Genomic DNA, 72,089 nt, shown 5'->3' on the forward strand with positions numbered 1-72,089 from the left:
TAAGAGGCGACCTCGCTGAAATCCAGGAGAAAGGATGAAAGATCAGGATCATTGCCTTACGGGGAAAAGGCATGGACCCAGACCATGTCCAGAATGGCTCCAATGAAGGGGCGTATCTGTAAAAGAGTCAGGTGTGGCTTCAGCACATTGATAGCAAACCCCAAAGATAGCAGGAGGTTTGCCATAGTCTGGAGGAAGTTGACAACTGCCTGGAATGAGCCCACGATCAACAGCCAGTCGTCGAGGTAGGGAAAGGCTGGAACCAGTAACCGCCGCAGTTGTGCTGCTACTATCACTTTTGTGAACACCTGAGAGGTGCTGGGGAGACCAAAGGGGAGCAGAGCAAACTGAAAATGCTCCTTTCCCATAACAAACCGCAGGTAGCACCAACTTCTCGCTATAGATATGCTGGGATACCACAGTTATGAGGATTCTATTCGGACAAATTATGATGAAGTGGCACTGACATTGACAGGGTTCTGGCCAAATGCATCTGGCATCTATCACTGTCTGCTCAGTCAGCACCTGTTCAATTCAATTAAAATGTATTGTTTGATTACTAAAAACCATAACAAAATGTGCCCTGCTGACTGGCAGGTTGAAGGCAGTTAAAAAAAATCAGCAGGCCATATTGGCGAAAGAAGTGCAGATATTGCTAACTGCTGTGATGGTAGGGAAGAATGTAAATACCATCCTAAAGGAAAAGGAACATTGCAAGTGAATAACATGACGTCAGACGGGTGAGCCATGCACTCTGTGAAGTGAGCTGCAACATATCTGGCAGCCTCCAACCTCAAAATTACACATCAAGTGTCTAAAAGCAATTCAGGCATCAACAAAACATTCAGCAAAGTAGCCAACTCGATGTATCCATAGGTTTAATGAGCATATTTGCTCAATTTTAAGAACACAATGCATGTCTATTATGTTTTGCCTTGGGTACCCGCTTGTCGAAAGGCTAATGGATGCTCTGGGGAGGCTTGTGTGCTCTTAGCCATTTTGTGAATTGTTTGCTGCTAGGTGCTGTTATTGTTGTTGCTCCTATGTGGGTACACGTTAGCTCAGCAAAGTTCCATCTGCTGGTTCCATTTGCTGGTTCCATCTTGTGTCATAATTGTTATCTACATCCAAGCGTGTGACAGAGTGCATGTGTATAAGACCGGCAAGTGGTTTGTGTTTCATGGTTATAACATCTGTACTCAACAAAGGATTTTTCATGGTGCAGTAACATTCAAGAGTCTGCATGTGGATGATTGCAAACAGGTCAAGGAGTTGTTTCCTCTGCAGATGCCGCCTCCTTACAATATTGTGAATAAAGTGGCTGCAAAGGAACTTGAACCTGCGAGACAATGCAGCAAACAGTGCACTCCTATGAGAGGGATGCTGAGATCATTTGCAAATTTATCAAATATGTCATTTTCCTGCAGCAGAAGATCTTCTTCCTGGACTTTGGTGGCACCAGCTGGGTGTTGGTGAAGTTAACCACAGCAATGACACTCGGAAAGTTTGTTGTGGAATGAAAATAAATTGATTCTGTGGCATTCACAGTCTGCTTTTTAGTGGAGAACTGAGGTCAGCCACTTGCATTCTTTACCTGTCCCAGTGTGAGGCTGAGGGCAGCTTGGGTAATGACACAAGAGAATGCAGTGGTACGATTATAGAACCCATCAGAAAAGTAATGGACAACTGCTAACAGCCTCTTGAGGAATGATCTGACTAGGCTGATCTTGACATTGAACTGTAGGGCTTCCTCAAAGAGGGTAAAGAGGGTAAATATGCTCATATTGAGTATATTCAATAAGGGGCCTACTCTCTTTCAGCCGCCCTGCTCCTGTTTTTCCTCTTGTTACAAAGTTCCTTTTGCTGATCTTCTACCATTTTCTGCTTCATAGAATCTGCAAAGTTCAGGGTATTTCCAGCATGGCAATGTAGCCTACTGCTGTAGTACCCACGCTTGCCTGTGCGTGCAAGGGATGTTCATACTCCTTAATGGTGCAGTCAGTCAAGTACCCCCTGGTCCATGTGAATTAAATACCACCTGCTTTTAGGCTGTTGTAAATTTCAGTGCAAACATCAGTGCTACTTTCCAAGTTAATAAGGTTTAAATACGTAGATGAACACTTGTGACAATTCCATTATTTTTGTACCTGGAATTAGCCCTCACCTTCTTTTCACTGCAATCCTCTGCTTTACACAAGTCAGCAAACCCTTGCAGTAAAACGATTCAGTAATCCAGTAATCTCAGGTTACTGCACCACTATAAATGTGACTACATGTCACATTCAGCCCTCTATATTCTTAGCTTGTTTAATATCATTAACCAGAGGCAATCTGGCTCTTCGGATTTCCAAAATCTAAACTTAGGCCTTTGGCCCTGATTTCGGTTCGGTAGAAGGGCTACTCTGTCACAACCGTGGCGGAGCACCCTGTCTGGCAAACTCTCAGTCCGCCCACTCTACTGTAAGTCAGGCAGACCAGAAGGTTTCTGAACTGTAATTATTTTTATTTCAACTTGTGATTCCTCTGAACCACCTGCTCCAGAAGGATGTTCAATCATTATTATGCTCTGCCTGGTGGCTTCAGTTCCTAATTCCAGCTAGGTGTGGGCCTGTTGCTAAAAAAAAGCCTGTACCAGGTACACCCAATGGATGATGCAATGCTGGCACGTGTCTGGGTCCACAGGCATCTCTGTCCTTTCTTGTTTGAGCTCCAGGGACTCTATGGTTCTGCCTGTCCCAGAATGTACTCATTCTGTGTAATCTGTAAAGAGATGAATGCAGTAAGAGTGTTGGACACTGCCTACAGGTTGGAATCATAGAAATAAACTGCACTGTTTGTCCCTGACGTCTATTTCATATGTCTCACGGTCTGCCTCCTGGCTCTCACTCTCTATTCAGCTAGCATCTGGGCCATTGGTTACTAAAGGTCACATAGGCTAAACATAGTGCAAACATGCACCAAGGGATGCCCATCTGTGCCCAGCCACAGCCCAGTTGAACCAAGGCAAAGAGCCAGCCCATCCATAACTGGCAATAGCCAGCAGTCGATGGGACAAGCCATCATTGTTCCTTCCTGTGTTTGGAGTCCTCCTCACTGGAAAGGCTGGTATAATTATGTAAGCACTGTAGTGAATTCTGCTAAAGACTGTTTTTATGCCAGCCCCATAGAAAGTTACAGCTCATAAATTAGAAAAAGAAAATTCACCATGGCCCTCGTTACAGGTTGACCACTTTCGGTACCAATAATGATCATAACCAATAAAAAACAAGCATTGGCATAGCCAATAGGTCTCGCTTTTGGGACCTTCTAAGTATTTAGTTATGCAGCACAATATCCTTGGTGCAACCACATCAACTGTTGCGTGGCTAAACACTTATAAGGTCCCAAAGGCGAGACCTATTGGCTATGCCAATGCTTGGTGTGGTTCTGTTTGTGGTTGTGTGTGTGGTTGTGTGTGTGTGGTTGTGTATGTGTGTGTGTGGTTGTGTGTGTGTGATTGTGTGTGTGTGTGGTTGTGTGTGTGTTTGTGGTTGTGTGTGTGTGGTTGTGTGTGTGTGTGTGTGGTTGTGTGTGTGTAGTTGTGTGTGTGTGGGGGTTGTGTGTGTGGGGGGTTGTGTGTGTGGGGTTGTGTGTGTAGGGTTGTGTGTGTGTGGTTGTGTGTGTGGGTGTGGGGTGGTTGTGGGTGTGTGTGTGGATGTGTGGTTGGGTGTGGTTGTGTGTGTGTGGTTGTGTGTGTGTGGTTGTGTGTGGGTGTGGTTGTGTGTGTTGTGTGTGTGGTCGTGTGTGTGTGTGAGTGTGTGTGGTGTGTGTGTGGTTATATGTGTGGTTGTGTGTGTGGTTGTGGTTGTGTGTGTGTGGTTGTGTGTGCGTGGGTGTGGTTGTTTGTGTGGTTGTGTGTGGTTGTGTGTGTGTGGTTGTGTGTGTGTGGTTGTGTGTGTGGTTGTGTGGTTGGATGTGGTTGGGTGGTTGTGTGTGGTTATGTGGGTGTGGTTGTGTTGTTGTGCATGTGGTTGTGTGTGGTTGTGTGTGTGGTTGTGTGGGTGTGTGTGGCTATGTGTGGGGTTGTGTGTGGGGTTGTGTAGTTGTGTGTGGTTGTGGGAGTGGTTGTGTGTGGTTGTGTGTATGTATGTGGTTGTGTGTGTATGTGGTTGTGTGTGTGTGTGTGGTTGTGTGTGTGGTTGTGTGTGTGTGTGTGTGTGTTTGTGGTTGTGTGGTTGTGCGTGTGGTTGTGGTTGTGTGTGTGGTTGTGGTTGTGTGTGTGGTTGTGTGTGTGACAGTAATACTAAAAGCATCTCAAAATAAAGGAACACAAACATCGAGTTTGTGGAAAGAGAAAGCACGTTGTAAGTCAAACGGGCGCAGCAAAGCATTAGCACAACAATAAAACAAACAACATCACTTAGCGAAGAGTGAGTGCTGATAATGGATACACACAGCCCATCATCTTAAGAGTTCGATTGCTGCCAATGTGCACTCAAACCTGCAGCCTCCTTGTGAGTTGCACCCCATATTTCATGAGTTGTAACTGCTGCACCCACCATAGCGCTTTGAGATCTAAAGCGTTACATAGGTCTAATCGATTAACAAGTCGCCAACATGCTGTGCTTTTAAAGAGAATGTGCCAAAAGTTTCCAGCTTCCTCATCATGTCCTCATGAAAGCGCCAACAAAAGGACTCCCTGAATGGTGAAACGGACATGAAGCAGCCGCTGCGATCAGAAATAAACACTGTGAACGTTGTCCAGTTTCACAGTAACACTTCCTTAATGTTCTTTAAGTCACAAAACAGTAATACTAAAAGCATCTAAAAATAAAGGAACACAAACATCAAGTTTGTGGAAAGAGAAAGCACATTGTAAGTCAAATGGGCACAGCAAAGCATTAACACAGCAACATGTTCTTTGATGTTTGATGTTCTTTGAATGAGAACATTAAAGGGGCGCCGCAAAAGTGATCGCGGGCGAAAGTGATAGTGATTGCGGGCGCTTAATGAGCATGACGAGGTTTGCTAGCCTCTGCCCGCGCACATGCACTGTAGCTCTAGGTTGGCCATAGTAGCATTTTTTGAGCCCTCACAAAAAGTCTCGCTAAACCAGCGCATGCGCTGGGTCAGGCGAGACCTAAAAAGTGTGCGGACAGGACAAGATTACATTTAAAAGCATGCTGTAAATGCGTGCAGCAAGACATTGAAGCGCGTGCAGCCCGGGAAGATAAATAAAGTTAAGCAGTCCAATGCTGTGCTGCCTTAACATAGTAAAAAGAAGTTCCACCCACCAAAGCGGACGAAAATGAGTACTTGTCCATGGAATACTTATAAGAGAAACACACAAGGGAGAATGCTACAACCAATAGAAATGGAGGAAAAGTAAACTGACAAGCACACGGACAACTCGGAAAAAAGGTGGGATCAAATCCCCATATAAGATATATTCAATATAAGAGATATTTCAAGCGCTTCACAGGTGAAACCTAAAATGTTTGCTTCATGATCATTTGTTTTGAAGAATTTGTTTTGAACTAAGAACGCTCTCGGAGTTTGGGTAAAGATGATAGCTGTTAAGAGTGGAAGCAGGGACCAATGAAATGATTACCGGTTGACCCAAATTGGTTATATTCAGTACAGTCAGTGGGGTAACATTAGCCCGCTTAGCGCCTGCAGTGCAGGGTGCACCCAAGCTCAAGGGGGCCCCCTCCAGCACTGTGGACAGGTAGTTGTCCCCTTGCCTGAGAGCTCCTGTCTTGGTTGGGGGGTGGCCTCGATGTACATTGCAGGGGGCCCTTAGGTTTTGTTACATCACTTGTATCAATGTTAGTGACAGTGGGCACCTACAGCACAGATAAACTTGATGTGGTAGACCTCTCAATTGCTTCTACCTTTGTGTGCCTTTATAGGTCTCGCCTGAGCCAGCGCTGTAGCGTTGCTCTGGCGAGAGCTATAGAAAGCGGGATTTGGAAGTGCAAACTAGTGCTTTCAGGCCTCAAAATACAGTGCATGTGCGCCGGGTGCGCGCACCATTTGGCAGCCTGTGTGATCATTTCGCGGCCGCTTTGATATTCTCAGTGAGCCGCGCGGCCACTGAGAACATCAAAGCGGCTGCAAAAGTGCTCACCATTTGCCAGCCTGCGTGCCTCTCTCCCCTACCCCCTCCCTTATCCCACTTCCTGATTGTTTAAAGCTACATAAACATGCTGCTTGGACTCTGCTGCAGTTTGTGCCCCGTTATGTCATAGAGCAAAACTTTGTCTCACGTAAGTGCCTTTGCAAATGTATAGTAAATCTGAGCACGATTTGTTTATATCGTAAATTGTAGAAGCACTTTCACCCATGTCTTCTTCCATCGATGAACAGACGCCTTGCTTTGAGTAAGTCACATGAAATGCACATTTATTTTCAAAACTCAGGGTTATTAACAAGCCCCTTAAACCGCAAGTTTTACTTTTTATGTGATGAAAAGTGACGGGGCTTGTAAATAAGCTGTCACCTGGTACAGCAGAAACCTCCAAAATGAGCAGCCACACTTTCCTGAAGGGCCCCTCATGTTTGAGAGGCGTGCTGGGATTTAAGTACATGATATACGGTACAGTGCAGGGCCCCTCCGAATCATGGCTTTGGTCTAATTCTGTGCAGGCCTCCCTGGTTCAAGGGCTGCTTTTGAATGTCTTTTCTTTGTGTGCCTAAATACAGCATATCATATCACCTCCCCATTCAGGGCGCTTCTAAGACGGCCGCCACAGAGCCCTACCTGAGCAGCAAATGCAATTAAGGCTGTCCGAAGCAGCCTTTTGGCAGACGAGCTACCGAGATGACAGCTGCAGCACAGAGAGCATATGCGGAGGGCTGGGCGCGCTGCAATGGGAATCGGTCTTTTTACAAAAAGAGGTGGGCGAGGCCTTCCCTGGAACCTCCTTCGAAAAATCCAGGGGCGCCCACCGCGAGCGGCGAACGCGCTACATCAAAACGCGGCTTCTGCAATGGCCGACTCAGAGGCTGAAAGCAGGCCAGCCCCTCGCCCAAACCTGGCATCGATGACACATACACAGTGACATATTGGGCGACCAGACATCTCAGAGCTCGGGAGGCCCGTCTGTCCCAGAGGCAGTAATTGACGCGCTCAGAAAGGCGTACGCAATGAGAATCCGGCCTGGGTAGTAGATGTAAGAGGGTAACTTAAATTATTTTTATTATTGTTATATAGCAGGTTTACCTTGTCGTAGCGCAGTAGACAGCAGGTGTCACTATTCCCATATTATAAGGTGCTCAATATATCAACTTGGGAAGGACGAAAGGCAGAGTGCTGCCAGAAATCAAACCGGTGACCTGCTGGTAGTTGACAGATATCAATTAGTAACAAACTGTGCATGATGGGGTGTAGGTAACAATGACTAAACTATAACTGGCATATTGCAGAAGTTTTTGGCAACGTTAGTTCTTGTCTCATTTTAACACCTATCACTTTCTTTGTTTTTTTCCGATCTATCTATCTATCTATCTCTCTATCCATCTATCTATCTATCTATCTATCTATCTATCTATCTATCTATCTATCTATCTATCTATCTATCTATCTATCTATCTATCTATCTACATACATCTATTGCACAGTGAAAGTCGCTCCTGTGTCGTTACAGTTAGGCCAGAGTTGACATAGGAAGATGGTTTTTTTTTGGTGGTCGACATGCTTTTTGGCTGGTTTGTCTGGGTGGAGAACTTTAGCGTGTGCAAAACAGAAGGTTTTAACTATTTCATTGTTTTATATTGTGCTTGGATTGTTGTGCTTTGATTGCTGAAGGGGACAGTCTCCTGAGCATCAAGTCTGCATATGCAGATTTATTCTCATTCGTAACTCGTAGGGTGAAAGCACAGTGTTTCATGCAAGGTGGAATGGCAGCCAAGAACGTGCAGATGCCGCATTTCTTTCCCTTTTGTAGCAATATCAGCATGCTACGCTTTAGCTTGTCCTCCTTTATGGTTCCCCTATCTTACAGCTCTACTGTCTGTCTGCTCTGTTTCCTCCATTAAAGTGACGTGTCTGGCTGCGTTTTAGGATTATTTTTTCTCCTTTTTAGGTCAACACATAAATAAATGCCTTTGTGATTTACAATGCCAATAGCGCAAACTCTTATAAATGCGAGACCTATTGCATTGCAAATGCTTGTTATTTGTTGCCATAGCATCTGTCATAGCAGCCACTACAGCCATGGTCTTATGTCGAATGGCCGTGGACACACTGCAACCAGGTCCAGTGAAGGGCGAAGACCAGTTGGAAGTTGAGGGGGAGGTGTCAGTAGGTCAGGAGCCATCTCTGACTGTTCATGCACATTACTGATAGGCAATCACAAGCCCTCCCGGAATGCTACAACTATGGCAGCCACAGCTGTAGTTGCTGGTGCACATAAGAAGCAGAGAGCCAGCATGCAGGTGAATGAGACTGAAAGCAGAGCATTCTGCAACAACATAACAGGAAGAGAGGCAATTCCTATGATCCGGCTGGCAGAAGCAGTATAGGCACCTTGCTTGAAGCCACACTTAACATGAAGAAAAAGGAAATTGGCACCATTGTTGCTGACATAGCTGTAAATGACAGCAAAAACAACGGTGAAAGTGAGAGGAAAAGTGAAACTGCACCCCAGGTAATGAAAGTTGTTTTAAATACTGGGGAGTTCGATTTTGAGAATAATCAGGGCACACTGCCATGGTGTGTACAGGACAGCCATGCTGAGATGGCTATTGGGACAGATAAGGCCCTTGCCACGAACATAAATACTACCTTGTTAATATCACCAAAGTATAATGTTCAGCTCCTGGATGCTGTAGATGATGACAAACATACACTGTTGGTGATTCAAGAAGAAAGGGTGGGGACAGAAGACCAGGATTGCAGAGTTATATTTATTTTTGCTTTCCTAACTGCTGGATGCATATTGTTCGCTTTCAATTATTCACATTTTATTGTGAATTGCAAAAATTAACCTCCAACATTGTCACATAATTCACTTTTAAAAAAACCTTCTGACTTTGCAGTTAGAGGAACAAAAGTAAAGATTCACTGGCAAATATGACAAGTTAAACACTGAATTTAAAGGCATCTTTATTTATTGTTCTGACTTTCACGACCCACCAAAAAGCAGCTTGCTTCTTAATAAAGTCCCATTCTAAAGTTATCTTAGGGACATCCTTGAATAATGCAGCCTCATTCTGGAAGGAATCACAAGATTATTCTGAAATAATACAGCCCCATCCTGCCATACTCACAGGCTCAACATAGAGTGTTCCAGCCTAATCCTGAAATCATCATGAGATAATCTTGCAGTAGTACAAGATTGTAGTGTTCTGCAATAAATCCATTCACTGCAGGTGAGTATCCAATGTGAAGTTTTATTTCATACAGAGATGCCCGCGACACCTGACACACCATCACCGCGTCTTCAGCAACTGACATCAGACCCTCAGACATAGAATAGCACACAAAGCTCTACATTCCTACAAACTCTGGTTCTGGCAAATGTGTTTTGCCAGAATCAGAAACAATTGTCGAGGACACTACATTTTACTTTTCTCCTTAAACGTAACAGAAAGCTTTAGAAAGTCCAAAATGTTCCCCAATACATAAAACCATCTAACAAAATTCTACTAAAAACACAAACAAAAGAAGTAATTACAATAATACAAAAAAAAACATCAAAAACGTAAACACCTAAAATAATGCACATTTCTTCTTCCACCTAATTACCAGGAAAAAACACAGGCAGTTACATACTTTCAAAATCATTAAGAAGCACATCATGATCCCAGGTTTCTTTCCTGAACCTCAAAGGAATGAGTATTAAATGGTTCCTTCTACACACACCAGGTTCCACTACTGCCTCCTCCAACTCACATTCCTCAGGTGCCTCGGTAACCTTTTGCTTCTCCTTTAAATTCTCCAATCCCAAACCGTGTGGGAATTTGGCCGCACATGCCACATTCCACCAATCGGTACTAGAAATTCTCACTGCACCCCCACAAACCTTATCATCCACAAAAGTCCCATCAAACTTCATGCCAACCTTCGTTACATAACCTCCTTTTTTAATGGGTATGCTATCACCAATACACACCTTGACCATTTTGACCCAATTGTGACAGTAAAAATTCTCTTTTTGTCTTAACTTAGCTTCTTCCATCTTCGTCCTTGTCCTTGCGTCCCAAACACCAACACCCAGGCCAAACTTTACTCACTTGCTCATCCAACTCAGGCATACCTTGGTAGCTGGCTTCCTGCCGCTCAGCATTTCAAAAGGTGACACTTGGGTAGTAGAATGAGGAGTGGTCTGGTAAAACCATAACTTCGACCTAACTGCATTAACCACTACACACCTGTTGTCAACTGCCCACTGAACACAATGGACTAATACTTGGTTTATGCTGTCTACCTGGCCATTGATTTGAGGATGATATAAAGACATCCTCAAATGATTGACATCACCAGCCTTGAGAATCCTTTCAACCTCCTCATTAACAACTTGAACCCCATTGTCTGAAATCAAGAATCGAGGATAACCTTCCCTGTGAAAACTTTAACTGAGGAAGTCAATGACAGCACTGACATTGGGTTCAGGCACAAACCTAACCTCTGGCCACTTCAAAAATAAATCAACCACAACCAGTGCAAAATGATTCTGCCCTGGTAACTTAATAAACAGACCAACCAAGTCAACAGCAAATTTTTCCCAGGCTCTCGCAGAAAATTAAATTGGCTGCAGGGGATGTTTCCTCATATTCAACCCCTTCTCTAAAGAAAGACATACTGCACGTTCACCGACAAATGACTCAACCTTTCTAGCTATAGAAGTCCATCATAAAGTGGGCCTCACCTTTTTTTTGTGAATGTGGCTCCCAAGTGTCCTTCATGAGCAATCTTAATGAACCTTAACCCCATAGACGGTACCAACTTATCATCTCCTAGAAGGAAGCCATCATCCACAGAAAGTTCATCATTAGCTTTCCATAATGGCTGACACGAATTAGAAAGCAACCTTTTACTAGGCCACCCACTAGCAACACACCCAAACACAACTTCCATCACTTCATCCGAAGCCATCCCTTCTACTATTCATGCTCTTTAACTGCACACATCCCCTCCACATCCAAAAAAGCAATAAAACAACTTTCCTCCATGGCCTCTACATGTTCCACACCATCTTCCTGAATAGCAAACAGAGACAAAAAATCTGTCTGCCCATTCTTGCCCCCCTTGATACGCACAATATCAAAGTGAAATTGTAACAGTTCGGACAACAGACTTGACATTCTGGGTGTTTGTTCTTTAATTTCCTCCCTAGCGAAAATAGCAACCAGGGGTTTATGATCTGTTTTACAGTAAATTTAATAATCTAGACATATGGTTTGAATTGAACAAGCCAGCAAATCCTTTTCAATGGTTGAATAATGAGTTTCTGCCCCCTCAACAACCTGGATGCATAACTAATGGTGTTATTTACTTTACTCTCCTGGATCAAAATGGCACCCAAGCCATAATTAGATGCATCTATAGTAATGCAACATGCTAGGTTGGAATCAAAAAGTTTCAAATATTTATAACTTGGAAATTGTTTCTTTATCCATTCAAACTATTCTTGGCATAACCTATCCCAACTATCTTGGTATCTTTATTCAAAAGTGTAATTAACTGTAAAATGTGAGAAGCATAATCAGGAATAAAATAGGAATAAAATTCACACATCCCCATGACAGATTTAAGAGCTGGTTTATCACTAGGAGCCTGTACTTCAATAATCCCATCAACCAAACCTGGCCTGAGCTCGATGCCATCCCCTGAGACCACATGACCTAAGTATTCGATTCTGTTTTTTGAAAAATTCACACTTGCCAATCTTAAACACCCCCCCATTTTCAGGGAGTATAGATAGAACCCGATTTAGAATGACCTCAAGTTCTTTAGTTTTAGCAAAAATTAATACGTCATCCTGGAAAGCAACTACACCATCTAAGTCCCTCAACAACTGGTACATGCACCATTGAAAAACCAGCACCGCCAAGGCTAACCCGAATGGCATCCTGTGATATTGAAAAGTACCCATGGGAGAGACGAAAGCAGTATGGTGGCTGGACTCGGTTTCCAACACCACCTGGTGATAAGCAGAGGCAAGGTCCAATTTACTGAGCCACTACGTACTTGACACCACAGCTAACAAGTCTGAAATTTTCGGAAGCATGTGCCAATTGACCCAAATGGCCATGTTTAGGTTGTGTAGATTAACACAAATCCTGAGTTCACCATTCCTCTTACAGGCTACCACAAGAGGAGACAACCAAGGTGAAGATTCAATTGGGTCAATGACTCTATTGTCGCACAGCTTGACTAACTTGCTTTCCAAATCCTCCCTGACAGATAACGGTACATTCTGCAGCTTGTGTTTGACATGAATGGACCCCTCCTTAACCTTGATTTTATGTTGAAACCCCTTTATAATTCCTAAACTATCTGAAAACACACTAGGGCAACGTGCACAAAATCTTCTATCTTACAGCCACCCACCGTACTAGCTTCACCTACATCCAAAATGGTGACCTGGTCTATTGTGCCAGGTCTTAAAATCATCTTGAACAAACCTTCGTGAACCCAACCCAGAATACACAACCCTTTAACTGCAACATACACCTTCCTAAAAATCTTCCTCCCTGAAAATCCCAGAAAATTCAATACAATGCCCTTCATAGGACACAGGAGCCCAGTCATGGGGATCCAATACTCTTCCAGGCCAAAGATCATCAAATAATTGTTGGGTTATCATACTTATTCTTGCACCTGAGTCCACTAGAATTTTCACAACTCCATCTCCTATTGAGACATCCACATACAGGTCCACACAGATGGATGGATCACCTGACTCCACCTTGTCATCACTGATCACTAATACCATGTCCTGTAGATCTTCTTGCAGTCTGTCCAAATGTTTTTTAGCAACTTCATCTGCCAAATGAGCAACTAGAGGGTTGTTTCTACTTGCCTGTTTCCCTTGACCATGGCACACTTCAGCAAAGTGCCCTAACTTATTGCAAACTCTGCATGCAACATTCCTTGCTGGGCAGGACCATCTACTCTTAAAATGTGAAGGATTGCCACACCTAAAACATACATTAATTTGTTTAAAAAAATTCCTATCCACTTTTGTTTCCATTGTTTGAGTAAAGTCTTTAACAGAACCTTTGACCTTCTGCTTTACAGTGTTCACAGTTTCAGGCTTTCGTTCTTCCAATTCCCTAACAGACATTTGCGACGTTTCAATGCTCTTGGTTATACATAATGTTTCCTCCACCATACGATTAGTTAAAGACAGCAACGTCTGTTAAATGGCTTTGTTAGAGCAATGACAAATAAACTGATCACATACCAACTGATCTGTAATAGATTCAAAATGACAGTCCGTCACCAGGTTCCTAAGGGCTAAAACATAAATATCAACATTTTCCCCTGTCATTTGCTTCCTTATGAGAAATGTGTGTCTTATGATGGGTTGAACATCAAAAAACGTTCCAATTGTTTTGCGCACTCTGTATAGTCATCTAATCGTTCCACCTCTGCACCTTCTACGTTGGGTAAATGCTTAAAAATAACATGCCCTTCAAACCCCAGGGAATGCAGCAATAAGAATCTCTTTAGAATCTCTTTTGTTCAGGACAGAACCTTGAAGCCCCTATATCTCCTAATTAGGTTTTAAAAGTATCAAACCAGTTTTTCCATCCTTCGGGGGGTTCTCCAGGTGATTCTAAAAATTATGGAGAGAGATTTACAGACTGCACTGTATCCACCTATTATAGATGCAGAAATGTGCAATTCAATAGATAATACACTGTACCATAGACAAAAGCGAAGATAATACACTGTATAAGAAAACAATTCAGAACTGTGTTTCCCCCTACAAAAATTGTTGAGCCAACACAAGAAGTGCCATAAAACTAACAGTGACAGCTATAAATAACCAACAGTCAAACCATGCGTATCGGTGTGAAACAACGATGCACACACGAAACAGAGGAGCCGTGCGTATCGGCATTGAAATGTGTTAACAATGCCTTTTGCTATACACACATGATGATGTAGCTGTGCGTGTCACCAATTAACCTGCAGAAAAACTGCTGCAGCTGAAAGCAGGAGGAAGAACACACACATAAAATGTGAAGCTGTGCACATCGGCAAAGGAAACCAGGAAGACAAAGCCGGCACAGCAACAGTGCGTCAGTAACCAGGGAATGCACATTGCTAAGGAAGAATTCATGCTCAGAGACAGACATAGGCCAAAGGCGGGTGAGTGTCATCACCTCCACGATCTTCTCAAAAGGTCGATATACGTGGAACGCATCTGAAACGCAGATGCCAAATTGCTGAGGTGGACCAGGAAAGCCCAAACAGTAAAGCAGCAGTTAGGAGACTGCGGAGCACACTCACTTGCTGAGTAAAAGGACCGCACAGAACCAAATGTGGAAGTCAAAAAGAAGCCCGGAACCAAAAGAACTTGTGTTTAGTTCTCAGTCTGTTGAGGGCGCGACTGACGCGTGGGTCCTTTGGCAGCTCTGCTGCTCATCACCATCTAAAATGTGGTGTTCTGCAAGAAATTCCTCCACTGCAGATGAGTATCTAATATTAAGTTTTATTTCATACAGATCTGCGCACGACACGTGACAAACAACCATTGCATCATCAGCAAGTGACATCGAACCCCCAGACATAAAATCCCACATAAAGCTCCACATTCCTACGAGTTCTGGCAAATATCTTTTGCCAGAACCACAAACAATTGTCTAGGACACCACAAAGATCATCACACATTTTCCACTGAAGTGATCAGGAATCCATCCAGTGGTAATCCAATCTAATTCTGAAAATATCATGGGATCATCTTGCAGTAGTAGATTATCATCAGATGTTTTCCACTGAAGTAATCAGGAACTAATCCTGGAGTAGTTTCTGTGATTACTCTAGAGCCATCTCATTTAAATATTTCACCCTATACGCATACTTAGGATGGCTTTGGATGACTTCCCCAGATAATTACAAGAATAGATCAGCTGAAGTAATCGGATAGCTTCAGAATGACTCCAAAACGATCTTCCTTTTTGAGTTGGGTACACAGAGTATGTTTTAAAAAAAAAAAAATAACGTACAAGACACCTCAAATCCACCAGAAACTTTTGAATTAGGTAAAACAATATAAGAAAAAAGCCTCAAAGGGTAATGATGCTAGACCAATAAAAAAGAGAATTAGTGGTCTGGAAAAATTATGCGATAAATATTCAGAACATGGTGCAAACAATGGGCGCAATACAACTAGTAGGAATGAGAAAACACGGAAGGCTGGGTCTAATGCCAAACTTAGGGGCAGATTTACAAGAACTGATGCATCTCTGCATATCAGCAAAGATGACTCAGTGAAGTTGCGTCACTCAAAAAAACCTTGCACCACCATGGATACGTCACATTTACAATGCAGCGCACCGTGGTGCAAGGATTGACAGATGCGTGACGCATCTGTAGGTGTAAAGGTAACGCATTGCTGGAGTAATGTCGCAAGCGTGACGCAACTCCACACTGCTCAGGGGCGGCCTATACTTGCTATGATGCGTCACACCTTAAGCCTACTTTAAGCAGGCGTGAGGTTTTGATGCAGCGCCGTCGTAAAAGTGACTCATTAAAATCTTGTAGATTTCACTGCGTCACTTTCATGAGGCTTTCTTGGGTGGGAATGCCCACCCTACATACATTATACCTGGCACAGGTATAATGTGATGTAGGGCTTGACAACGTGAAGCATCTCCCTAGATGAGTCACGTTGTAAATTTGTTGCAATTTGGGGCATTGTTTATGACGCTGCTGTGTCACAGAAGTGACTCAACAGTGGCGTAAAATGTGTCGCAAGAGGCTTGTAAATCTGCCCCTTAGTGTCAATAAGAACAGCTCAAATCCATATAGTGCCCCAGAGAAAACAAACAGCTTCAAACAGAACAGTCATGGTCAGAAAGCAGAATATACACAATCTGATGGGATAGTAATATCAGCGCAGGAGTGGGAGACCATAAATCTGGATATACTGACCTGACACAAGCAGAACGTGTACAACCATTACAAAAGCAAAAAAATGGGTTGATCATCAAATAGTCTATTGGTCAAGGGGCAAAACCAATTATTATTGGGTACTAGCATTAGTAAAGATATATCAACTGTAGAGGGTGGATGCAAGCCATCCCTGATGCAAATGTATCAGTTGATACAGAGACACAGTGAGGAGAGTGTCTCAATACATATGAGTGAAACAGGAACAGCTGGAGGCACAGGCATGTATACAAGGCATATATGAAAAGATTGAGAACATACAAGGCCAAAATTATAGATAAAGAAAAATGAATGGCAGAAACAGAGGAAGTTAATACCAGAATGCAAGAGATCGTGTCTGAGCAGCAGGCAATGCTGGAGGCAATACAAAATAAAACTGAAGAGCTGGAAAATTGACCTACATATTTTTGCAGTTGAAGAGCAAAGAGGCTCGTCCTTTGATACGGATCTTTTCAGAAAAGCCTTTGCAGATCTATCAAACTGGTATTGTGACTCCCAGTTACAGCTGTCACACATATACCATTCACATGATATGCCTCAAATGCAAGGGGGTACACAGCCTAGATTTATATTGGCAATAAATCTTTTTTGAAGCCAAACATGCCTCGCCTACTACAGTGAATGGATAACATTATTTGTGATATCAGATTTCAGAACTAGGGGGCTACTGTTTATATGCAGGAACCTTGTGGGCTTAAGCTCATCAGAAGGGGCAAGACTTTCTAAAAAAAAACAGACAAAAGACCCAGCATTGGTGGAAAAATTGATAGTTACTTCTTAAACTTTCAGTCATTTTAGACAATTGAGTTAGAAAGGCACTCTGTGGATTCGGAATGCATAGCCCTAAAGATACAATAGAACCAATCAGATTTAGTTTTTTTTATTGCGTATTAGAGATAAGATGTTAACAAGAATTGCACTGGTGTGAGTGGGTGGTGGGGTCCTGGTCATAGAGTTGTTGGGAGTGCATAAAGGCAGAGGTGGCATTCATTTCCTCTTGTTGAGTTGTATGATAGTACATCGCATGCCTGAACAACGCATGCCTTAACCACGCGGTCTCAAAGATGACCGCATCTTTACCATGCATGGCTTTACCATGCATGCCTTTACCATGCAATTTTGTGAAAGGGACATGCATGCTAAAGATCATACCCTTGCCCTGTAAACTGCCCCTTTCCCCTGTCCTGAACCCTAGAAATTAACCCCACAGCCTAAAAACAACGCATACACCAGTCCCAGAGCTCTGAGCCCTAACAAAAGTCCCCTACATCCCTAAAGTACCCTGACACAGCCAATTCTGCCTTGAGGCCTAAAACTGCCCCCGCCCTTAAAGGTGTCCCATTCCCCCCACCGAGCCCTTAGAACTGTCCCCACCCCCTAAAACCTATACTGCCCTGACCTCTAAAAACTGTTCCCTACATCCCTAAAGTGCCCCGACTCACCCCCCATCAAGAGGTCCGAAACTTCCCACAGCCCATAAACCTGTCCCTTTCCCCTGTCCTGAGCCCAAATAAACAGTCCACAAGCTCTAAAAACGTAAAAACCTCAGTCCCCCCGTCTGAGCCCTAAAAGCTGTCCCCTACACCTGTAAAGTACTCTTACCCAACCCCCTGCCATGAGCCCTAAAACTGCTACCTTCCCTACAAACAACCCTGACCCCCACCTGAGGCCTAAAAACTACTAACACACCGAAAAACTAACCCCACCCACCCAAGACCCAACCCCAGCCCCTCTTACCTCACCGTGTCCTCTCCTGAACCTTCCTCTTTCGGTCTTCCTGTGCCCACCATCTGCTCTGCATCTAGACCACGCATTACCTTACCACGAATTTGCGTGGTTAAGGCAAGATTAGTTTGGCTTGCGGGGTAACGGCACGTGTGGCTGAGCCTGCTTTGTTACAGCTGTTTCCCCTCTTGTTGATGTTTGACAAAAGAAAGAGGAAATCCGATGGGGGTTGGGCACATTGGGGTAATGAATTTAAAAAGAAAGAACAAGAGTGGTGTACATAACAAGGTGAAGAGAAATACAAAGATGTATGGATATATATCTACTGAGGTGTGTATATGTGTGATTTCGCAGAGAATCACAGGACTCCATAAGCCAAACAAATCAAATATGGCAGGACTGACTGTTATTACATGGAATGTACGTGGGTCCAATAACCCAAAAAAGTGGAGGACAATACAACAACATTTAGAGGAATATAAGACTGATCTCATATGTGTGAGGAGCTGACCTGGCATATGATGTACGCTTATGTAAGTGGACACCTTGCACCAGTCCAGACAACCCTTTTGGTGATTTAAGAGGTCTTGGACAACCTTAAAAAGCTCTCTAAGTGGTAGCTGTGGACAGCAGCCTTCAGGCTTAGTCCAAAAGGAGTGTTAAGCAGCTTGTTGTACCAGAATGCAATCTTATAGTATAAATTAAGTGAAAAAGAACCACACAAAGTATTTATAAACATATGTATTTATTATATAATACTCTCTAACACATAAGAATATCTCCTATTCAGAGATATGAACAATGTACGCATTACTTTAGCAAAGAAACATAGTAAATTGCACAAAATACACAGGGGCCTAAGGGGGGGACCAAACTGTATACAAAGAAAGTGGTATAAGAACCACGACTTGACTCAAGACAAAGTCGAGAGGACGTAGAAGTGCTGGGACCCCAAGTAACCACCCAAGGTGGGTAGATAGGGACCCCACGGAGAGCGTGTGCAGTGTGGGAGCCCGAACTCTAAGTTTAAGTCGTGGTTGGATTTTTAAAGATGAAGGACCCTTTCCAACGGACCCTGAAGAAACCCTGTGGAAGACAGAAGGTTGGAAAGCTACCCCACCCGTGGATACACTAGTACCCACGTTACCTACACCAGGGAAACCGGGTGCATACGTGTGAAGTGGTATTGGAAACCACCATCACACCCAATAGAGGCCTTCAGGAAAGTGCCGCTGCTGAAGGAGAAAGTGTCCGGTGGAATCCGAGGGTGGATTTCTGATGAGAGGTACCTGGCAGCAAAGGGGACAGAGTCTAAGTCACTCAGGGTGACCAGGAGACTTGGAAGACGAATGCCGTCCGATGTCGGGTGTTGCAGGATGGATGACAAGGACATTGACTCTGAAGCTGTGAGGATCAGGAGATGCTGAGGAGGACCAGGAGCCATGCACGAGCTGTCCCATGAAGGTTGTCGAGTGCTGAGGGTTCGGTGTCCGGCAGGAGCACCAACAAACCTTGATGAATGCAACCAATGCAAGAATCAAAGAAGGAGCAAAGTCGGAACTAGCAAGGTCCAGGGGACTCACCAAACGCAAAGGAGTCAGGTGACCCTCAAGTGGACCCACAGGCCAGAGGCATTGGAGTCGTGAGAGGACCTCAAGCAGCTCTCCAATAGATGCAGCAGACTGGAAGGGAGATGAAGTCAGGCCTAAACGAAGTCTAGGGTGCCCAGACGGTAGAAGAGCAGTCGTGTCTGATCTGAATCTTATCCCACGACAAATCTAGGAACCTACACCCAGGTAAGCCCTTAAGTACCCTAGGGAAAGGGTTGGGAACAAACCGTCCCAGGGTAGGGTCTGGACAGGGGAGTGCTTACTCCCATGTCCTCTGTCCAGTTTCACACCAGACCGAGAGCAAACAGCTCCCAGAACTGGTTTGAACTGAACGATGTATAGGGACACCAAATTTGCCCCTCATGCAGACTGAGTGGCGCTGGCAAGTTCACCCACCCCATCCCAATATACTAAATCCTGTCTGGGAGGTTGTCACACCTCCCTGTGACAGGATGCCTATTGTCCTACCTCCTCTGCTCGAGCTTGGCTCAGCAGCAGGAGGGCAGAATTGTGTCTCTGGTTGGCAGCAACCATTTTTTGCTGTCCAGGACAAGAAGGCTGGTACTGGGAACACTGAGAGCCTAAATGAGAGCTCTTCCAGTGCTTGGAATTATACCTCCTACACCGTTTACGATGTGGGGGTATGATTCCAATATATTTGATACCCAACATGATAGGATTGTTTGCAGCCGATTTCGAGATGGTCATCGCGTAATTACTAAGGGTGGGTGAAGCTGGCGTAGTGCCTCTAAGCATAGCTCCACAGAGTTTGAAAAAACCTCCGTGGAGCTACGCATAGCTCTGCTCCACTCCCTCCCCGCTCCCCCCATCTCAAATGCTTTAAAAATAATAAAAAGAAGGCACTTACCTGTCTTTCTGACGCCTCCCCTGCCTGGCCGCTGTCCTTTCTGCTCCTCTCCGCCTCACGTCCTTTTTCATTGAAAAAAAAACTACTTTGTATGTCTTGCACATGCGCACTTGTGAACGCAGAACAGAGAAAAACAATTTTGGTGATTTTACCTCCATAATGGTTTCTAAAATCCTCACAGCAAATAGTAAGGTAAGATTTGGTAACAATTAGAGGAGCCTTTAAAAGAATCAGCTGAGTATTTGGACTTGTGGACGTTAGGAGATATGTCTATCGTAAAGAGCCAAAGTATACATATTACTCAGGTGTCCACTAGCTATACTCTTGGATAGATATGATCTTATACAATCGAATAGTCATACCCAGATGGATCCAAAGACTATTCTGATCACAACTTAGAACTACTTTAGATTCAAATGTCTCTTGAAAGCTCAGCTTACATAGAGTTTGTGAATCAATCTATAATTGAGGTTGTTCACAACAATATTGGAACTGCTAAACAAAATTTAGTCTTGGACACTCTTAGAACATATGTCAGAAAATGTACTACTCTGTATGTCACGTGTGTGTGTGTGTGTTTTTGTTACTATCCTTGTTGGGTCTTGGGTGTGATATCACACTCACGCTGTGGGGACTTGATTGCACTGTGGGGACCTGAACCCAGGTCCCCACAAGGCAATTTCTTCTAAATGATAACAAAATGACTCCAGGAACATCTGTGTCGATTTTTGCAACTTTTTAAATAATTGCCTTGTGGGGACCTGTGTTTCATGAAGTGTGTTTATATTTTTGCTCAGCTCTGCCCCTGTGGATAGGAGGCGGTACTGCAGTCATAAACACACTTTGCATTTAAACACACTTTCCTCACCAGAAACAGAAACTAGCAGCAGAAAGGACAGACATACCAAAGTAAAATCTGCATAACCCTGTGTTTTTCCAAATATTTTCCATTCAAATTACCCTTCTCTCTATTGATTTTAAACTTTTTGGGTCTAAAAATTATTAGTGGCCTTCTATAGATTGCTAAAAGCAATTTGGGTCACTAATGCCATTTGAAACCTATCTGCAAATAAACAATGATGGTGCAATAATATGCAATACAATTTAAAATGAATAGATCGTTTTTGGCAAGTAACCTTAAGGCATCAATGCCTATTGTTGCATTTTAATGCTTGTATCAGAAATTCAGGATCTGTATATTACTTTGCCTTTGTTTAAATATTAATTTGCACCATGAATATGCTCTTTTAGATGATGGCTAGATAAATGAGTTACTAGCATTGTATTGCAATAAGGTTTACATTCTCACAAGCAGTGAACTGAAGAAATGGGGATGTTTATTTTTAACAGAAAAGTTATGTTCTTATAATTACATTGAACTTCTTAATCGTTCCGCGCTCATGACGGAACCACTCCGTTATGAGCCACGGGCGCCGTGTGCTCATGACGGAGTGGTTCCGTCATGCTGCGGCCGTTGGCGGCCGCTCCGCCCACGCGGCGCTAATTCCCCGCCTGTGCGGGCGATTAGCGCAGTGGGCGGAGTCGTGACGGAACCACTCCGTCATGAGCACAGCTCAACCGTGACTCATGACGGAGTGGTTCCGTCATGAGCACGGCGCCACCGCAGTGCCCCCAAACCCCCCCCAGCGCCACGGCGGAATTCCTGCCGCGGCGAAGGGGTTAAAAGATATATGCAAATATTGCCATAATATGTTAGTGCATTTAAAAACATTTGAACTGCTTAATTTAAAATTGGTTCCTAAAGCTTACCAAATTAAAACAATTTGTAGACATTCCCAAGGGTGGATGAAGAACAATCATAACTAAGGGTGGGCGTAGTGGGCGTAGTGGGGCTACGTGAAGTAGCACGTAGTGTGCCCAAATCTACGCACACTACGTGCTTCGCGTAGCCCCACTACGCGCCACCCGCCTCCCGCCCGCCCTCCTTTTAAATCAAACCCCCGCATTTACAATAAATACAAAATTTAGAAACTTACCATGAAGCGCGGTGTCTCCGGGGCTCCCTCTTCCATTCCCAACTTCTTCTGACAAATGCGCATGCGCGGAAGCCCGCGCATGCGCATTTCTTGCGAGAAATGCGCATGCGCGGGCGTCCGCGCATGCGCATTTGTCAGAAGAAGTTGGAAATGGAATAGGGAGCCCCGGAGACGCCGCGTTTCAGGTAAGTTTCTTTAATTTTGTATTTATTGTAAATGCGGGGGTTTGATTTAAAAGGAGGGCGGGCAGGAGGCGGGTGGCAGCGGCAGGCAGCTACGCTTCGCCCTGGGTGTGCGTAGCGCTAGCCTGCTTCGCCTACTTCGAAAACTGCGAAGCAGGCAGCGCTACGTACACTACGTGGGCGAAGCGTAGTGTCTCGCCCAGGGTTAATCATAACAAGCACTGGCAAAGCCAATAGGTCTCGTCTATGCAAGAGCTATTGGGTTTGCCAATGTGTTTTAGACATCTTGTACGCCAGCGTGACTGCTGTTTAGCATGGCTAAACGTTAGTGGCGTGGAGTGTCATAGAGTGGGGTGGAATACAGTGAAGTAAAGTGTGGTGGAGTGGAGTGTTGTAGAGTGGAGTGGAGTGTTGTAGAGTGGAGTGGAGTGTTGTGGAGTGGAGTGTTGTGGAGTGGAGTGTTGTGGAGTGGAATGGAGTGGAGTGCAGTGGAGTGTTGTGGAGTGGAGTGTTGTGGAGTGGAGTGTTGTGGAGTGGATTAGAGCAGAGTGTTGTAGAGTGGATTAGAGCAGAGTGGATTAGAACAGCGTGGAGCAGAGTGGATTTGTCAGGTTCGGGTGCCTGCAATTCCGCTATCTGCACACTGCAACGGCGAGGCCCTGGGTTGAACTACATTACCCATGGCGCCTCGCGGGACGCGCCGTGCTTCCGGCAACGTCAGCGCCAGGAACAAGAACCTTGGACGCCGGCCCTCGCGGCCGATTATTCGTCCAAGATTCCTGAGGCCGAAAGACGCCTCTTGGTGCAGGTCCGGTAGGCGGTAAGCGTGTCTCTGACACAACTGAAGAAACCGCCATTTCCAGGCACTCGGAGATTCCCCTGGTGACATTAGACTCCCCTGTTGGTGGAGACCGGTAGCTATCACGGTCTCGTGCGGGGGAGCGTAGGTGCCCGTAGAGGCGCTTGGGCTGCATAGATTCACCCTGTTGGCAGAAACCATGGTTGGTTTCATGCAGGGTGATCGTAGCGCCTGCGATTTAAGTTCATTTACCGAAGGTAACATGGAGTGTATGTGCAGATAGTGGAACCGTGTGCCAGAGATCCTTATCCCCAATACGACCGTGATTATCCCGGTGTGTGTGTGCGTGTGTACTAAGGGATTTGAACAGAGAGCCAGAGATACATACCATGCATGATACTCAGAGGGGAAAGACCCCTAAGTGACATTGATGAGATATATCCTAGAGTGAGCCGCAGTGGAGACATTCTTGAGCATATTCCACTAGTACTCCCTGGCGACTCAACAGAGTGGAGGTAACCCATTGCGACAGTGACTAAACCAGTTCACAGTGTGTGTGTGTGTGTGTGAAGTGTGTAACACACCTCACCCTGGGTGCAGGAATCATATCCAACAGAGAAGAAACGAATTGACACTTATTATTTCCTCTCTCGCTGATACCGAACAAGACATATATAGTAGACAACCTCCAACCAGATTGTTGGTACCCTGTCTTTTGCCTTGTTGTTTGTGTTTGTCTTTTCCATCTTTTGTTACTGTACACAGGAGGGCGTGGCAAGAACGAAAGGAACAGACATAGACAAGGCTGGACATGAATTGGATCACACAGGACTGTGTGTCAAAGCAGTAGCCTAGCGGCGTCTTATTCGTTCTCTTTCTGTGTGCTGGGTTGCTCTTCTTTTCTTTTGCAGGTAGGAAAGGGGACAAAAGAGGGGGTGCAAGGGGGCTAGATCACAGCACTAGACGAAGGGATGGTATAACCGAATCTGATGGTATCTCATTGTTTCCCTCACAGGTCTCCCTCCCCGCAGTCCCTACCCTTTCCTCCCCCCCGCTCAATTGCCCCAAAAGTCTCTGTGTTTCCAAGTGAGCCAGACTTGGGCCAATTCAGAGGTGGGTCCCAATTGAGCATCACCACAGACCAGAGGATACAGGACTCGACACAGCCCCGAGGATACAGGACTAGAGAGCATGACAGAATAATCGGCCCATGAATCAGTCTCCTCCTGGTTGTGTTGAGCTCCAGTATGGCCACCCTGGAGGACTTTGTCGCGGCCTTAGCACTTGTACAAGCGGAACTGGCCGCCTCACATCAGGAAACAGATGCACTACATTCACGAGTGGATAGACTACAGAGAAACCCTTTTGACATGGGGGGAGCACCACAACCAACGCCAGTAGTTGTAGAAATGCCTGTACAGATCCCGTTAGCCCCCCCTGAGAGGTTCTATGGTGACATCAAGAAAGTGCAGGTGTTCCTTACTCAGGTGCTCTTACATTTCACTTGCAAACCCAAGATGTTCAGCACCAATCAAGCAAGGGTAGCCTTCCTGATTTCCTACCTGGGTGGAGAGGCAGCTAAGTGGGCGGTTCCCATAGTGCGGAAGGACGACCAGAAACGGTACGATTGTGACGAGTTCTGAGAAAGTTACCAGTAAACATTTGATAGACGGGCTGAGACCTTCTCCGCAGATCGAGATCTGTTGGAGCTACGACAAGGGAACTCCCATTTAGTCAGCTATTTGAATAGTTTCAGGAGGTTGGTGGCAGAAACGGATTGGCCTGAAGCGAAGCAATCAGGAATCTTTTATCAGGGACTCTCGGAGGAGCTCAAAGACGTTTTAGCCAAGATAGATCCACAGCCACACACGTGCACCGCCCTTATTGATCTTACGCTTCGGTTGGATCACAGACTTCGAGAACGTCGAGGAGAAAACAAAAAGAGAGATAAACACACCCCGTTTGGGGAACGTACTGCCTTGTCCGACAGACCGACCTCCCAACCCGAGGCGATGGAGATAGGAACAGTACGAGCATCACTCATGTTGAGTGAAAGGGACCACCGCCGCAAACAAGGGTTATGTCTGTATTGCGGAAAGAAAGGACATTTCCTTCGGGAATGTCCGGTTAAACCCCGATTCATCAAGAATAGAACGGGGCAGACGGCAGCCCTTACCTCCAATAAAGAGGAGGGAAATGAGAAAGCTTGAGGAAACAGGAAGCGAAGTCCTCAAGCGGTCGAATCATCCCTTCGGTAGATTCTTATGTGGGTACGAAGGCGGACCATATGTTTGTTCGGTTTTCCATCAATCTCGGTCAAGAAACAAAGAGCATCCAAGCCATGATTGACTCAGGAGCCACGGGGTGCTTCATGGACAGAAGAGAGGCAGAACGCTTGGGTCTGCATTTGGTTACCAGGGCTGTTCCAGAGAAGGTATACGCAGTGGATGGAAAAGAATTAGAATTCGGGCCAATCACACACAACACCCGGGAGTACGAGTTGCTCTATGGAGGCTACCACAGGGAGAAATTAACATTCAGTATAATCCATGCCCCGCAGTACGGGGTTATCCTTGGTCTTCCCTGGCTCCAGAAACATGACCCTAAAATACGGTGGGCGCACAAGATGCTGAGTTTCGAATCAGACTATTGCCAAAACAACTGTACAGCTGAGACGTCCCGGCCGTCAAGTCTCCTCACTGCTATACACCATATCGCAACAGCAGCCGAAAAGGACATAACATTGCCTCCCTATTATGCGTCTTACGCTGACGTATTTTGCGACATCAAGGCAGAGGTGTTGCCACCCCACAGGGAATATGACTGTCGGATAGATCTGAACCCTGGATCGGTGATTCCGTGCGGAAGGATCTACGCTCTTACGGTGCCAGAAACCACCTACCTACGTGAGTACCTGGATAAGCTGCTAGGGCTGGGTTTTATACGTCCGGCCCGCTCACCAGCGGCCTCTCCCCTTTTCTTCATCCATAAAAGCCAATGGAGAGTTGCGCTGTTGCATCGACTACAGAGCTTTGAACGCAATAACTATCAAAAATCGGTATCCACTCCCGCTGATCCCGGTCTTATTGGAACAAGTGCGTGCAGCAGGTGTTTACACCAAATTGGACCTGAGGGATGCATATCACTTGGTCCGGATAAAGGAAGGGGATGAATGGAAGACCGCATTCAAAACGAGATATGGCCTCTATGAATATCTAGTAATGCCCTTCGGGTTGTGCAACGCGCCCGCTGCGTTTCAGTCCTTTCTCAACGAAGTGTTAAGAGCATACTTGGACCTTTTTGTTGTGGTGTATATAGACGACATCCTTATCTACTCCACCACTGAGGAAGAACACATTCATCCCATCTGTCTGGTGTTACAAGCACTTCGAGACCACCACCTGTTATGTAAAATCACGAAGTGTGAGTTCCACGTAACCACCGTGGAATTCTTAGGGGTCATTCTAACCCCCTCAGGTCAAGTCATGGCCGACAGGAAGGTGAAGGCCATCACCGAATGGCCTTGTCCTCATAACGTCAAGGAGGTCCAGAGCCTCCTGGGATTCGCTAATTTTTACCGCAGATTCATCCGGCAGTTTTCAGACATAGTGGTTCCATTGACCAAATTAACTCGGAAAAAGACACCATTCCTATGGACCGATGAAACCCAAAAAGCGTTCAACCAGCTCAAGCAAGCCTTTACATCTGCCCCGGTTCTCACTCATGCTAACCCTGTGCTGCCGTTTGTAGTAGAAGCTGACGCATCCGAAGTTGCAACGGAGCAGTGCTCTCACAACGGCAAGAAACCACGGGCCATTTGCATCCCATCGGGGTGGAGAGTTGATTGATTGAAGTGGAGAGTGGTGGGGTGGAGAGTGGTGGAATGGCATAGAGTAAAATGGTATGAAGTGGCATAGAGGGAGATACATAGAGTGGAGAAGCGTGCCGTACAGTGTTGTACAGTGGGGGATGAGAAATGTCATAGAGTGGAGGGGTATAGAGTGGAGTGTCATAAAGTGGAGTGTTGTAGTGTGGAGGGGCATAGGACCAGATGTATTAAAGCATTTTGCCTTCGCCAATGATGTGAATCGCAAAATTTGGCAGTTTGCAAATCCCTAATGCATATGCAAGAAGCCTTTCCTAAATGCAAACTGTGAATTTAGGAATTGCTAATTACCATCAACTTCAAGTTGATGGTAACCATGTAGGAATTTTGAAAAATGCATTATTCAAAGTGCCATTCTGCGCACACTTGCCCTTAGAGCATGTGTGCACTTTACATGTGCACAATTTGAATTTTGAGGGTGCTTCAGGGGGGGCTCATGCCCCTAGGCTCCCTTGGCTTTGCATTCACTAATTTGCGATTACCAATTAAGTAATCGCAAATTAGCAAATGCAAAACCATCCGCAACTATGGACCTTTTGGCCCATAGGAACGAATGGAGTCATATTACCTAATAGCGATTCAGTATTTACCTGATCACTATTAAGTAATATTAAGGAATCGCTAAATATTTTGCCATTCCTACCTACATAGCATTTTGCAATTACCAAATTGCGATTTGGTACAAATCTGGCGTAGAGTGAAGTAAAGTGGTGTGGTAAAAAGTGAAGTGAAGTGGAGTGTCGTGTCGTGGAGTGTCGTGTCGTGGAATGGAAAGGATTGTCGTGTCGTGGAATGGAATGGAGTGTCGTGTCGTGGAATGGAATGGAGTGTCGTGTCGTGGAATGGATTGTTATGGAATGTCATGTCATGAATGTCATGGAATGGAATGTCATGTCATGAATGTCATGGAATGGACTGTCATGTCATGAATGTCATGGAATGTCATATCATGGAATATCACGTCATGAATGTCAAGGAATTTCATGTCATTAGTATCAAGAATGTCATGAATGTCAGGAATGTCATGTCATGGAATGGAATGTCAGGAATGTCATGTCAAGGAATGGAATGTCAGGAATGTCATATCATGGAATGTCATGGAATGGAATGTCATGTCATGGATGTCATGGAATGGAATGTCATGTCATGAATGTCATGAAATGTCATATCATGCAATGTCATGTCATGAATGTCACGAATGTCATGTCATGGAATAGAAAGTTTGGAATGTGAGGAATGTCATGTAATGGAATGGAATGTCATGAATGTCATGGAATGGAATGTCACGAATGTCATGTCATGAAATGTCATGTAATGTTATGGAATGTCATGAATGTCATAAATGTCATGTCATGAATGTTAGGAATGCCATCAGAAATCTCATGTCATGGAATGGAATGTCAAGAATGGAATGTCAGGAATGGAATGTCAAGAATATCATGGAATGTACGGAATGACATGTCTGGAATGTCATGTCAGGAATGGAATGTCAGGAATATCATGGAATGTCAGATATGTCATGTCTGGAATGTCAGGAATATCATGTCATGAATGTCAGGAATGTCATGTCATGGAAGGGAATGTCAGGAATTGAATGTCTTGGAATTTCAGGATTGTGAGGAATGTCATGTCATGGAATGTCAGGAATGTCATGTCATGGAATATCAGGCATGTAATGTCGTGAATGTCATGGAATATCAGGAATGTCATGGAATGTCATGTCATGAATGTCAGGAATGTCCTGGAATGTCCTGGAATGGAATGTCATGGAATATGTTATGAATGTCATGGAATGGAATGTCATTGAAAGGGATGTCATGTCATGAATGTCATGGATGTCATGAAATAGAATGACATGGAATGTCATGTCATGAATGTCATGGAATGGAATGTCATGGAATGGAATGTCATGGAATGGAATGTCATGGAATAGAATGTTATGTCATGGATTTCATGGAATGGAATGTGATGTCAGGAATGTCAGGAATGTCATTTCATGAATGTCAAGAATGTCAGGAATGTCAGGAATATCATGTCATGGAATGGAATATCAGGAATGTTATGTCAAGGAATGGAATATCAGGAATGTCATGTTTTGGAATGCAATGTCAGGAATGTCATGTCATGAAATGTAATTTCATGAATGTCAAGAATGTCAGGAATGTCATGCCATGGAATGGAATGTCATGAATGTCATGGAATGGAATGTCAGGAATGTCATGTCATGAATATCAGGAGTGTCATGTCATGGAATGCAATGTCATGAATGTCATAAATGTCATGTCATGAATGTCAGGAATGTCAAGTCATGGAATGTCAGGAATGTCATGTCATGGAATGGAATATCAGGAAAGTCATGGAATGTCATGGAATGTAACGTCAGGAATGTTATGGAATAGAATGTCATGAATGTCATGGAATGGAATGTCATGAATGTCATGGAATGGAATGCCAGGAATGTCATTTCATGGAATGGAATGTCAGGAATGTCATGGAATGTCATGGAATGGAATGTCATGAATGTCATGGAATGGAATGTCATGAATTTCATGGACTTTCAGGAATGTGAGGAATGTCATGTCATGGAAGGTCAGGAATGTCATGTCATGGAATATCAGGAATGTCATGTAATGAATGTCATGGAATGTCATGAATGTCATGGAATGGAATGTCAAAAAGGTCATGTCATTGAAATGAATGCCAGGAATGTCATGAATGTCATGGAATGGAATGTCAAGAATGTCATGGAATGGAATGTCATGTCAAGGAATGGAATGTCAGGAATGTCATGTCTTGGAATGCGATGTAAGGAATGTCATGTCATGGAATGGAATGTCATGAATGTCATGTCATGAAAGTCATGGATTGGAATGTCATTAATGTCATAGAATGGAATGTCATGAATGTCATGGAATGGAATGTCAGGAATGTCAAGTCATGGAATGTCAGGAATGTCATGAAATGGAATGTCAGGAATATCATGTCAAGGAATGGAATGTCAGGAATGTCATGTCATGTCATGGAATGGATTGTCAGGAGTGTCATGTCAAGGAATGGAATGTCAGGAATGTCATGTCTTAGAATACAATGTCAGGAATGTCATGTCATGGAATGGAATGTCATGAATGGAATGTCATGTCATGAATGGCAGGAATGTCATCAGGAATGTCATGTCATGGAATGGAATGTTACGAATGTCATGGATTGGAATCTCATTAATGTCATGGTATGGAATCTCAGGAATGTCATGTCATGGAATGTCATGTCAAGGAATCGAATGTCAGGAATGTCATGTCTTGGACTGCAATGTCAGGAATGTCATGTCAAAGAATGGAATGTCATGAATGGAATGTCATTTCATTCTTGACATTCCATGACATTCCATTCCAAGACATGACATTCCTCACAATCCATGACATTCCATGACATTCCATTCTAAGGCATGACATACATGACATTCCTGACATTCCATAACATTCCATTCCAAGACACGACATTCCTGACATTCCATTCTGAGACATTCCTCACAATCCATGACATTCCATTCTAAGACATGACATTCCTGACATTCCATGACATGACATTCCTGACATTCCATTCTAAAACATGGCATTCCTGGCATTCCATTCTAAGACATGACATTCCTGACATTCCATGGCATTCCTGACATTCCATTCTAAAACATGACCTTCCTGGCATTCCATTCGAAGACATGACATTCTTGACATTCCATGATAACACATTCCTGACATTCCATTCCAAGACATGACATTCCTGACATTCCATGAAATTCCATTCTAAGACATGACATTCCTGACATTTCATTCCATATGACATTCCAACACATGACATTCCATGGCATTAATGACATGACATTCCATGACATGACATTCCTGGCATTCCATGACATAACATTCCTGACATTCCAAACATGACATTCTTGATATTCCATAATATGACATCTCAACACATTCCATTCCATGACATGACATTACATGATATTCTATTCCATGACATGATATTCCTGGCATTCCATGACATTCCATTCCATGACATGACATTCCTGACATTTCATTCCAGGACATGACATTCCAGACATTGCAAGACATGACCTTCCTGATATTCAAAGACTTGACATTCCTGATATTCCATGACATTCCCGACTGACATTCCTGACATTCTTTTCCATGATATGACATTTCTGACAATCCATGACATTCCTGACATTCCATTCTAAGACATGACATTCCATGGCATTCCATTCTAAGACATGAGATTCCTGACATTCCATGACATGACATACCTGATATTCCATGACATTCCTGACATTCCATGACATGACTGACATTCCATGACATGACTGACATTCCAAAACATGACTAACATTCCATTCCAAGGCATGACATTCCATTCCAAGACATGACATTGCATTCCAAGACATGACATTCCTGACATTCCATTCTATGACATGACATTCCTTACATTCCATTAAAAGACATGATATTCCTAACATTCCATTAAAAGACATGACATTCAGGAATGTCATGTCTTTTTGTCAGGAATGTCATGTCTTTTAATGGAATGTCAGGAATGTCATGGAATGTCATGTCTTTTAATGAATGTCAGGAATGTCATGGAATGTCAGGTCTTTTAATGGAATGTCAGGAATGTCATGTCTTTTAATGGAATGTCAGGAATGTCATGGAATGTCAGGAATGTCATGTCTTTTTGTCAGGAATGTCATGTCTTTTAATGGAATGTCAGGAATGTCATGTCATAGAATGGAATGTCAGGAATGTCATGTCTTTTAATTGAATGTCAGGAATGTCATGTCATAGAATGGAATGTCAGGAATGTCATGTATTTTAATGGAATGTCAGTCATGTCATGGAATGTCATGTATTTTAATGGAATGTCAGGAATGTCATGTCTTTTAATGGAATATCAGGAATGTCATGTCTTTTAATGGAATGTCAGGAATGTCATGTCATAGAATGGAATGTCAGGAATGTCATGTCTTTTTGTCAGGAATGTCATGTCTTGGAATGGAATGTCATGTCTTGGAATGGAATGTCAGGAATGTCATGTCTTTTAATGGAATGTCAGGAATGTCATGTCTTTTAATGGAATGTCAGGAATGGCAATCATGTCATGGAATGGCAGTCATGTCATGGAATGTCAGGAATGTCATGGAATGTCAGGAATGTCATGTATTTTAATGGAATGTCAGGAATGTCATGTCTTTTTGTCAGGAATGTCATGTCTTTTTGTCAGGAATGTCATGACTTGGAATGGAATGTCATGTCTTGGAATGGAATGTCAGGAATGTCATGTCTTTTAATGGAATGTCAGGAATGTCATGTCTTTTAATTGAATGTCTAGAATGTCATGTCTTTTAATGGAATGTCAGGAATGGCAGTCATGTCATGGAATGTCATGGAATGTCAGGAATGTCATGTCTTTTAATGGAATGTCAGGAATGTCATGGAATGTCATGTCTTTTAATGGAATGTCAGGAATGTCATGTCTTTTTGTCAGGAATGTCATGTCTTTTAATGGAATGTCAGGAATGTCATGGAATGTCATGTCTTTTAATGGAATGTCAGGAATGTCATGGAATGTCAGGTCTTTTAATGGAATGTCAGGAATGTCATGTCTTTTAATGGAATGTCATGTCTTTTTGTCAGGAATGTCATGTCTTTTAATGGAATGTCAGGAATGTCATGTCATAGAATGGAATGTCAGGAATGTCATGTCTTTTTGTCAGGAATGTCAGGAATGTCATAGAATGTCATGTCTTTTAATGGAATGTCAGGAATGTCATGTCTTTTTGACAGGAATGTCATGTCTTTTAATGGAATGTCAGGAATGTCATGTATTTTAATGGAATGTCAGGAATGTCAGTCATGTCATGGAATGTCAGGAATGTCATGTCTTGGAATGGAATATCATGTCTTGGAATGGAATGTCATGTCTTGGAATGGAATGTCATGTCTTTTAATGGAATGTCAGGAACGTCATGTCTTTTAATGGAATGTCAGGAATGTCAGGAATGTCATGTCTTTTAATGGAATGTCAGGAATGTCAGTCATGTCATGGAATGTCAGGAATGTCATGTCTTTTAATAGAATGTCAGGAATGTCATGTCTTTTAATGGAATGTCAGGAATGTCATGTCATAGAATGGAATGTCAGGAATGTCATGTCTTGGAATGGAATGTCATGTCTTGGAATGGAATGTCAGTCATGTCATGGAATGTCAGTCATGTCATGGAATATCAGGAATGTCAGGGAAAGGAAAGAAATATAATAACACAAGTTTATTATCTTGCAGTGAAAAAACACTAAGAACAGAAGAACGAGTAGCTTAGAAGAGAGGCAAAGGCACACAGCACCAGGGTGGGTACAATAGAGAATAAGGAAAAAATCAAGGTAGGAAGAGAAGGGAAGTAGAAAGTGATTTACATGTAATTGTTTATTTACAGCTCACGAGCAACAGCAAGAGCAAGAGAAAAGATAGACTACATAAGAAGAAGAAGAAAGGAAGACCACCAGTGTGTGCATTCTCTTCTCTGTCCAATTCCCCTTTCCCCCTTGGGGCTCTTCTGGCTCCGCATTTAGATTGTGTGGAGGCTGGGGAGTTCGGAGGAGGAATTGGGAGCTTGCGTCATTCTGCTCCTGTGTCATCGGCCAGCAAGAGAAGAGCTGGTTCTGACAGTCATGTATTTTAATGGAATGTCAGGAATGTCAGTCATGTCATGGAATGTCAGGAATGTCATGTCTTTTAATGGAATGTCATGTCTTTTAATGGAATCTCAGGAATGTCATGTCTTTTAATGGAATGTCATGAATGTCATGTCTTTTAATGGAATGTCAGGAATGTCATGTCATAGAATGGAATGTCAGGAATGTCATGTCTTGGAATGGAATGTCAGGAATGTCATGTCTTGGAATGGAATGTCAGGAATGTCATGTCTTGGAATGGAATGTCAGAAATGTCATGTCTTTTAATGGAATATCAGGAATGTCATGTCTTTTTATCAGGAATGTCATGTCTTGGAATGGAATGTCATTACTTGGAATGGAATGTCATGTCAGGAATGTCATGTCTTTTAATGGAATGTCAGGAATGTCATGTCTTTTAATGGAATGTCTGGAAAGTCATGTCTTTTAATGGAATGTCAGGAATGGCAGTCATGTCATGGAATGTCAGGAATGTCATGGAATGTCAGGTCTTTTAATAGAATGTCAGGAATGTCATGTCTTTTTGTCAGGAATGTCATGTCTTGGAATGGAATGTCATGTCTTGGAATGGAATGTCATGTCTTAGAATGGAATGTCAGGAATGTCATAGAATGTCATGTCTTTTAATGGAATGTCAGGAATGTCATGTCTTTTTGACAGGAATGTCATGTCTTTTAATGGAATGTCAGGAATGTCATGTATTTTAATGGAATGTCAGGAATGTCAGTCATGTCATGGAATGTCAGGAATGTCATGTCTTGGAATGGAATATCATGTCTTGGAATGGAATGTCATGTCTTGGAATGGAATGTCATGTCTTTTAATGGAATGTCAGGAACGTCATGTCTTTTAATGGAATGTCAGGAATGTCAGGAATGTCATGTCTTTTAATGGAATGTCAGGAATGTCAGTCATGTCATGGAATGTCAGGAATGTCATGTCTTTTAATAGAATGTCAGGAATGTCATGTCTTAATGGAATGTCAGGAATGTCATGTCATAGAATGGAATGTCAGGAATGTCATGTCTTGGAATGGAATGTCATGTCTTGGAATGGAATGTCAGTCATGTCATGGAATGTCAGTCATGTCATGGAATGTCAGTCATGTCATGGAATATCAGGAATGTCAGGGAAAAGAAGCTACGCGTCGCGAGAATTCTGAGGAGAATTTTTGAGTTCGAAGGCAGCCAGCAAACCCAAGTAAGACTGTTCCAATTTCTACCAGAGAAAAATGTTCCGAGCTAGAAACAGCGTGAGTTAGGCTGAAGCACCGGTTCTAGTGAACGAGTGCGCAGCGTTCAAAGAAGAAGTCAGCACAAGTACAAAAGTAGCGCCAGCTATTAGTACGAGTTAGAGTCAGCTCAAGTCTTGAATATAAAAGGTATAAGGTACACTATAGCAGTTCCGAGTGAATTCCGATTCCTGACAATAAAATACCTTAGGGAGTGGAAACTCTTGAGGGCAGAATACAAATGACACAGAATAGTATGGGAGAAAAACTACAGTGAAGCAACAGTAGTTAGAGAATAAGAAATACTTATAAAAGGTGAAGAAGAATAAGAAAATAACCAAGGCTTCCGTTCTCTGTCCTGTAAGTGAGTCTAGAGGAAAAGACAAAAGAGAGGTCAGGAAGGGAGAAAGAAATATAATAACACAAGTTTATTATCTTGCAGTGAAAAAACACTAAGAACAGAAGAACGAGTAGCTTAGAAGAGAAGCAAAGGCACACAGCACCAGGGTGGGTACAATAGAGAATAAGGAAAAAATCAAGGTAGGAAGAGAAGGGAAGTAGAAAGTGATTTACATGTAATTGTTTATTTACAGCTCACGAGCAACAGCAAGAGCAAGAGAAAAGATAGACTACATAAGAAGAAGAAGAAAGGAAGACCACCAGTGTGTGCATCCTCTTCTCTGTCCAATTCCCCTTTCCCCCTTGGGGCTGTTCTGGCTCCGCATTTAGATTGTGTGGAGGCTGGGGAGTTCGGAGGAGGAATTGGGAGCTTGCGTCATTCTGCTCCTGTGTCATCGGCCAGCAAGAGAAGAGCTGGTTCTGACAGTCATGTATTTTAATGGAATGTCAGGAATGTCAGTCATGTCATGGAATGTCAGGAATGTCATGTCTTTTAATGGAATGTCATGTCTTTTAATGGAATGTCAGGAATGTCATGTCTTTTAATGGAATGTCAGGAATGTCATGTCTTTTAATGGAATGTCAGGAATGTCATGTCATAGAATGGAATGTCAGGAATGTCATGTCTTGGAATGGAATGTCAGGAATGTCATGTCTTGGAATGGAATGTCAGGAATGTCATGTCTTGGAATGGAATGTCAGAAATGTCATGTCTTTTAATGGAATATCAGGAATGTCATGTCTTTTTGTCAGGAATGTCATGTCTTGGAATGGAATGTCATTACTTGGAATGGAATGTCATGTCAGGAATGTCATGTCTTTTAATGGAATGTCAGGAATGTCATGTCTTTTAATGGAATGTCTGGAAAGTCATGTCTTTTAATGGAATGTCAGGAATGGCAGTCATGTCATGGAATGTCAGGAATGTCATGGAATGTCAGGTCTTTTAATAGAATGTCAGGAATGGCATGTCTTTTTGTCAGGAATGTCATGTCTTGGAATGGAATGTCATGTCTTGGAATGGAATGTCATGTCTTAGAATGGAATGTCAGGAATGTCATGTCTTTTAATGGAATGTCAGGAATGTCAGTCATGTCATGGAATGTCAGGAATGTCATGCATTTTAATGGAATATCAGGAATGTCATGTCTTTTAAGGGAATGTCAGGAATGTCATGTCTTTTAATGGAATGTCTGGAATGTCATGTCTTTTAATAGAATATCAGGAATGTCATGTCTTTTAATGGAATGTCAGGAATGTCATGTCATAGAATGGAATGTCAGGAATGTCATGTCTTTTAATGGAATGTCATGTCTTTTAATGGAATGTCTGGAATGTCATGTCTTTTAATAGAATGTCAGAAATGTCATGTCTTTTAATGGAATGTCAGGAATGTCATGTCTTTTTGTCCGGGATGTCATGTCTTTTAATGGAATGTCAGGAATGTCATGTCTTTTTATGGAATGTCTGGAATGTCATGTCTTTTAATGGAATGTCTGGAATGTCATGTCTTTTAATGGAATGTCAGGAATGGCAGTCATGTCATGGAATGTCATTAAATGTCAGGTCTGTTATTGGAATGTCAGGAATGTCATGTCTTTTAATGGAATGTCAGGAATGTCATGGAATGTAATGTCTTTTAATGGAATGTCAGGAATGTCATGTCTTTTTGTCAGGAATGTCATGTCTTAATGGAATGTCAGGAATGTCATGTCTTTTAATGGAATGTCAGGAATGTCAGTCATGTCATGGAATGTCAGGAATGTTATGTCTTTTAATGGAATGGCATGTCTTTTAATGGAATGTCATGACATTCCTGACATTTCATGACATGATTGACATTCCTGACATTCCATTAAAAGACATGACATTCCTGACATTCCATTAAAAGACATGACATTCCTGACATTCCAGTAAAAGACACGACATTCCAAGACATGACATTCCATTCCAAGACATGATATTCCATTCCAAGACATGACATTCCTGACATTCCATTAAAAGACATGACATTCCTGACATTCCATGACATGCCTGACATTCCATTTAAAGACATAACATTCCTGACATTCCATTAAAAGACAAGACATTCCTGACATTCCATTAAACGACATGACATTCCATTCCAAGACATGACATTCCATTCCAAGACATGACATTCTATTCCAAGACATGACATTCCATTCCAAGACATGACATTCCTGACATTCCATTCCAAGACATGAAATTCCATTCTATGACATGACATTCCTGACATTCCATTAAAAGACATGCCATTAAAAGACATGACATTCCTGATATTCCATTAAAAGACATGCCATTAAAAGACATGACATTCCTGACATTCCAAAACATGACTGACATTCCATTCCAAGGCATGACATTCCATTCCAAGACATGACATTCCATTCCAAGACATGACATTCCTGACATTCCAATCTATGACATGACATTCCTGATATTCCATTAAAAGACATGACATTCCTGACATTCCATTAAAAGACATGACATTCCTGATATTCCATTAAAAGACATGACATTCCTGACATTCCATTGAAAGACATGACATTCCTGACATTCCATTAAAAGACATGACATTCCATTCCAAGACATGACATTCCATTCCAAGACAGGACATTCCATTCCAAGACATGACATTCCTGACATTCCATTCCAAGACATGAAATTCCATTCTATGACATGACATTCCTGACATTCCATTAAAAGACATGACATTCCTGACATTCCATGACATGACTGACATTCCTGACATTCCATTAAAAGACATGACATTCCTGACATTCCATTCTAAAACATGACATTCCATTCCAAGACATGACATTCCTGACAAAAAGACATGACATTCCTGACATTCCATTAAAAGACCTGACATTCCTGACATTCCATGACATGACTGCCACTCCTGACATTCCATTAAAAGACATGACATTCCAGACATTCCATTAAAAGACATGAGATTCCTGACATTCCTGACATTCCATTAAAAGACATGACATTCCTGACATGACATTCCATTCCAAGAAATGACATTCCATTCCAAGACATGACATTCCTGACAAAAAGACATGACATTCCTGACATTCCATTAAAAGACCTGACATTCCTGACATTCCATGACATGACTGCCACTCCTGACATTCCATTAAAAGACATGACATTCCAGACATTCCATTAAAAGACATGAGATTCCTGACATTCCTGACATTCCATTAAAAGACATGACATTCCTGACATGACATTCCATTCCAAGAAATGACATTCCATTCCAAGACATGACATTCCTGACAAAAAGACATGACATTCCTGACATTCCATTAAAAGACATGACATTTCTGACATTCCATTCCAAGACATGACATTCCTGACAAAAAGACATGACATTCCTGACATTCCATTCTAAGACATGACATTCCTGACATTCCATTCTATGACATGACATTCCTGACATTTCATTAAAAGACATACATTCCTGACATTCCATTAAAAGACATGACATTCCTGACATTCCATTAAAAGACATGACATTCCATTAAAAGACATGACATTCCATGACATGACTGACATTCCTGACATTCCATTAAAAGACATGACATTCCTGACAAAAAGACATGACATTCCTGACATTCCATTAAAAGACATGACATTCCATGACATTCCTGACATTCCATTAAAAGACATGACATTCCTGACAAAAAGACATGACATTCCTGACATTCCATTAAAAGACATGACATTCCATGACATTCCTGACATTCCATGACATGACTGCCATTCCTGACATTCCATTAAAAGACATGACATTCCAGACATTCCATTAAAAGACATGACATTCCTGACATTCCATTAAAAGACATGACATTCCTGACATTCCATTCCAAGACATGACATTCCATTCCAAGACATGACATTCCTGACAAAAAGACATGACATTCCTGACATTCCATTAAAAGACATGACATTCCATGACATTCCTGACATTCCATGACATGACTACCATTCCATGACATGACTACCATTCCATGACATGACTGCCATTCCTGACATTCCATTAAAAGACTTGACATTCCAGACATTCCACTAAAAGACATGACATTCCTGACATTCCACTAAAAGAGATGACATTCCTGACATTCCATTAAAATACATCACATTCCTGACATTCCATTGAAAGACATGACATTCCTGACAAAAAGACATGACATTCCTGACATTCCATTAAAAGACCTGACATTCCTGACATTCCATGACATTCCATGACATGACTGCCATTCTTGACATTCCATTAAAAGACATGACATTCCTGACATTCTATTAAAAGACATGACATTCCAGACATTCCATTAAAAGACATGACATTCCTGACATTCCATTAAAAGACATGATATTCAAGTAAAAGACATGACATTCCTGACATTCCATGACATGACTGACATTCCTGACATTCCATTAAAATACCTGACATTCCTGACATTCCATTAAAAGACATGACATTCCTGACAAAAAGACATGACATTCCTGACATTCCATTAAAAGACATGACATTCCATGACATTCGTGACATTCCTGACAAAAAGACATGACATTCCTGACATTCCATTCTATGACATGACATTCCTGACATTCCATTAAAAGACATGACATTCCTGACAAAAAGACATGACATTCCTGACATTCCATGACATTCCTGACATTCCATTAAAAGACCTGACATTCCTGACATTCCATTAAAAGACCTGACATTCCTGACATTCCATTAAAAGACATGACATTCCATGACATTCCTGACATTCTATTAAAAGACATGACATTCCTGACAAAAAGACATGACATTCCTGACATTCCATTAAAAGACATGACATTCCATGACATTCCTGACATTCCATTAAAAGACATGACATTCCAGACATTCCATTAAAAGACATGACATTCCTGACATTCCTGACATTCCATTAAAAGACATGACATTCCTGACATTCCAAGACATGACATTCCATTCCAAGACATGACATTCCTGACAAAAAGACATGACATTCCTGACAAAAAGATATGACATTCCTGACATTCCATTAAAAGACATGGCATTCCTGATATTCCATTAAACACATGACATTCCTGACATTCCATGACATTCCTGACATTCCATGACATGACTGCCATTCCATGACATGACTGCCATTCCTGACATTCCATTAAAAGACATGTCATTCCAGACATTCCATTAAAAGACATAACATTCCTGACATTCCATTAAAAGACATGACATTCCTGACATTCCATTCCAAGACATGACATTCCATTCCAAGACATGACATTCCTGACAAAAAGACATGACATTCCTGACATTCCATTCTATGACATGACATTCCTGACATTCCATTAAAAGATATGACATTCCTGACATTCCATTAAAAGACATGACATTCCTTATATTCCATTAAAAGACATGACATTCCATGACATGACTGACATTCCTGACATTCCATTAAAATACATGACATTCCTGACATTCCATTCTATGACATGACATTCCTGACATTCCATTAAAAGACATGAAATTCCATGACATTTCTGACATTCCATTAAAAGACATGACATTCCTGACAAAAAGACATGACATTCCATTAAAAGACATGACATTCCATGACATTCCTGACATTCCTGACATTCCATGACATTCCTAACATTCCATGACATTCCTGACATTCCATGACATGACTGCCATTCCTGACATTCCATTAAAAGACATGACATTCCAGACATTTCTTTAAAAGACATGACATTCCTGACATTCCATTAAAAGACATGACATTCCTGACATTCCATTCCAAGACATGACATTCCATTCCAAGTCATGACATTTCTGACAAAAAGACATGACATTCCTGACAAAAAGACATGACATTCCTGACATTCCATTAAAAGACATGACATTCCATGACATTCCTGACATTCCAATAAGACATGACATTCCATGACATTCCTGACATTCCATGACATCACTGACATTCCTGACATTCCATTAAAAGACATGACATTCCAGATATTCCATTAAAAGACATGACATTCCTGACATTCCATTAAAAGACATGACATTCCTGACATTCCATTCTAAGACATGACATTCCATTCCAAGACATGACATTCCTGACAAAAAGACATGACATTCCTGACATTCCATTCTATGACATGACACTCCATTAAAAGCAATGATATTCCTAACATTCCGTTAAAAGACATGACATTCCTGACATTCCATTAAAAGACATGACATTCCATGACATGACTGACATTCCTGACATTCCATTAAAATACATGACATTCCTGACATTCAATTCTATGACATGACATTCCTGACATTCCATTAAAAGACATGACATTCCTGACAAAAATACATGACATTCCTGACATTCCATGACATTCCATTAAAAGACATGACATTCCTGACATTCCTGACATTCCACTAAAAGACCTGACATTCCATGATATTCCTGACATTCCATTAAGAGACATGACATTCCATGACATTCCTGACATTCCATTAAAAGACATGACATTCCTGACAAAAAGACATGACATTCCAGACATTCCATTAAAAGACATGACATTCCATGACATTCCTGACATTCCATTAAAAGACATGACATTCCTGATATTCCATGACATAACTGACATTCCATGACATGACTGCCATTCCTGACATTCCATTAAACGACATGACATTCCAGACATTCCATTAAAAGACATGACATATCTGACATTCCATTAAAAGACATGACATTCCTGACATTCCATTCCAAGACATGACAATCCATTCCAAGACATGACATTCCTGACAAAAAGACATGACATTCCTGACAAAAAGACATGACATTCCTGACATTCCATTAAAAGACATGACATTCCTGACATTCCATTAAAAGACATGGCATTCCTGACATTCCAAGACATGACATTCCATTCCAAGACATGACATTCCTGACAAAAAGACATGACATTCCTGACAAAAAGACATGACATTCCTGACATTCCATTAAAAGACATGGCATTCCTGATATTCCATTAAACACATGACATTCCTGACATTCCATGACATTCCTGACATTCCATGACATGACTGCCATTCCATGACATAACTGCCATTCCTGACATTCCATTAAAAGACATGTCATTCCAGACATTCCATTAAAAGACATGACATTCCTGACATTCCATTAAAAGACATGACATTCCTGACATTCCATTCCAAGACATGACATTCCATTCCAAGACATGACATTCCTGACAAAAAGACATGGCATTCCTGACATTCCATTCTATGACATGACATTCCTGACATTCCATTAAAAGACATGACATTCCTGACATTCCATTAAAAGACATGACATTCCTGATATTCCATTAAAAGACATGACATTCCATGACATGACTGACATTCCTGACATTCCATTAAAATACATGACATTCCTGACATTCCATTCTATGACATGACATTCCTGACATTCCATTAAAAGACATGAAATTCCATGACATTTCTGACATTCCATTAAAAGACATGACATTCCTGACAAAAAGACATGACATTCCATTAAAAGACATGACATTCCATGACATTCCTGACATTCCTGACATTCCATGACATTCCTAACATTCCATGACATTCCTGACATTCCATGACATGACTGCCATTCCTGACATTCCATTAAAAGACATGACATTCCAGACATTTCTTTAAAAGACATGACATTCCTGACATTCCATTAAAAGACATGACATTCCTGACATTCCATTCCAAGACATGACATTCCATTCCAAGTCATGACATTTCTGACAAAAAGACATGACATTCCTGACAAAAAGACATGACATTCCTGACATTCCATTAAAAGACATGACATTCCATGACATTCCTGACATTCCAATAAGACATGACATTCCATGACATTCCTGACATTCCAAGACATGACTGTCATTCCATGACATCACTGCCATTCCATGACATCACAGACATTCCATGACATCACTGACATTCCTGACATTCCATTAAAAGACATGACATTCCAGATATTCCATTAAAAGACATGACATTCCTGACATTCCATTAAAAGACATGACATTCCTGACATTCCATTCTAAGACATGACATTCCATTCCAAGACATGACATTCCTGACAAAAAGACATGACATTCCTGACATTCCATTCTATGACATGACACTCCATTAAAAGCAATGATATTCCTAACATTCCGTTAAAAGACATGACATTCCATTAAAAGACATGACATTCCATGACATGACTGACATTCCTGACATTCCATTAAAATACATGACATTCCTGACATTCAATTCTATGACATGACATTCCTGACATTCCATTAAAAGACATGACATTCCTGACAAAAATACATGACATTCCTGACATTCCATGACATTCCATTAAAAGACATGACATTCCTGACATTCCTGACATTCCACTAAAAGACCTGACATTCCATGATATTCCTGACATTCCATTAAGAGACATGACATTCCTGACATTCCATTAAAAGACATGACATTCCTGACAAAAAGACATGACATTCCAGACATTCCATTAAAAGACATGACATTCCATGACATTCCTGACATTCCATTAAAAGACATGACATTCCTGATATTCCATGACATAACTGACATTTCATGACATGACTGCCATTCCTGACATTCCATTAAACGACATGACATTCCAGACATTCCATTAAAAGACATGACATATCTGACATTCCATTAAAAGACATGACATTCCTGACATTCCATTCCAAGACATGACAATCCATTCCAAGACATGACATTCCTGACAAAAAGACATGACATTCCTGACAAAAAGACATGACATTCCTGACATTCCATTAAAAGACATGACATTCCTGACATTCCATTAAAAGACATGGCATTCCTGACATTCCATGACATTCCTGACATTCCATGACATGACTGCCATTCCATGACATGACTGCCATTCCATGACATGACTGCCATTCCTGACATTCCATTAAAAGACATGGCATTCCAGACATTCCATTAAAAGACATGACATTCCTGACATTCCATTAAAAGACATGACATTCCTGACATTCCATTCCAAGACATGACATTCCATTCCAAGACATGCCATTCCTGACAAAAAGACATGACATTCCATTCTATGACATTCCTGACATTCCATTAAAAGACATGACATTCCTGACATTCCATTAAAAGACATGACATTCCTGACATTCCATTAAAAGACATGACATTCCTGACATTCCATTCCAAGACATGACATTCCATTCCAAGTCATGATATTTCTGACAAAAAGACATGACATTCCTGACAAAAAGACATGACATTCCTGACATTCCATTGAAAGACATGACATTCCATGACATTCCTGACATTCCATTAAAAGACATGACAATCCTGACATTCCATTGAAAGACATGACATTCCATTCCAAGACATGACATTCCTGACAAAAAGACATGACATTCCTGACATTCCATTCTATGACATTCCATTAAAAGACATGACATTCCTGACATTCCATTAAAAGACATGACATTCCTGACATTCCATTAAAATACATGACATTCCATGACATGACTGACATTCCATTAAAATACATGACATTCCTGATATTCCATTCTATGACATGACATTCCTGACATTCCATTAAAAGACATGACATTCCTGACAAAAAGACATGACATTCCTGATATTCCATGACATTCTTGACATTCCATTAAAAGAAATAACATTCCTGACATTCCATTAAAAGACCTGACATTCCATGACATTCCTGACATTCCATTAAAAGACATGACATTCCTGACAAAAAGACATGACATTCCTGACATTCCATTAAAAGACATGACATTCCATGACATTCCTGACATTCCATTAAAAGACATAACATTCCTGACATTCCATGACATAACTGACATTCCATGACATGACTGCCATTCCTGACATTCCATTAAAAGACATGACATTCCAGACATTCCATTAAAAGACATGACATTCCTGACAGTCCATTCCAAGACATGACATTCCATTCCAAGACATGACATTCCTGACAAAAAGACATGACATTCCTGACATTCCATTAAAAGACATGACATTCCTGACATTCCATTAAAAGACATGACATTCCATGACATTCCTAACATTCCATGACATGACTGCCATTCCATGACATGACTGCCATTCCTGACATTCCATTAAAAGAAATGACATTCCAGACATTCCATTAAAAGACATGATATTCCTGACATTCCATTAAAAAACATGACATTCCTGACATTCCATTCCAAGACATGACATTCCATTCCAAGACATGCCATTCCTGACAAAAAGACATGACATTCCTGACATTCCATTCTATGACATGACATTCCTGACATTCCATTAAAAGACATGACATTCCTGACATTCCATTAAAAGACATGACATTCCTGACATTCCATTAAAAACATGACATTCCATGACATGACTGACATTCCTGACATTCCTTTAAAATACATGACATTCCTGACATTCCATTTAAAGACATGACATTCCTGACAAAAAGACATGACATTCTTGACATTCCATTAAAAGACATGACATTCCATGACATTCCATGACATGACTGACATTCCTGACAATCCATTAAAATACATGACATTACTGACATTCCATTAAAAGACATGACATTCCTGACAAAAAGACATGACATTCCTGACATTCCATTAAAAGACATGACATTCCATGACATTCCTGACATTCCTGACAAAAAGACATGACATTCCTGACATTCCATTCTATGACATGACATTCCTGACATTCCATTAAAAGACATGACATTCCTGACAAAAAGACATGACATTCCTGACATTCCATGACATTCCTGACATTCCATTAAAAGACAAGACATTCCTGACATTCTATTAAAAGACCTGACATTCCATGACATTCCTGACATTCCATTAAAAGACATGACATTCCATGACATTCCTGACATTCCATTAAAAGACATGACATTCCTGACACAAAGACATGACATTCCTGATATTCCTTTAAAAGACATGACATTCCATGACATTCCTGACATTCCATGACATGACATGACATTCCTGACATTCCAAGGCATTCCATTCTAAGACATGACATTCCATGGCATTCCATTCCAAGAAATGACATTCCTGACATTCCATTCCAAGACATGACATTCCAGACATTCCTTTCCAAGACATGACATTCCTGACATTCCATGACATTCCTGACATTCCTGACATTCCATTAAAATACATGACATTCCTGACATTCCATGACATTCCAGACATTCCATGACATTCCATGACATTCCTGACATTCCATGACATGACTGACATTCCATGACATGACATTCCATTCCATGACATGAGTGACATTCCATTCCAAGACATGACATTCCATTCCAAGACATGACATTCCTGACATTCCATTCTATGACATGATATTCCTGACATTCCATTAAAAGACATGACATTCCTGACATTCTATTAAAAGACATGACATTCCTGACATTCCATGACATGACTGACATTCCTGACATTCCATTAAAAGACATGACATTCCTGACATTCCTGACATTCCATTAAAAGACAAGACATTCCTGACATTCTATTAAAAGACCTGACATTCCATGACATTCCTGACATTCCATTAAAAGACATGACATTCCTGACATTCCATTAAAAGACATGACATTCCTGACATAAAGACATGACATTCCTGACATTCCTTTAAAAGACATGACATTCCATGACATTCCATGACATGACATTCCTGACATTCCAAGGCATTCCATTCTAAGACATGACATTCCATGGCATTCCATTCCAAGACATGACATTCCTGACATTCCATTCCAAGACATGACATTCCAGACATTCCATTCCAAGACATGACATTCCAGACATTCCATTCCAAGATATGACATTCCTGACATTCCATTAACAGACATGACATTCCTGACATTCCATTAAAAGATATGACATTCCTGACATTCCATGACATTCCATGACATTCCTGACATTCCATGACATGACTGACATTCCATGACATGACATTCCATTCCATGACATGACTGACATTCCATTCCAAGACATGACATTCCATTCCAAGACATGACATTCCTGACATTCCATTCTATGACATGACATTCCTGACATTCCATTAAAAGACATGACATTCCTGACATTCTATTAAAAGACATGACATTCCTGACATTCCATGACATGGCTGACATTCCATTAAAAGACATGACATTCCTGACATTCCTGACATTCCATTAAAAGACAAGACATTCCTGACATTCCATTAAAAGACATGACATTCCATTCCAAGACATGACATTCCATTCCAAGACATGACATTCTATTCCAAGACATGACATTCCATTCGAAGACATGACATTCCTGACATTCCATTAAAAGACATGCCATTAAAAGACATGACATTCCTGATATTCCATTCCAATACATGACATTCCAGACATTCCATTAAAATACATGACATTCCAGACATTCCATTCCAAGACATGACATTCCTACACATTCCAAGACATTCCTGACATTCCATTAAAAGACATGACATCCCTGACATTCCATTAAAAGACATGACATTCCTGACATTCCAAGGCATTCCATTCTAAGACATGACATTCCATGGCATTCCATTCCAAGACATGACATTCCTGACATTCCATTCCAAGACATGACATTCCAGACATTCCATTCCAAGACATGACATTCCTGACATTCCATTAAACGACATGACATTCCTGACATTCCATTAAAAGACATGACATTCCTGACATTCCATTACATTCCTGACATTCCATGACATTCCATGACATTCCTGACATTCCATGACATGACTGACATTCCATGACATGACTGGCATTCCATGACATGACTGACATTCCATGACATGACTGACATTCCATTCCAAGACATGACATTCCATTCCAAGACATGACATGCCTGACATTCCATTCTATGACGTGACATTCCTGACATTCCATTAAAAGACATGACATTCCTGACATTTCATGACATGACTGACATTCCTGACATTCCATTAAAAGACATGACATTCCTGATATTCCATTAAAAGACATGACATTCCTGACATTCCAGTAAAAGACATGACATTCCATTCCAAGACATGACATTCCATTCCAAGACATGATATTCCATTCCAAGACATGACATTCCATGACATTCTTGACATTCCATTAAAAGACATGACATTCCACACATTCCATGACATGCCTGACATTCCATTTAAAGACATGACATTCCTGACATTCCATTAAAAGACAGGACATTCCTGACATTCCATTAAAAGACATGACATTCCATTCCAAGACATGACATTCCATTCCAAGACATGACATTCCTGACATTCCATTCCAAGACATGAAATTCCATTCTATGACATGACATTCCTGACATTCCATTAAAAGACATGCCATTAAAAGGCATGACATTCCTGACATTCCATTAAAAGACATGACATTCCTGACATTCCATTAAAAGACATGACATTCCTGACATTCCATGACATGACTGACATTCCTGACAGTCCATTAAAAGACATGACATTCCTGACATTCCTGACATTCCATTGAAAGACATGACATTCCATTCCAAGACATGACATTACATTCCAAGACATGACATTCCATTCCAAGACATGACATTCCTGACATTCCATTCCAAGACATGAAATTCCATTCTATGACATTCCTGACATTCCATTAAAAGACATGACATTCCTGACATTCCATGACATGACTGACATTCCTGACATTCCATTAAAAGACATGACATTCCTGATATTCCATTCTAAGACACGACATTCCATTCCAAGACATGACATTCCATTCCAAGACATGACATTCCTGACAAAAAGACATGACATTCCTGACATTCCATTAAAAGACCTGACATTCCTGACATTCCATTAAAAGACATGACATTCCTGACATTCCATTCCAAGACATGACATTCCATTCCAAGTCATGATATTTCTGACAAAAAGACATGACATTCCTGACAAAAAGACATGACATTCCTGACATTCCATTGAAAGACATGACATTCCATGACATTCCTGACATTCCATTAAAAGACATGACAATCCTGACATTCCATTGAAAGACATGACATTCCATTCCAAGACATGACATTCCTGACAAAAAGACATGACATTCCTGACATTCCATTCTATGACATTCCATTAAAAGACATGACATTCCTGACATTCCATTAAAAGACATGACATTCCTGACATTCCATTAAAATACATGACATTCCATGACATGACTGACATTCCATTAAAATACATGACATTCCTGATATTCCATTCTATGACATGACATTCCTGACATTCCATTAAAAGACATGACATTCCTGACAAAAAGACATGAAATTCCTGATATTCCATGACATTCTTGACATTCCATTAAAAGAAATAACATTCCTGACATTCCATTAAAAGACCTGACATTCCATGACATTCCTGACATTCCATTAAAAGACATGACATTTCTGACAAAAAGACATGACATTCCTGACATTCCATTAAAAGACATGACATTCCATGACATTCCTGACATTCCATTAAAAGACATAACATTCCTGACATTCCATGACATAACTGACATTTAATGACATGACTGCCATTCCTGACATTCCATTAAAAGACATGACATTCCAGACATTCCATTAAAAGACATGACATTCCTGACAGTCCATTCCAAGACATGACATTCCATTCCAAGACATGACATTCCTGACAAAAAGACATGACATTCCTGACATTCCATTAAAAGACATGACATTCCTGATATTCCATTAAAAGACATGACATTCCATGACATTCCTAACATTCCATGACATGACTGCCATTCCATGACATGACTGCCATTCCTGACATTCCATTAAAAGACATGACATTCCAGACATTCCATTAAAAGACATGATATTCCTGACATTCCATTAAAAAACATGACATTCCTGACATTCCATTCCAAGACATGACATTCCATTCCAAGACATGCCATTCCTGACAAAAAGACATGACATTCCTGACATTCCATTCTATGACATGACATTCCTGACATTCCATTAAAAGACATGACATTCCTGACATTCCATTAAAAGACATGACATTCCTTACATTCCATTAAAAAACATGACATTCCTGACATTCCTTTAAAATACATGACATTCCTGACATTCCATTTAAAGACATGACATTCCTGACAAAAAGACATGACATTCTTGACATTCCATTAAAAGACATGACATTCCATGACATTCCATGACATGACTGACATTCCTGACAATCCATTAAAATAAATGACATTACTGACATTCTATTAAAAGACATGACATTCCTGACAAAAAGACATGACATTCCTGACATTCCATTAAAAGACATGACATTCCATGACATTCCTGACATTCCTGACAAAAAGACATGACATTCCTGACATTCCATTAAAAGACATGACATTCCTGACAAAAAGACATGACATTCCTGACATTCCATTAAAAGACATGACATTCCTGACATTCCATTAAAAGACATGACATTCCATGATATTCCTGACATTCCATGACATGACTGCCATTCCTGACATTCCATTAAAAGATATGACATTCCAGACATTCCATTAAAAGACATGACATTCCTGACATTCCATTAAAAGACATGACATTCCTGACATTCTATTCCAAGACATGACATTCCATTCCAAGACATGACATTTCTGACAAAAAGACATGACATTCCTGACATTCCATTAAAAGACATGACATTCCTGACATTCCATGACATTCCTGACATTCCATGACATTCCTGACATTCCATGACATGACTAACATTCCATGACATGACTGCCATTCCATGACATGACTGCCATTCCTGACATTCCATTAAAAGACATGACATTCTAGACATTCCATTAAAAGACATGACATTCCTGACATTCCATTAAAAGACATGACATTCCTGACATTCCATTCCAAGACATGACATTCCTGACATTTCATGACATGACTGACATTCCATTAAAATACATGACATTCCTGACATTCCATTGAAAGACATGACATTACTGACGAAAAGACATGACATTCCTGACATTCCATTAAAAGACATGATATTCCTGACATTCCATTAAAAGACCTGACATTTCTGACATTCCATGACATTCCTGACATTCCATGACATGATTGCCATTCTTGACATTCCATTAAAAGACATGACATTCCTGACATTCTATTAAAAGACATGACATTCCAGACATTCTATTAAAAGACATGACATTCCATTAAAAGACATGATATTCCTGACATTCCTGACATTCCATTGAAAGACATGACATTCCTGACATTCCATTGAAAGACATGACATTCCATTCCAAGACATGACATTACATTCCAAGACATGACATTCCATTCCAAGACATGACATTCCTGACATTCCATTCCAAGACATGAAATTCCATTCTATGACATTCCTGACATTCCATTAAAAGACATGACATTCCTGACATTCCATGACATGACTGACATTCCTGACATTCCATTAAAAGACATGACATTCCTGATATTCCATTCTAAGACACGACATTCCATTCCAAGACATGACATTCCATTCCAAGACATGACATTCCTGACAAAAAGACATGACATTCCTGACATTCCATTAAAAGACCTGACATTCCTGACATTCCATTAAAAGACATGACATTCCTGACATTCCATTCCAAGACATGACATTCCATTCCAAGTCATGATATTTCTGACAAAAAGACATGACATTCCTGACAAAAAGACATGACATTCCTGACATTCCATTGAAAGACATGACATTCCATGACATTCCTGACATTCCATTAAAAGACATGACAATCCTGACATTCCATTGAAAGACATGACATTCCATTCCAAGACATGACATTCCTGACAAAAAGACATGACATTCCTGACATTCCATTCTATGACATTCCATTAAAAGACATGACATTCCTGACATTCCATTAAAAGACATGACATTCCTGACATTCCATTAAAATACATGACATTCCATGACATGACTGACATTCCATTAAAATACATGACATTCCTGATATTCCATTCTATGACATGACATTCCTGACATTCCATTAAAAGACATGACATTCCTGACAAAAAGACATGAAATTCCTGATATTCCATGACATTCTTGACATTCCATTAAAAGAAATAACATTCCTGACATTCCATTAAAAGACCTGACATTCCATGACATTCCTGACATTCCATTAAAAGACATGACATTCCTGACAAAAAGACATGACATTCCTGACATTCCATTAAAAGACATGACATTCCATGACATTCCTGACATTCCATTAAAAGACATAACATTCCTGACATTCCATGACATAACTGACATTTAATGACATGACTGCCATTCCTGACATTCCATTAAAAGACATGACATTCCAGACATTCCATTAAAAGACATGACATTCCTGACAGTCCATTCCAAGACATGACATTCCATTCCAAGACATGACATTCCTGACAAAAAGACATGACATTCCTGACATTCCATTAAAAGACATGACATTCCTGATATTCCATTAAAAGACATGACATTCCATGACATTCCTAACATTCCATGACATGACTGCCATTCCATGACATGACTGCCATTCCTGACATTCCATTAAAAGACATGACATTCCAGACATTCCATTAAAAGACATGATATTCCTGACATTCCATTAAAAAACATGACATTCCTGACATTCCATTCCAAGACATGACATTCCATTCCAAGACATGCCATTCCTGACAAAAAGACATGACATTCCTGACATTCCATTCTATGACATGACATTCCTGACATTCCATTAAAAGACATGACATTCCTGACATTCCATTAAAAGACATGACATTCCTTACATTCCATTAAAAAACATGACATTCCATGACATGACTGACATTCCTGACATTCCTTTAAAATACATGACATTCCTGACATTCCATTTAAAGACATGACATTCCTGACAAAAAGACATGACATTCTTGACATTCCATTAAAAGACATGACATTCCATGACATTCCATGACATGACTGACATTCCTGACAATCCATTAAAATAAATGACATTACTGACATTCTATTAAAAGACATGACATTCCTGACAAAAAGACATGACATTCCTGACATTCCATTAAAAGACATGACATTCCATGACATTCCTGACATTCCTGACAAAAAGACATGACATTCCTGACATTCCATTAAAAGACATGACATTCCTGACAAAAAGACATGACATTCCTGACATTCCATTAAAAGACATGACATTCCTGACATTCCATTAAAAGACATGACATTCCATGATATTCCTGACATTCCATGACATGACTGCCATTCCTGACATTCCATTAAAAGATATGACATTCCAGACATTCCATTAAAAGACATGACATTCCTGACATTCCATTAAAAGACATGACATTCCTGACATTCTATTCCAAGACATGACATTCCATTCCAAGACATGACATTTCTGACAAAAAGACATGACATTCCTGACATTCCATTAAAAGACATGACATTCCTGACATTCCATGACATTCCTGACATTCCATGACATTCCTGACATTCCATGACATGACTAACATTCCATGACATGACTGCCATTCCATGACATGACTGCCATTCCTGACATTCCATTAAAAGACATGACATTCTAGACATTCCATTAAAAGACATGACATTCCTGACATTCCATTAAAAGACATGACATTCCTGACATTCCATTCCAAGACATGACATTCCTGACATTTCATGACATGACTGACATTCCATTAAAATACATGACATTCCTGACATTCCATTGAAAGACATGACATTACTGACGAAAAGACATGACATTCCTGACATTCCATTAAAAGACATGATATTCCTGACATTCCATTAAAAGACCTGACATTTCTGACATTCCATGACATTCCTGACATTCCATGACATGATTGCCATTCTTGACATTCCATTAAAAGACATGACATTCCTGACATTCTATTAAAAGACATGACATTCCAGACATTCTATTAAAAGACATGACATTCCATTAAAAGACATGATATTCCATTAAAAGACATGACATTCCTGACATTCCATGACATGACTGACATTCCTGACATTCCGTTAAAATACATGACATTCCTGACATTCCATTAAAAGACATGACATTCCTGACAAAAAGACATGACATTCCTGACATTCCATGAAAAGACATGACATTCCATGACATTCCATGACATTCCTGACAAAAAGACATGACATTCCTGACATTCCATTCTATGACATGACATTCCTGACATTCCATTAAAAGACATGACATTCCTGACATTCCATTAAAAGACCTGACATTTCATGACATTCCATGACATGACTGCTATTCCTGACATTCCATTAAAAGACATGACGTTCCAGGCATTCCATTAAAAGACATGACATTCCAGACATTCCATTAAAAGACAAGACATTCCTGACATTCCATTAAAAGACATGACATTCCATTCTAAGACATGACATTCCTGGCAAAAAGACATGACATTCCTGACATTCCATTAAAAGACATGACATTCCTGACATTCTATTAAAAGACATGACATTCCAGACATTCCATTAAAAGACATGACATTCCATTAAAAGACATGACATTCCATTAAAAGACATGACATTCCTGACATTCCATTAAAAGACATGACGTTCCATGACATTCCTGACATTCCATTAAAAGACATGACATTCCTGACATTCCATTAAAAGACATGACATTCCATTAAAAGACATGACATTTCTGATATTCCATGACATGACTGACATTCCTGACATTCCATTAAAATACATGACATTCCTGACATTCCATTAAAATACATGACATTCCATGACATTCCTGACATTCTATTAAAAGACATGACATTCCTGACAAAAAGACATGACATTCCTGACATTCCATTAAAAGACATGACATTCCATGACATTCCTGACATTCCATTAAAAGACATGATATTCCATGACATTCCTGACATTCCATGACATGGCTGTCATTCCAGACATTCCATTAAAAGACATGACATTCCAGACATTCCATTAAAAGACATGACATTCCTGACATTCTATTAAAAGACATGACATTCCTGACATTCCATTAAAAGACATGACATTCCATTCCAAGACATGACATTCCTGACAAAAAGACATGACATTCCTGACAAAAAGACATGACATTCCTGACATTCCATTAAAAGACATGACGTTCCATGACATTCCTGACATTCTAATAAACACATGACATTCCTGACATTCCATGACATGACTGCCATTCCATGACATGACTGCCATTCCATGACATGACTGCCATTCCTGACATTCCATTAAAAGACATGACATTCCAGACAGTCCATTAAAAGACATGACATTCCATTAAAAGACATGACATTCCTGACATTCCATTCCAAGACATGACATTCCATTCCAAGACATGACATTCCTGACAAAAAGACATGACATTCCTGACATTCCATTCTATGACATGATATTCCTGATATTCCATTAAAAGACATGACATTCCTGACATTCCATTAAAAGACCTGACATTCCTGATATTCCATTAAAAGACATGCCATTCCATGACATGACTGACATTCCTGACATTCCATTAAATACATGACATTCCTGATATTCCATTCTATGACATGACATTCCATTAAAAGACATGAAATTCCATGACATTCCTGACATTCCATTAAAAGACATGACATTCCTGACAAAAAGACATGACATTCCTGACATTCCATTAAAAGACATGACATTCCATGACATTCCTGACATTCCTGACATTCCATGACATTCCTGACATTCCATTAAAAGACATGACATTCCAGACATTCCATTAAAAGACATGACATTCATGACATTCCATTAAAAGACATGACATTCCTGACATTCCATTCCAAGACATGACATTCCATTCCAAGTCATGACATTTCTGACAAAAAGACATGACATTCCTGACAAAAAGACATGACATTCCTGACATTCCATTAAAAGACATGACATTCCATGACATTCCTGACATTCCATTAAGACATGACATTCCATGACATTCCTGACATTCCATGATATGACTGCCATTCCATGACATGACTGCCATTCCATGACATCACTGACATTCCTGACATTCCATTAAAAGACATGACATTCCAGATATTCCATTAAAAGACATGACATTCCTGACATTCCATTAAAAGACATGACATTCCATTCCAAGACATGACATTCCTGACAAAAAGACATGACATTCCTGACATTCCATTCTATGACAGGACATTCCATTAAAAGCAATGATATTCCTGACATTCCAATAAAAGACATGACATCCCTGACATTCCATTAAAAGACATGACATTCCATGACATGACTGACATTCCTGACATTCCATTAAAATACATGACGTTCCATTAAAAGACATGACATTCCATTCCAAGACATGACATTCCTGACAAAAAGACATGACATTCCTGGCAAAAAGACATGACATTCCTGACATTCCATTAAAAGACATGACGTTCCATGACATTCCTGACATTCTATTAAACACATGACATTCCTGACATTCCATGACATGACTGACATTCCTGACACTCCATTAAAATACATGACATTCCTGACATTCCATTAAAAGACATAACATTCCTGACAAAAAGACATGACATTCCTGACATTCCATTAAAAGACATGACATTCCATGACATTCCTGACATTCCTGACAAAAAGACATGACATTCCTGACATTCCATTCTATGACATGACATTCCTGACATTCCATTAAAAGACATGACATTCCTGACATTCCATTAAAAGACCTGACATTTCATGACATTCCATGACATGACTGCTATTCCTGACATTCCATTAAAAGACATGACGTTCCAGGCATTCCATTAAAAGACATGACATTCCAGACATTCCATTAAAAGACAAGACATTCCTGACATTCCATTAAAAGACATGACATTCCATTCTAAGACATGACATTCCTGGCAAAAAGACATGACATTCCTGACATTCCATTAAAAGACATGACAACATGACATTCTATTAAAAGACATGACATTCCAGACATTCCATTAAAAGACATGACATTCCATTAAAAGACATGACATTCCATTAAAAGACATGACATTCCTGACATTCCATTAAAAGACATGACATTCCATGACATTCCTGACATTCCATTAAAAGACATGACATTCCTGACATTCCATTAAAAGACATGACATTCCATTAAAAGACATGACATTTCTGATATTCCATGACATGACTGACATTCCTGACATTCCATTAAAATACATGACATTCCTGACATTCCATTAAAATACATGACATTCCATGACATTCCTGACATCCTATTAAAAGACATGACATTCCTGACAAAAAGACATGACATTCCTGACATTCCATTAAAAGACATGACATTCCATGACATTCCTGACATTCCATTAAAAGACATGACATTCCTGACATTCCATGACATTCCTGACATTCCATGACATGGCTGTCATTCCTGACATTCCATTAAAAGACATGACATTCCAGACATTCCATTAAAAGACATGACATTCCTGACATTCTATTAAAAGACATGACATTCCTGACATTCCATTAAAAGACATGACATTCCATTCCAAGACATGAAATTCCTGACAAAAAGACATGACATTCCTGACAAAAAGACATGACATTCCTGACATTCCATTAAAAGACATGACGTTCCATGACATTCCTGACATTCTATTAAACACATGACATTCCTGCCATTCCATGACATGACTGCCATTCCATGACATGACTGCCATTCCTGACATTCCATTAAAAGTCATGACATTCCAGACATTCCATTAAAAGACATGACATTCCTGACATTCCATTAAAAGACATGACATTCCTGACATTCCATTCCAAGACATAACATTCCATTCCAAGACATGACATTCCTGACAAAAAGACATGACATTCCTGACATTCCATTCTATGGCATGACATTCCTGACATTCCATTAAAAGACATGACATTCCTGACATTCCATTAAAAGACCTGACATTCCTGATATTCCATTAAAAGACATGCCATTCCATGACATGACTGACATTCCTGACATTCCATTAAAATACATGACATTCCTGATATTCCATTCTATGACATGACATTCCATTAAAAGACATGAAATTCCATGACATTCCTGACATTCCATTAAAAGACATGACATTCCTGACAAAAAGACATGACATTCCTGACATTCCATTAAAAGACATGACATTCCATGACATTCCTGACATTCCTGACATTCCATGACATTCCTGACATTCCATGACATTCCTGACATTCCATGACATGACTGCCATTCCTGACATTCCATTAAAAGACATGACATTCCAGACATTCCATTAAAAGACATGACATTCCTGATATTCCATTAAAAGACATGACATTCCTGACATTCCATTCCAAGACATGACATTCCATTCCAAGTCATGACATTTCTGACAAAAAGACATGACATTCCTGACATTCCATTAAGACATGACATTCCATGACATTCCTGACATTCCATGATATGACTGCCATTCCATGACATGACTGCCATTCCATGACATCACCGACATTCCTGACATTCCATTAAAAGACATGACATTCCAGATATTCCATTGAAAGACATGACATTCCTGACATTCCATTAAAAGACTTGACATTCCATTCCAAGACATGACATTCCTGACAAAAAGACATGACATTCCATTCTATGACAGGACATTCCATTAAAAGCAATGATATTCCTGACATTCCAATAAAAGACATGACATTCCTGACATTCCATTAAAAGACATGACATTCCATGACATGACTGACATTCCTGACATTCCATTAAAATACATGACATTCCTGACATTCAATTCTATGACATGACATTCCTGACATTCCATTAAAAGACATGACATTCCTGACAAAAAGACATGACATTCCTGACATTCCATGACATTCCTGACATTCCATTAAAAGACATGACATTCCTGACATTCCACTAAAAGACCTGATATTCCATGACATTCCTGACATTCCATTAAGAGACATGACATTCCATGACATTCCTGACATTCCATTAAAAGACATGACATTCCTGACAAAACGATATGACATTCCTGACATTCCATTAAAAGACATGACATTCCATGACATTCCTGACATTCCATTAAAAGACATGACATTCCTGACATTCCATGACATAACTGACATTCCATGACATGACTGCCATTCCTGACATTCCATTAAAAGACATGACATTCCAGACATTCCATTAAAAGACATGACATTCCTGAAATTCCATTAAAAGACATGACATTCCTGACATTCCATTAAAAGACATGACATTCCTGACATTCTATGACATTCCTGACATTCCATGACATGACTGTCATTCCATGACATGACTGCCATTCCTGACATTCCATTAAAAGACATGACATTCCAGACATTCCATTAAAAGACATGACATTCCTGACATTCCATTAAAAGACATGACATTCCTGACATTCCATTCCAAGACATGACATTCCATTCCAAGACATGCCATTCCTGACAAAAAGACATGACATTCCTGACATTCCATTAAAAGACATGACATTCCTGACATTCCATTAAAAGACATGACATTCCTGACATTCCATTCCAAGACATGACATTCCAAGTCATGACATTTCTGACAAAAAGACATGACATTCCTGACAAAAAGACATGACATTCCTGACATTCCATTAAAAGACATGACATTCCATGACATTCCTGACATTCCATTAAAAGACATGACAATCCTGACATTCCATGACATGACTGACATTCCATGACATGACTGCCATTCCATGACATGACTGCCATTCCATGACATGACTGACATTCCTGACATTCCATTAAAAGACGTGCCATTCCAGACATTCCATTGAAAGACATGACATTCCTGACATTCCATTAAAAGACATGACATTCCTGACATTCCATTCCAAGACATGACATTCCATTCCAAGACATGACATTCCTGACAAAAAGACATGACATTCCATTCTATGACATGACATTCCATTAAAAGACATGACATTCCTGACATTCCATTAAAAGACATGACATTCCTGACATTCCATTAAAAGACATGACATTCCATGACATGACTGACATTCCATTAAAATACAGGATATTCCATTCTATGACATGACATCCCTGACATTCCATTAAAAGACATGACATTCCTGACAAAAAGACATGACATTCCTGACATTCCATGACATTCCTGACATTCCATTAAAAGACATGACATTCCTGACATTCCATTAAAAGACCTGATATTCCGTGACATTCCTGATATTCCATTAAAAGACATGACATTCCTGACAAAAAAACATGACATTCCTGACATTCCGTTAAAAGACATGACATTCCATGACATTCCTGACATTCCATTAAAAGACATGACATTCCTGACATTCCATGACATAACTGACATTCCATGACTGCCATTCCTGACATTCCATTAAAAGACATGACATTCCAGACATTCCATTAAAAGACATGACATTCCTGACATTCCATTCCAAGACATGACATTCCATTCCAAGACATGACATTCCTGACAAAAAGACATGACATTCCTGACAAAAAGACATGACATTCCTGACAAAAAGACATGACATTCCTGACATTCCATTAAAAGACATGACATTCCTGACATTCCATTAAAAGACATGACATTCCATGACATTCCTAACATTCCATGACATGACTGCCATTCCATGATATGACTGCCATTCCATGACATGACTGCCATTCCTGACATTCCATTAAAAGACATGACATTCCAGACATTCCATTAAAAAACATGACATTCCTGACATTCCATTCCAAGACATGACATTCCAGTCAAAAAGACATGACATTCCTGACATTCCATTCTATGACATGACATTCCTGACATTCCATTAAAAGACATGACATTGCTGACATTCCATTAAAAAATATGACATTCCATGACATGACTGACATTCCTGACATTCCTTTAAAATACATGACATTCCTGACATTCCATTTAAAGACATGACATTCCTGACAAAAAGACATGACATTCCTGACATTCCATTAAATGACATGACATTCCATGACATTCCATGACATGACTGACATTCCCGACAATCCATTAAAATACATGACATTCCTGACATTCCATTAAAAGACATGACATTCCATGACATTCCTGACAAAAAGACATGACATTCCTGACATTCCATTCTATGACATGACATTCCTGACATTCCATTAAAAGACATGACATTCCTGACAAAAAGACATGACATTCCTGACATTCCATGACATTCCTGACATTCCATTAAAAGACATGACATTCCTGACATTCTATTAAAAGACCTGACATTCCTGACATTCCATTAAAAGACATGACATTCCATGACATTCCATTAAAAGACATGACATTCCTGACACAAAGACATGACATTCCTGACATTCCATTAAAAGACATGACATTCCATGACATTCCTGACATTCCATGACATGACATGACATTCCAAGGCATTCCATTCTAAGACATGACATTCCATGGCATTCCATTCCAAGACATGACATTCCTGACATTCCATTCCAAGACATGACATTCCAGACATTCCATTCCAAGACATGACATTCCTGAAATCCATTAACAGACATGACATTCCTGACATTCCATTAAAAGACATGACATTCCTGACATTCCATGACATTCCTGACATTCCATGACATTCCATGACATTCCTGACATTCCATGACATGACTGACATTCCATGACATGACTGACATTCCATTCCAAGACATGACATTCCATTCCAAGACATGACATTCCTGACATTCCATTCTATGACATGACATTCCTGACATTCCATTAAAAGACATGACATTCCTGACATTCTATTAAAAGACATGACATTCCTGACATTCCATGACATGACTGACATTCCTGACATTCCATTAAAAGACATGACATTCCTGACATTCCTGACATTCCATTAAAAGACAAGACATTCCATTAAAAGACATGACATTCCATTCCAAGACATGTCATTCCTGACATTCCATTCCAAGACATGAAATTCCATTCTATGACATGACATTCCTGACATTCCATTAAAAGACATGCCATTAAAAGACATGACATTCCTGACATTCCATTAAAAGACATGCAATTAAAAGACATGACATTCCTGACATTCTATTCCAATACATGACATTCCAGACATTCCATTAAAATACATGACATTCCAGACATTCCATTCCAAGACATGACATTCCTACACATTCCAAGACATTCCTGACATTCCATTAAAAGACATGATATTCCTGACATTCCATTAAAAGACATGACATTCCTGACATTCCAGACATTCCATTCCAAGACATGACATTCCTATATATTCCAAGACATTCCTGACATTCCATTACAAGACATGACATTCCTGACATTCCAAGGCATTCCATTCCAAGACATGACATTCCTGACATTCCATTCCAAGACATGACATTCCAGACATTCCATTCCAAGACATGACATTCCTGACATTCCATTAAAAGACATGACATTCCTGACATTCCATTAAAAGACATGACATTCCTGACATTCCATGACATTCCTGACATTCCATGACATTCCATGACATTCCTGACATTCCATGACATGACTGACATTCCATGACATGACTGACATTCCATTACATGACTGACATTCCATTCCAAGACATGACATTCCATTCCAAGACATGACATTCCTGACATTCCATTCTATGACATGAAATTCCTGACATTCCAGTAAAAGACATGACATTCCATTCCAAGACATGACATTCCATTCCAAGACATGATATTCCATTCCAAGACATGACATTCCATGACATTCCTGACATTCCATTAAAAGACATGACATTCCTGACATTCCATGACATGCCTGACATTCCATTTAAAGACATGACATTCCTGACATTCCATTAAAAGACAAGACATTCCTGACATTCCATTAAAAGACATGACATTCCATTCCAAGACATGACATTCCATTCCAAGACATAACATTCCTGACATTCCATTCCAAGACATGAAATTCCATTCTATGACATGACATTCCTGACATTCCATTAAAAGACATGCCATTAAAAGGCATCACATTCCTGACATTCCATTAAAAGACATGCCATTAAAAGACATGACATTCCTGACATTGCAAAACATGACTGACATTCCATTCCAAGGCATGACATTCCATTCCAAGACATGACATTCCATTCCAAGACATGACATTCCTGACATTCCATTCTATGACATGACATTCCTGATATTCCATTAAAAGACATGACATTCCTGACATTCCATTAAAAGACATGACATTCCTGACATTCCATGACATGACTGACATTCCTGACAGTCCATTAAAAGACATGACATTCCTGACATTCCTGACATTCCATTGAAAGACATGACATTCCTGACATTCCATTGAAAGACATGACATTCCATTCCAAGACATGACATTCCATTCCAAGACATGACATTCTATTCCAAGACATGACATTTCTGACATTCCATTAAAAGACATGACATTCCTGACATTCCATGACATGACTGACATTCCTGACATTCCATTAAAAGACATGACATTCCTGACATTTCATTCTAAGACATGACATTCCATTCCAAGACATGACATTCCATTCCAAGACATGACATTCCTGACAGAAAGACATGACATTCCTGACATTCCATTAAAAGACCTGACATTCCATGACATTCCTGACATTCCATGACATGACTGCCATTCCTGACATTCCATTAAAAGACATGACATTCCAGACATTCCATTAAAAGACATGACATTCCTGACATTCCATTAAAAGACATGACATTCCTGACATGACATTCCATTCCAAGACATGACATTCCATTCCAAGAGATGAAATTTCTGACAAAAAGACATGACATTCCTGACATTCCATTAAAAGACATGCCATTAAAAGGCATGACATTCCTGACATTCCATTAAAAGACATGCCATTAAAAGACATGACATTCCTGACATTGCAAAACATGACTGACATTCCATTCCAAGGCATGACATTCCATTCCAAGACATGACATTCCATTCCAAGACATGACATTCCTGACATTCCATTCTATGACATGACATTCCTGATATTCCATTAAAAGACATGACATTCCTGACATTCCATTAAAAGACATGATATTCCTGACATTCCATGACATGACTGACATTCCTGACAGTCCATTAAAAGACATGACATTCCTGACATTCCTGACATTCCATTGAAAGACATGACATTCCTGACAAAAAGACATGACATTCCTGACATTCCATGACATTCCTGACATTCCATTAAAAGACATGACATTCCTGACATTCCATTAAAAGACCTGATATTCCGTGACATTCCTGATATTCCATTAAAAGACATGACATTCCTGACAAAAAAACATGACATTCCTGACATTCCGTTAAAAGACATGACATTCCATGACATTCCTGACATTCCATTAAAAGACATGACATTCCTGACATTCCATGACATAACTGACATTCCATGACTGCCATTCCTGACATTCCATTAAAAGACATGACATTCCAGACATTCCATTAAAAGACATGACATTCCTGACATTCCATTCCAAGACATGACATTCCATTCCAAGACATGACATTCCTGACAAAAAGACATGACATTCCTGACAAAAAGACATGACATTCCTGACAAAAAGACATGACATTCCTGACATTCCATTAAAAGACATGACATTCCTGACATTCCATTAAAAGACATGACATTCCATGACATTCCTAACATTCCATGACATGACTGCCATTCCATGATATGACTGCCATTCCATGACATGACTGCCATTCCTGACATTCCATTAAAAGACATGACATTCCAGACATTCCATTAAAAAACATGACATTCCTGACATTCCATTCCAAGACATGACATTCCAGTCAAAAAGACATGACATTCCTGACATTCCATTCTATGACATGACATTCCTGACATTCCATTAAAAGACATGACATTGCTGACATTCCATTAAAAAACATGACATTCCATGACATGACTGACATTCCTGACATTCCTTTAAAATACATGACATTCCTGACATTCCATTTAAAGACATGACATTCCTGACAAAAAGACATGACATTCCTGACATTCCATTAAATGACATGACATTCCATGACATTCCATGACATGACTGACATTCCCGACAATCCATTAAAATACATGACATTCCTGACATTCCATTAAAAGACATGACATTCCATGACATTCCTGACAAAAAGACATGACATTCCTGACATTCCATTCTATGACATGACATTCCTGACATTCCATTAAAAGACATGACATTCCTGACAAAAAGACATGACATTCCTGACATTCCTGACATTCCATTGAAAGACATGACATTCCTGACATTCCATTAAAAGACATGACATTCCTGACATTCCATGACATGACTGACATTCCTGACAGTCCATTAAAAGACATGACATTCCTGACATTCCTGACATTCCATTGAAAGACATGACATTCCTGACATTCCATTGAAAGACATGACATTCCATTCCAAGACATGACATTCCATTCCAAGACATGACATTCCATTCCAAGACATGACATTTCTGACATTCCATTAAAAGACATGACATTCCTGACATTCCATGACATGACTGACATTCCTGACATTCCATTAAAAGACATGACATTCCTGACATTTCATTCTAAGACATGACATTCCATTCCAAGACATGACATTCCATTCCAAGACATGACATTCCTGACAGAAAGACATGACATTCCTGACATTCCATTAAAAGACCTGACATTCCATGACATTCCTGACATTCCATGACATGACTGCCATTCCTGACATTCCATTAAAAGACATGACATTCCAGACATTCCATTAAAAGACATGACATTCCTGACATTCCATTAAAAGACATGACATTCCTGACATGACATTCCATTCCAAGACATGACATTCCATTCCAAGAGATGAAATTTCTGACAAAAAGACATGACATTCCTGACATTCCATTAAAAGACATGCCATTAAAAGGCATGACATTCCTGACATTCCATTAAAAGACATGCCATTAAAAGACATGACATTCCTGACATTGCAAAACATGACTGACATTCCATTCCAAGGCATGACATTCCATTCCAAGACATGACATTCCATTCCAAGACATGACATTCCTGACATTCCATTCTATGACATGACATTCCTGATATTCCATTAAAAGACATGACATTCCTGACATTCCATTAAAAGACATGATATTCCTGACATTCCATGACATGACTGACATTCCTGACAGTCCATTAAAAGACATGACATTCCTGACATTCCTGACATTCCATTGAAAGACATGACATTCCTGACATTCCATTGAAAGACATGACATTCTATTCCAAGACATGACATTCCATTCCAAGACATGACATTCCATTCCAAGACATGACATTCCTGACATTCCATTCCAAGACATGAAATTCCATTCTATGACATGACATTCCTGACATTCCATTAAAAGACATGACATTCCTGACATTCCATGACATGACTGACATTCCTGACATTCCATTAAAAGACATGACATTCCTGACATTCCATTCTAAGACATGACATTCCATTCCAAGACATGACATTCCATTCCAAGACATGACATTCCTGACAAAAAGACATAACATTCCTGACATTCCATTAAAAGACCTGACATTCCATGACATTCCTGACATTCCATGACATGACTGCCATTCCTGACATTCCATTAAAAGACATGACATTCCAGCATTCCATTAAAAGACATGACATTCCTGACATTCCATTAAAAGACATGACATTCCTGACATGACATTCCATTCCAAGACATGACATTCCATTCCAAGACATGACATTCCTGACATTCCATTAAAAGACATGACATTTCTGACATTCCATTCCAAGACATGACATTCCTGACAAAAAGACATGACATTCCTGACATTCCATTCCAAGACATGACATTCCTGACATTCCATTCTATGACATGACATTCCTGACATTCCATTAAAAGACATGACATTCCTGACATTCCATTAAAAGACATGACATTCCTGACATTCTATTAAAAGTCATGACATTCCATTAAAAGACATGACATTCCTGACATTCCATTAAAAGACATGACATTCCATGACATTCCTGACATTCCATTAAAAGACATGACATTCCTGACATTCCATTAAAAGACATGACATTCCTGACATTCCATTAAAAGACATGACATTCCTGACATGACATTCCATTCCAAGACATGACATTCCATTCCAAGACATGACATTCCTGACATTCCATTCTATGACATGATATTCCTGACATTCCATTACAAGACATGACATTCCTGACAAAAAGACATGACATTCCTGACATTCCATTAAAAGACATGACATTCCATGACATTCCTGACATTGCATTAAAAGACATGACATTCCATGATATTCCTGACATTCCATGACATGACTGCCATTCCTGACATTCCATTAAAATACATGACATTCCAGACATTCCATTAAAAGACATGACATTCCTGACATTCCATTAAAAGACATGACATTCCTGACATTCCATTCCAAGACATGACATTCCATTCCAAGACATGACATTCCTGACATTCCATTCTATGACATGACATTACTGATATTCCATTAAAAGACATGACATTCCTGACATTCCATTAAAAGACATGACATTCCTGACATTCCATGACATGACTGACATTCCTGACAGTCCATTAAAAGACATGACATTCCTGACATTCCAGACATTCCATTGAAAGACATGACATTCCTGACATTCCATTGAAAGACATGACATTCTATTCCAAGACATGACATTCCATTCCAAGACATGACATTCCATTCCAAGACATGACATTCCTGATATTCCATTCCAAGACATGAAATTCCATTCTATGACATGACATTCCTGACATTCCATTAAAAGACATGACATTCCTGACATTCCATGACATGACTGACATTCCTGACATTCCATTAAAAGACATGACATTCCTGACATTCCATTCTAAGACATGACATTCCATTCCAAGACATGACATTCCATTCCAAGACATAACATTCCTGACAAAAAGACATGACATTCCTGACATTCCATTAAAAGACCTGACATTCCATGACATTCCTGACATTCCATGACATGACTGCCATTCCTAACATTTCATTAAAAGACATGACATTCCAGCATTCCATTAAAAGACATGACATTCCTGACATTCCATTAAAAGACATGACATTCCATTCTAAGACATGACATTCCATTCCAAGACATGACATTCCTGACAAAAAGACATGAAATTCCTGACATTCCATTCCAAGACATGACATTCCTGACATTCCATTCTATGACATGACATTCCTGACATTCCATTAAAAGACATGACATTCCTGACATTCCATTAAAAGACATGACATTCCTGACATTCTATTAAAAGTCATGACATTCCATTAAAAGACATGACATTCCTGACATTCCATTAAAAGACATGACATTCCATGACATTCCTGACATTCCATTAAAAGACATGACATTCCTGACATTCCATTAAAAGACATGACATTCCTGACATTCCATTAAAAGACATGACATTCCTAACATGACATTCCATTCCAAGACATGACATTCCATTCCAAGACATGACATTCCTGACATTCCATTCTATGACATGACATTCCTGACATTCCATTACAAGACATGACATTCCTGACAAAAAGACATGACATTCCATTAAAAGACATGACATTCCATGACATTCCTGACATTCCATTAAAAGACATGACATTCCATGATATTCCTGACATTCCATGACATGACTGCCATTCCTGACATTCCATTAAAAGACATGACATTCCAGACATTCCATTAAAAGACATGGCATTCCTGACATTCCATTAAAATACATGACATTCCTGACATTCCATTCCAAGACATGACATTCTATTCCAAGACATGACATTCCTGACAAAAAGACATGACATTCCTGACATTCCATTAAAAGACATGACATTCCATGACATTCCTGACATTCCATTAAAAGACATGACATTACTGATATTCCATGACATTCCTGACATTCCATGACATTCCTGACATTCCATGACATGACTAACATTCCATGACATGACTGCCATTCCATGACATGACTGCCATTCCTGACATTGCATTAAAAGACATGACATTCCAGACATTCCATTAAAAGACATGACATTCCTGACATTCCATTAAAAGACATGACATTCCTGACATTCCATTCCAAGACATGACATTCCTGACATTCCATGACATGACTGACATTCCATTAAAATACATGACATTCCTGACATTCCATTGAAATACATGACATTTCTGACAAAAAGAAATGACATTCCTGACATTCCATTAAAAGACATGACATTCCATGACATTCCTGACATTCCATTGAAAGACCTGACATTCCTGACATTCCATGACATTCCTGACATTCCATGACATGATTGCCATTCTTGACATTCCATTAAAAGACATGACATTCCTGACATTCTATTAAAAGACATGACATTCCAGACATTCCATTAAAAGACATGGCATTCCTGACATTCCATTAAAAGACATGATATTCCATTAAAAGACATGACATTCCTGACATTCCATGACATGACTGACATTCCTGACATTCCATTAAAATACATGACATTCCTGATATTCCATTAAAAGACATGACATTCCTGACAAAAAGACATGACATTCCTGACATTCCATTAAAAGACATGACATTCCTGACATTCCTGACAAAAAGACATGACATTCCTGACATTCCATTCTATGACATGACATTCCTGACATTCCATTAAAAGACATGACATTCCTGACATTCCATTAAAAGACCTGACATTTCATGACATTCCATGACATGACTGCTATTCCTGACATTCCATTAAAAGATATGACATTCCAGGCATTCCATTAAAAGACATGACATTCCAGACATTCCAGACATTCCATTAAAAGACATGACATTCCATTCTAAGACATGACATTCCTGGCAAAAAGACATGACATTCCTGACATTCCATTAAAAGACATGACATCCCAGACATTCTATTAAAAGACATGACATTCCAGACATTCCATTAAAAGACATGACATTCCATTAAAAGACATGACATTCCATGACATTCCTGACATCCCATTAAAAGACATGACATTCCTGACATTCCATTAAAAGACATGACATTCCATTAAAAGAAATGACATTCCTGATATTCCATGACATGACTGACATTCCTGACATTCCATTAAAATACATGACATTCCTGACATTCCATTAAAAGACATGACATTCCTGACAAAAAGACATGACATTCCTGACATTCCATTAAAAGACATGACATTCCATGACATTCCTGACATTCCATTAAAAGACATGACATTCCTGACAAAAAGACATGACATTCCATTAAAAGACATGACATTCCATGACATTCCTGACATTCCATTAAAAGACATGACATTCCATGACATTCCTGACATTCCATGACATGACTGCCATTCCTGACATTCCATTAAAAGACATGACATTCCAGACATTCCATTAAAAGACATGACATTCCTGACATTCCATTAAAAGACATGACATTCCTGACATTCCATTCCAAGACATGACATTCCATTCCAAGACATGACATTCCTGACAAAAAGACATGACATTCCTGACAAAAAGACATGACATTCCTGACATTCCATTAAAAGACATGATATTCCTGACATTCCATTAAAAGACATGACATTCCTGCCATTCCATGACATTTCTGACATTCCATGACATGACTGCCATTCCATGACATGACTGCCATTCCATGACATGACTGCTATTCCTGACATTCCATTAAAAGACATGACATTCCAGACATTCCATTAAAAGACATGACATTCCTGACATTCCATTAAAAGACATGACATTCCTGACATTCCATTCCAAGACATGACATTCCTGACATTCCATGACATGACTGACATTCCATTAAAATACATGACATTCCTGACATTCCATTCCAAGACATGACATTCCTGACAAAAAGACATGACATTCCTGACATTCCATTAAAAGACATGACATTCCATGACATTCCTGACATTCCATTAAAAGACCTGACATTCCTGACATTCCATATATTCCGGACATTCCATGACATGACT

This window comes from Triturus cristatus, chromosome 7, assembly GCF_964204655.1.
Source record: "Triturus cristatus chromosome 7, aTriCri1.1, whole genome shotgun sequence".
Classification (NCBI taxonomy): domain Eukaryota; kingdom Metazoa; phylum Chordata; class Amphibia; order Caudata; family Salamandridae; genus Triturus; species Triturus cristatus.